The sequence below is a fragment of the Centruroides sculpturatus genome, unplaced genomic scaffold (assembly GCF_000671375.1).
Source record: "Centruroides sculpturatus isolate CEXI.00-Female unplaced genomic scaffold, Cexi_2.0 scaffold1973, whole genome shotgun sequence".
In the NCBI taxonomy this organism is placed as follows: domain Eukaryota; kingdom Metazoa; phylum Arthropoda; class Arachnida; order Scorpiones; family Buthidae; genus Centruroides; species Centruroides sculpturatus.
The window spans coordinates 18,760-90,848 of NW_019386148.1; the positions used below are offsets into that span (position 1 = coordinate 18,760).

The window sequence follows — 72,089 nt, forward strand, 5'->3', positions numbered from 1 at the left end:
CGTAATTTCAAATATAATTTAAATGACAAAAGTAGTACTTTGGCGAATCAAAAATATTAAAATTAGTAACCTTTAGAAATTCTATATTTGCTTTCAGAGGATTTTACTGCTGATATATATTTAATTAAAAATACAGTAGAGTTATTCAAAAACAGTCAAACTTTATTTAGAAATTTATGTAACGTTTAATAAGAAAAAAAGTCTTATATTTTTCTAAGTAAATAATCTAATAAAATACGACATTAAAAAATCCCTCTGCAGGATTAACCTTTTCGATATCGAAACTTATATAAGTGATCTGTGCAAATATTTTGATATAAACACTCAATAAACAAAATACTTTTAAAGCATTAAATTTACTTACATTACTATTTCATAGGACAAATAGAATATTTCATTTAAAATATTTATCTTTTATATACTTGGCAAATATCTTGTTTATTAATCTTTTATATGATTTTTACATAGGTTAAGTTTGTTATTTATTATGCTTGAGAATTCAATTACATAGATATTAATTACAATTCTATAATAATTTTTAAAAAAATTCAAATAGATAAAAATCAAACATATATTTCTTAAAACATAAAAGGTTAGCGAAGAAAATCAAAAAACTTGTTTATTAAAAGTTTGTACATATCAATATTTTTCTTTATTATTAATTTTGCTTCTACAAAAACAACTAAATAAGTGAAATACGAGGCTCTTTTAAATGTTATATAAAAATGTTTCTTATTCGCTGTTAATGCTATTTGTTATCGAATTAATATTCGTATTTATAAATACTTTTAAAGTAAGAAAAAAATTTGAAAGAGCGGAGTAAATAAATCTCAAATTATATGCTGTTGTTTCTGTTTATATCAAATATGGCGCTCCATCCTTCGAAAGTACAGTAGAGCCTCGATTATCCGACCCAATTGGGGACTGGGGTTGATCGGATAATTGAAAAGTCGGATAACCGAAAAGTATGAAAAAATCCATTATTAGTGTAGTATATTATTATATCCCATGTAAATCCCATTATATCCCCATGTAAATCCCATTATATCCCATGAATTCTACATTATTTATTTCTACACAATTTAAAATACACAGACTACTTGTCTCGAAGTTTCTACTATTTTGCAACATGATTAGTGAATAGTCTTCAGAAACTTCTCTACTGGATAAAGCATAAATGAAATTTTACGTATAGATTTTATTTTTTACTCATTTGTATTGTAACTCAATCACATTAGCACGTAATCATTCGAATCGAAGAAATCGAAAAGGAAAACAATTCTAATATAATCTTCAATATTTCTTCGTTCAAACTTAATACAATAAATCAAATTTACAATAAAATTAAATAAAAAATATAAAACACAATGAAACCTCTCTCGACGAACACCTCTATAAATGGGACACGCCTCCATTATGAATAGTATTTTTTTTGTTCGGCTTAAAAAAGTATATAACTTAAGAGGACACTGCGTTAAACACGCGGACACATGAAATGCAGCTAGGTTTAATGTCTCACCTTCTCCTAACGGACACAGTCGATTCACGTGGAGTCGATTTCTTTGTTTTCAATTTCTGTATTTGTAGTCAGATCGATTCCAATAATTCAATACAGTATTCCCTGTTGAATTCTTAAAATCGATTTGACTTCACAATTTTATTATGACAGTAAAATGTCTTTTTGCTGTAGGAGTTCACTTAGTGTCTCTGTTTACAACAATCTGTAGGACGCACGTGCATTTTACGACCATAATTAGTAAAAAACTGCGTTTTTCAATACACTAACATAATTTTATAACACGTCAATGAGGTTGATCGAAAAAAGTTCTGTGGACATTCGTTTAGTCTCACAATTGTCATACCTGTCGTCTTGCTCCCTTTTCACCTTTCTCATTTCACATTCTCGGAACGCTTGTGACAAATTGAAATTTTTCTAAATAGCCAGAGATAGACAGTTGCATTTATCGATTCATTTACACGAGGATCCGTCTATTTGCTTAACTTATGACGTGGCCGAATACGTCCTAAGTTAAGCAAAAAACAGATCTCCGCCTAAGTACTGGTCTGTTCTGAATTTTATTGTTTTTATTATCTTTTAATTTGTGTTTTACGGGGTTTATTGTTTGGGGGCTGAAATCAATTGTCTTACTTTTCCACTTATTTGAAAATAAGTAAATAAACATTCTTAAATACACTGGTGTGTAAAACTTAAGCAACAATTGTATTTTTGCTGTAACTCCGCAAGAATTCATTCGGGAGACATGAAATTCAGAATACAGAGAGAGTATTTTGTACTAAAAGGATGAAGAAAGCATACTAGCGCAAAAATAAATAGAACGCATACAGTATGGAATCAAAGCTTCCTTCTTATTGTAGTCTTGCACTGCGCGCACCTATGATTTCTTCCTGGATTTCTACTGAGTTTGGTGTTCATTGTACTGATCGCAACAAGCCCTTCTCTACAATTTCATGGCTATCTGCTTAAAAATTACATTGTTGCTTAAGTTTTGCACACCAGTGTAGCACTAGCATAGGCGACAGTATACATTTGAAGGCTGTATCATTTAAAAGTAATTTTCACAAACCTCTTAGGTCGGATGGTTGAGGTTTTTTTATTCCTTCTCCCATAGGCACTAGGAGGACCCTTTTGTCAAGTCTATCGTGGGTTCTGCCAGGCCCACAGTGGAGCGATTAAGTGATGAAGAGACGATCCTCGAGATATTCTGGAAGTGTTTTTCAACTAGTCTGCGTTCGTTCAGGGTTTCCCAGAGAAGTAAACCGGCACCTCAATCCAGTGGTTCTGGAAAGATGCTCCACAAGAGACGACTAAATGTGTCACAAATATTTTTAAAACTCTTTCTCCTTTGTGGGCATTCTGCCATGCCCAAAAATGCTTGGCCAAATGGTGAGATTCCCGAACATTAGGCAGTCATCTTAACTGCTTGGCTTTCCGGATATCTGCCACGAATATTATGAATGTACATTTTAAAAACGAGAAGTAACCGATTTGTACAAAGATTTATTATATTCGTAAAAACTAATAGTTAGGTTAGGCAAATAGAGTAGCAGTTATCATAGCGCACAGCTACTTATAATTCAAAATATACTGTATATCTTTAAATTTGTAAGTCTCGAGATTCGGTTGCCTCCATTGTGGGCCTAGCCGAACCAATGACAGGCATGCGAAACAAACTTCCGAGAAATCAAAGAGGAAAAACTCTATTATGCGGGCAGTTCTCTCTATAACGTTATACAGAGGTTTCATTGTATAGGGTAAAACCGGGTGAGATGCCTATAGTTTTTTTTTCAACGCATATAACTCGCTTCCAGAACAAATAAATATATAATGCATATATAGCCAAGGGTTATCTTTTAAGAAAACAGAAACAAAGTTTAAAAAACTCGATGAATTGAACGAATTGAAACATGTCCAGTTTGGAGATCTATCCCATACTTCTGGGAGGCATCTCACCCTTAAGCGTAATGCTTAAGACTGACATGCCTGAGGCCCCATAACTTTATTTTTCCTCTGTTATAACAGCCGGGAAACACAATGAGACATATAAACGTTAAGCATAGTCACCATTAAATTGATTAATGACTTGTTATACTGAATAAACAACTTCTAGGGGTCTCTCCCGATTAGGCATCTCAACTGGTTTTACCCTATAAATATATATTATTTTCAAATATATGTACAATATAAATACCGAAATTTAACTATTGAGTTTCTGTCTTACTCTGTTGTACAATTAAATTAATTTTTAAAAATATTTTATGTGACATCATAATGAATTTCCTTACTTTATAATTATTTAAGTTCGATAAAAATTACTTTGTTTATTCGCTTTAAAATTCTTTAAAGTATATCTTTATTATTATTATTCAATAATAACCAAATTAGTGGAGAATAAACGACGAGATATGTAATTGAATTTTAAAATACTTCCACATGTTTATTCAAGAGCTAATTAATCGTACAAGTTAGTTATTTTAATGATGCAATAACTGAGAAAAGAGAATTTTAGCGTAAAAAGATGCTTCCGGCTATTTGCCTCATTACTTAAGACATTTTCATAGAAATTTTTATGATAATCTGTTATATGAAATTAAAAGTTTTATAAATTTAATAATTTATTAGGAAATAACATCTTAAAGTTTATTAATTTAAACGGTTTTAAAATAAGATATGTTAAAAGCCAATAAATATTTTCCGACTCTAATATTTACTTAAGGATAATGTGATAAATTCATGGAAAATTCGTTACAGTAGTTAATGTAAAGAATTATTTTCTTTGCTAATTAAACAAACGTGTTCTTCGAGAAAGTAATGCTTAAATTAAAGGTTATTTATATTTTTAAAAACCTATAAATAAATTGTATTGATTTGTTAATTTACATTATATAAACACAAGGACAAAACTTTTCATTTTTTAAAATTAATTAGAATAAATTTTTCTTTCCTTAACGAAGAAATCGTTAAGACCATTTTCTTAAAAATATAAAACTTACTTTATATTTTTAATGTGGATTATACTTTATTGTATAATCCACATTAAATTCATATAAGACATTTAAATTTCGATTTTTACAGTGATTTAGCTTTAATTAAAACAGTTTGAATTCCTTGACCGACATATCTATTAGAAATAAATTAAATTATTTTTTAATGTCATTATAATTATTTAAATAGAATATTTAAGAATTATCAATTTATATGCTTAAATAGTAAAACTAAAACTTATTATTTATTAACGAGTATTTCATTGGCAGGCTGTTAAATCACTACTGTATTTATCTTATCTATATAATGTATATATTCAATATTTACATTTACTTAGGGTAAACTTGCCTAATTCGTACCACTTCAGGAAAAACCGTCATATTATCGAAATTAATAAACATAAATTATTTTTTATTTTAAGTAACTTTTATTTGGGAAATATTTTATCACTACCATAAGCAAATTTAGCATAAATCTTATAAACTTCTGAGAAATAAACAATTTAAAAAAACACTAAAAAAGTACGATTTAGGAACATTCGTCTTAAATCGTACCGATATATTCTTAAATCGTACTTTGAGATCCTATCATTGGTTTGCAGTCTTAAGAATAAAAATCTTTATCAATAATGTACGTGTGTATCAATACGTGTGTATATTAACTCTTAGCAAATTCGGCAGCTGGTCTTTGCCAATTTTTGGCAGTCATCGCAGTTGTAATCCATTGTCTTTTTATTGGTTCCTGCGCGAAGTTCATGTACCCATATCTCACATTGTGTGCATTTGATCATACTTTCTTTTACGTCTTCTTGGCATAATTTACAGTACCAACTGTTATTTTCATCTTCCTGTTTTTTTTAATTCTCTTTTTGTGATATTTTAGTAGTTTTGCTTTTCTTCGCACCAAGATTCTTTCATACGTTTTTCTTCTTGCAATTCCAAGAATACCACGTAGTGGAGATATTATTTCAAATGTCGCTCGAACTGTCTCTGTATTAGAAATGTTTACTTTCATACCTAAAGAACATTCCTTCGCTTTCTCTTCCAGACACTGATCTTGCTGTTTTTCCGAAGGGTGAGTTGTCGGTACCTCAGGAAGTTGTGGGTACTCAACTTCTTCAGTCTGTTCTCAGTAGTCTGATTGGATTGTGCCACACACGTTAAAGTATCTGTTTGTTCTTGCTGCCTTTCAGTTGCCAGATTCTGGGAGACTTCCGCCGTTTCACTTAGATTAGCATCTTCGTCAAGAACGACATATTCCTCATCCCCGATCTTAAAGCGATTGCGAGGCCACAATCCGCAAGATTCGAAGTCATGCATGCCTGTGTCCATACAAACGGCTCGAAGATATGCTTTATTAAGGAACCAGGATGGTTTGCATCCACGATGCGCAAGCAGCACTAAAATTCAGTTTTAGTGATTTAAAAAATGACCTATCTAGTCTATTCATTGATGTATATTCAGTCCTTGTAACTATCGTCTAAATGTCAATTACGGTACATTATATACACTACAAACTTCGTTAAATTATAAGGTCTCGTCATTATATTTTTTAATCGCTTCTTTCATATTTTCTTTACTTCAAGAATTATATTTTCTTTTTGACACGTTGTTCTAAAATTAAAGACGATTAAGTTTTAATTTGTTTTGAACTTTTGCGGTTATTTTTTAAATCAGAAACTTAGAAAAAAAATAAGTTTACGAATCGGTAATAGCTTATTGTGACATTCATCTAAAATGGTTTTCCTAAATCGTACCAGTACGTTTTAAGAACATGCTTCGAGTACGAAATAGGCGCAAGAGTCGAACAAACTTTACATTAGTCGCCAAAAAATTTGACAACAGATACGCATGTTTCATCACTTCAGATGAAATCACAAAAATACGCACTAATACATCACAGATAGTTAAAAAACTTACACACGATCCAATTTGAAGAAATTTCGTACGAAATGTGCAAAAATATTACAGAAAAAGTTGAAAAAAACTTTCCTTTTCAATATTTTTGTCGGGAGCAGAGTAACAGCGTGTTGTCTGTCAGATGGTAATATGACCGATTGTTATTTACTTCTTTTGCTACTAGAGACACTAATAGCTATTACGGGAGTGAAGATATAAGCGAAGTACGAATTAGGCGCAAGTACGAATTAGGCAAGTTTCCCCTACTTCAAACAATAATTAAACATCTAATCTTAAGAAAAGGAGTTATCTAGACTTAATTCTAATACTAATCGATATATTTCAACAGTAAATAATTAATTAATAAAATTGTTTATTGTTGTAATTAATATAAGAAACACTGGCATTGTCCTCAGTGATATTTGACAACCAATACTATCAAAATAAGAAGAGTCCATTTTAAGATGTTTTTTTATCTCCACCCCTTTTAATCCACTTTATCGTTATTATTATATTTTGGCTGTTAAAGGTCGAGGGGGTGGAAAGATAGAAGGGTCATATAAGACCGACTTAACGAATATTTTAATTGTTATTGATATTTACAATATTTTTAAAAGCTCATCTCTTTCCTGAAAGTTAAACCTTTTGCATTTTTATTATAATTAATAATATAAAAGTGATTTTTTAAAATTAAATCTCATAACAGCCGGAAAAATTACGCAACTCGTTTCCGGATTTTTTAAAAAAAATTACAAAATCAGGAAAAAAAACTGATAAAATATGCCATATGTTTTTCTCAAATTGATTTAAAATGTATACCATTAATTTAAAAATCAATTGTTTTAGTTGAAATTTCTGGATTTCTTAATTAATCGACTATAATATAAGTAGAACGACCGTAACACTCTTTTAATTACTTTTCCTGCTGTTAAATTTAATCGAGTTGCTCCTTTCTGTACTTTTTATAACTAATTAAGATATTAAGTTTGATACTTTAATTAGTTACATTATTTCAGACAAAAAGATAGCAATAAATTTAATGAATTACATGTTTTTTGTAAATTTATTATTTAAAAAGATTTGAATTTCTTAATTATATTTTTAAAAAGATTTTTTTTAAATTTAAAAATCTCTTTTACAGAAATCTTTTCTGTTAGTAAATGTTTTCTGCATTAAATATAGATAGATAAATTATTGAAATTCATTTCACATAATATAAAATATCAGCGAAAAACAAAGTCTTCGTATTTGTGAAATTAACACATTAATCTGTGTATACAATGACATAAATGACAGTACTGGGTAACATTATCTAAAGGGAGTGAAAAGTGATATCAAATGACTCTAACAGGTAAAACTTTTGTGGTAGTGTTTTGGCAGAAATTTATCATTAAAAATTCAATTTAACAGATTTTAGAATGATTATCTCGTTAAATAGAAAGATCGAATAATAAATTGCACACAACCGTTCTATTTTTAATTATCTTCTATATGAATGAGGCTGTTTGTTTGTTTGTTTGTTCACTATATACTTCTAGGCCGTTCACACAATTGCTACGAAACTCAATAATTTTGTTTACATACTTCTATCTTAGATAATGCCTGCAATCCCACTCCAAAATATCTATTAAATTTTTGTAAATCAATTAATTTTTATCTATTGATACATTAGATTTGCTGATTTATATAATACGAGATTACTGGCCAACATAAAATATGTTTTAAGTGGTTTCCGAGGGTACCGAATTTAAATATTTGGTCCATTTTTCGCGAAATTTGATTGGTTGGCAAATTACCGTTTGATATTCGGCTGTAAATGACAGTTTCTTACAGTTAACATTAGGAAAAATTATGCATATTTTCAATTGGTGTCTATTTGACCAATGAAATTGTGCCATTTCGTACCATCCGAGTATCACGATAAACGTGACAATGGTAAGCTGAAATAACCAAACTCTTTACATGGTTTTCGTCATAATATTTTTTATATACTATTTGATTTATATAACTACGAAGGTTATCTTACGTAGGGGTTTATCATATCGAGTGACCAATCTAACACATTTGAAAAGTTCTTTATTCCCTTTCGTAAGATAACCTTTGCAGTTATATAAATCAAATAATATAATATAATATAAGGGTTAAAAGTACGAAATAATCTAATATTTTCAATCTTTGCTGTTGTTTTTTTTTCGCCCGATCTCAGTCAGAATTTGTTCGTAATCGATAGAAAATATGATGTTAGATATGTATGTTGGAAATGATCGAGAATAATTCTTTTTTTTTTTTTCAAATTTCCGTAATAATTTACATACAAANTAATTGAAAAGTCGGATAACCGAAAAGTATGAAAAAATCCATTATTAGTGTAGTATATTATTATATCCCATGTAAATCCCATTATATCCCCATGTAAATCCCATTATATCCCATGAATTCTACATTATTTATTTCTACACAATTTAAAATACACAGACTACTTGTCTCGAAGTTTCTACTATTTTGCAACATGATTAGTGAATAGTCTTCAGAAACTTCTCTACTGGATAAAGCATAAATGAAATTTTACGTATAGATTTTATTTTTTACTCATTTGTATTGTAACTCAATCACATTAGCACGTAATCATTCGAATCGAAGAAATCGAAAAGGAAAACAATTCTAATATAATCTTCAATATTTCTTCGTTCAAACTTAATACAATAAATCAAATTTACAATAAAATTAAATAAAAAATATAAAACACAATGAAACCTCTCTCGACGAACACCTCTATAAATGGGACACGCCTCCATTATGAATAGTATTTTTTTTGTTCGGCTTAAAAAAGTATATAACTTAAGAGGACACTGCGTTAAACACGCGGACACATGAAATGCAGCTAGGTTTAATGTCTCACCTTCTCCTAACGGACACAGTCGATTCACGTGGAGTCGATTTCTTTGTTTTCAATTTCTGTATTTGTAGTCAGATCGATTCCAATAATTCAATACAGTATTCCCTGTTGAATTCTTAAAATCGATTTGACTTCACAATTTTATTATGACAGTAAAATGTCTTTTTGCTGTAGGAGTTCACTTAGTGTCTCTGTTTACAACAATCTGTAGGACGCACGTGCATTTTACGACCATAATTAGTAAAAAACTGCGTTTTTCAATACACTAACATAATTTTATAACACGTCAATGAGGTTGATCGAAAAAAGTTCTGTGGACATTCGTTTAGTCTCACAATTGTCATACCTGTCGTCTTGCTCCCTTTTCACCTTTCTCATTTCACATTCTCGGAACGCTTGTGACAAATTGAAATTTTTCTAAATAGCCAGAGATAGACAGTTGCATTTATCGATTCATTTACACGAGGATCCGTCTATTTGCTTAACTTATGACGTGGCCGAATACGTCCTAAGTTAAGCAAAAAACAGATCTCCGCCTAAGTACTGGTCTGTTCTGAATTTTATTGTTTTTATTATCTTTTAATTTGTGTTTTACGGGGTTTATTGTTTGGGGGCTGAAATCAATTGTCTTACTTTTCCACTTATTTGAAAATAAGTAAATAAACATTCTTAAATACACTGGTGTGTAAAACTTAAGCAACAATTGTATTTTTGCTGTAACTCCGCAAGAATTCATTCGGGAGACATGAAATTCAGAATACAGAGAGAGTATTTTGTACTAAAAGGATGAAGAAAGCATACTAGCGCAAAAATAAATAGAACGCATACAGTATGGAATCAAAGCTTCCTTCTTATTGTAGTCTTGCACTGCGCGCACCTATGATTTCTTCCTGGATTTCTACTGAGTTTGGTGTTCATTGTACTGATCGCAACAAGCCCTTCTCTACAATTTCATGGCTATCTGCTTAAAAATTACATTGTTGCTTAAGTTTTGCACACCAGTGTAGCACTAGCATAGGCGACAGTATACATTTGAAGGCTGTATCATTTAAAAGTAATTTTCACAAACCTCTTAGGTCGGATGGTTGAGGTTTTTTTATTCCTTCTCCCATAGGCACTAGGAGGACCCTTTTGTCAAGTCTATCGTGGGTTCTGCCAGGCCCACAGTGGAGCGATTAAGTGATGAAGAGACGATCCTCGAGATATTCTGGAAGTGTTTTTCAACTAGTCTGCGTTCGTTCAGGGTTTCCCAGAGAAGTAAACCGGCACCTCAATCCAGTGGTTCTGGAAAGATGCTCCACAAGAGACGACTAAATGTGTCACAAATATTTTTAAAACTCTTTCTCCTTTGTGGGCATTCTGCCATGCCCAAAAATGCTTGGCCAAATGGTGAGATTCCCGAACATTAGGCAGTCATCTTAACTGCTTGGCTTTCCGGATATCTGCCACGAATATTATGAATGTACATTTTAAAAACGAGAAGTAACCGATTTGTACAAAGATTTATTATATTCGTAAAAACTAATAGTTAGGTTAGGCAAATAGAGTAGCAGTTATCATAGCGCACAGCTACTTATAATTCAAAATATACTGTATATCTTTAAATTTGTAAGTCTCGAGATTCGGTTGCCTCCATTGTGGGCCTAGCCGAACCAATGACAGGCATGCGAAACAAACTTCCGAGAAATCAAAGAGGAAAAACTCTATTATGCGGGCAGTTCTCTCTATAACGTTATACAGAGGTTTCATTGTATAGGGTAAAACCGGGTGAGATGCCTATAGTTTTTTTTTCAACGCATATAACTCGCTTCCAGAACAAATAAATATATAATGCATATATAGCCAAGGGTTATCTTTTAAGAAAACAGAAACAAAGTTTAAAAAACTCGATGAATTGAACGAATTGAAACATGTCCAGTTTGGAGATCTATCCCATACTTCTGGGAGGCATCTCACCCTTAAGCGTAATGCTTAAGACTGACATGCCTGAGGCCCCATAACTTTATTTTTCCTCTGTTATAACAGCCGGGAAACACAATGAGACATATAAACGTTAAGCATAGTCACCATTAAATTGATTAATGACTTGTTATACTGAATAAACAACTTCGTCTCTCCCGATTAGGCATCTCAACTGGTTTTACCCTATAAATATATATTATTTTCAAATATATGTACAATATAAATACCGAAATTTAACTATTGAGTTTCTGTCTTACTCTGTTGTACAATTAAATTAATTTTTAAAAATATTTTATGTGACATCATAATGAATTTCCTTACTTTATAATTATTTAAGTTCGATAAAAATTACTTTGTTTATTCGCTTTAAAATTCTTTAAAGTATATCTTTATTATTATTATTCAATAATAACCAAATTAGTGGAGAATAAACGACGAGATATGTAATTGAATTTTAAAATACTTCCACATGTTTATTCAAGAGCTAATTAATCGTACAAGTTAGTTATTTTAATGATGCAATAACTGAGAAAAGAGAATTTTAGCGTAAAAAGATGCTTCCGGCTATTTGCCTCATTACTTAAGACATTTTCATAGAAATTTTTATGATAATCTGTTATATGAAATTAAAAGTTTTATAAATTTAATAATTTATTAGGAAATAACATCTTAAAGTTTATTAATTTAAACGGTTTTAAAATAAGATATGTTAAAAGCCAATAAATATTTTCCGACTCTAATATTTACTTAAGGATAATGTGATAAATTCATGGAAAATTCGTTACAGTAGTTAATGTAAAGAATTATTTTCTTTGCTAATTAAACAAACGTGTTCTTCGAGAAAGTAATGCTTAAATTAAAGGTTATTTATATTTTTAAAAACCTATAAATAAATTGTATTGATTTGTTAATTTACATTATATAAACACAAGGACAAAACTTTTCATTTTTTAAAATTAATTAGAATAAATTTTTCTTTCCTTAACGAAGAAATCGTTAAGACCATTTTCTTAAAAATATAAAACTTACTTTATATTTTTAATGTGGATTATACTTTATTGTATAATCCACATTAAATTCATATAAGACATTTAAATTTCGATTTTTACAGTGATTTAGCTTTAATTAAAACAGTTTGAATTCCTTGACCGACATATCTATTAGAAATAAATTAAATTATTTTTTAATGTCATTATAATTATTTAAATAGAATATTTAAGAATTATCAATTTATATGCTTAAATAGTAAAACTAAAACTTATTATTTATTAACGAGTATTTCATTGGCAGGCTGTTAAATCACTACTGTATTTATCTTATCTATATAATGTATATATTCAATATTTACATTTACTTAGGGTAAACTTGCCTAATTCGTACCACTTCAGGAAAAACCGTCATATTATCGAAATTAATAAACATAAATTATTTTTTATTTTAAGTAACTTTTATTTGGGAAATATTTTATCACTACCATAAGCAAATTTAGCATAAATCTTATAAACTTCTGAGAAATAAACAATTTAAAAAAACACTAAAAAAGTACGATTTAGGAACATTCGTCTTAAATCGTACCGATATATTCTTAAATCGTACTTTGAGATCCTATCATTGGTTTGCAGTCTTAAGAATAAAAATCTTTATCAATAATGTACGTGTGTATCAATACGTGTGTATATTAACTCTTAGCAAATTCGGCAGCTGGTCTTTGCCAATTTTTGGCAGTCATCGCAGTTGTAATCCATTGTCTTTTTATTGGTTCCTGCGCGAAGTTCATGTACCCATATCTCACATTGTGTGCATTTGATCATACTTTCTTTTACGTCTTCTTGGCATAATTTACAGTACCAACTGTTATTTTCATCTTCCTGTTTTTTTTAATTCTCTTTTTGTGATATTTTAGTAGTTTTGCTTTTCTTCGCACCAAGATTCTTTCATACGTTTTTCTTCTTGCAATTCCAAGAATACCACGTAGTGGAGATATTATTTCAAATGTCGCTCGAACTGTCTCTGTATTAGAAATGTTTACTTTCATACCTAAAGAACATTCCTTCGCTTTCTCTTCCAGACACTGATCTTGCTGTTTTTCCGAAGGGTGAGTTGTCGGTACCTCAGGAAGTTGTGGGTACTCAACTTCTTCAGTCTGTTCTCAGTAGTCTGATTGGATTGTGCCACACACGTTAAAGTATCTGTTTGTTCTTGCTGCCTTTCAGTTGCCAGATTCTGGGAGACTTCCGCCGTTTCACTTAGATTAGCATCTTCGTCAAGAACGACATATTCCTCATCCCCGATCTTAAAGCGATTGCGAGGCCACAATCCGCAAGATTCGAAGTCATGCATGCCTGTGTCCATACAAACGGCTCGAAGATATGCTTTATTAAGGAACCAGGATGGTTTGCATCCACGATGCGCAAGCAGCACTAAAATTCAGTTTTAGTGATTTAAAAAATGACCTATCTAGTCTATTCATTGATGTATATTCAGTCCTTGTAACTATCGTCTAAATGTCAATTACGGTACATTATATACACTACAAACTTCGTTAAATTATAAGGTCTCGTCATTATATTTTTTAATCGCTTCTTTCATATTTTCTTTACTTCAAGAATTATATTTTCTTTTTGACACGTTGTTCTAAAATTAAAGACGATTAAGTTTTAATTTGTTTTGAACTTTTGCGGTTATTTTTTAAATCAGAAACTTAGAAAAAAAATAAGTTTACGAATCGGTAATAGCTTATTGTGACATTCATCTAAAATGGTTTTCCTAAATCGTACCAGTACGTTTTAAGAACATGCCTCGAGTACGAAATAGGCGCAAGAGTCGAACAAACTTTACATTAGTCGCCAAAAAATTTGACAACAGATACGCATGTTTCATCACTTCAGATGAAATCACAAAAATACGCACTAATACATCACAGATAGTTAAAAAACTTACACACGATCCAATTTGAAGAAATTTCGTATGAAATGTGCAAAAATATTACAGAAAAAGTTGAAAAAAACTTTCCTTTTCAATATTTTTGTCGGGAGCAGAGTAACAGCGTGTTGTCTGTCAGATGGTAATATGACCGATTGTTATTTACTTCTTTTGCTACTAGAGACACTAATAGCTATTACGGGAGTGAAGATATAAGCGAAGTACGAATTAGGCGCAAGTACGAATTAGGCAAGTTTCCCCTACTTCAAACAATAATTAAACATCTAATCTTAAGAAAAGGAGTTATCTAGACTTAATTCTAATACTAATCGATATATTTCAACAGTAAATAATTAATTAATAAAATTGTTTATTGTTGTAATTAATATAAGAAACACTGGCATTGTCCTCAGTGATATTTGACAACCAATACTATCAAAATAAGAAGAGTCCATTTTAAGATGTTTTTTTATCTCCACCCCTTTTAATCCACTTTATCGTTATTATTATATTTTGGCTGTTAAAGGTCGAGGGGGTGGAAAGATAGAAGGGTCATATAAGACCGACTTAACGAATATTTTAATTGTTATTGATATTTACAATATTTTTAAAAGCTCATCTCTTTCCTGAAAGTTAAACCTTTTGCATTTTTATTATAATTAATAATATAAAAGTGATTTTTTAAAATTAAATCTCATAACAGCCGGAAAAATTACGCAACTCGTTTCCGGATTTTTTAAAAAAAATTACAAAATCAGGAAAAAAAACTGATAAAATATGCCATATGTTTTTCTCAAATTGATTTAAAATGTATACCATTAATTTAAAAATCAATTGTTTTAGTTGAAATTTCTGGATTTCTTAATTAATCGACTATAATATAAGTAGAACGACCGTAACACTCTTTTAATTACTTTTCCTGCTGTTAAATTTAATCGAGTTGCTCCTTTCTGTACTTTTTATAACTAATTAAGATATTAAGTTTGATACTTTAATTAGTTACATTATTTCAGACAAAAAGATAGCAATAAATTTAATGAATTACATGTTTTTTGTAAATTTATTATTTAAAAAAATTATAATTATTAATTAATATTTTAAAAAGATTTTTTTAAAATTTAAAAATCTCTTTTACAGAAATCTTTTCTGTTAGTAAATGTTTTCTGCATTAAATATAGATAGATAAATTATTGAAATTCATTTCACATAATATAAAATATCAGCGAAAAACAAAGTCTTCGTATTTGTGAAATTAACACATTAATCTGTGTATACAATGACATAAATGACAGTACTGGGTAACATTATCTAAAGGGAGTGAAAAGTGATATCAAATGACTCTAACAGGTAAAACTTTTGTGGTAGTGTTTTGGCAGAAATTTATCATTAAAAATTCAATTTAACAGATTTTAGAATGATTATCTCGTTAAATAGAAAGATCGAATAATAAATTGCACACAACCGTTCTATTTTTAATTATCTTCTATATGAATGAGGCTGTTTGTTTGTTTGTTTGTTCACTATATACTTCTAGGCCGTTCACACAATTGCTACGAAACTCAATAATTTTGTTTACATACTTCTATCTTAGATAATGCCTGCAATCCCACTCCAAAATATCTATTAAATTTTTGTAAATCAATTAATTTTTATCTATTGATACATTAGATTTGCTGATTTATATAATACGAGATTACTGGCCAACATAAAATATGTTTTAAGTGGTTTCCGAGGGTACCGAATTTAAATATTTGGTCCATTTTTCGCGAAATTTGATTGGTTGGCAAATTACCGTTTGATATTCGGCTGTAAATGACAGTTTCTTACAGTTAACATTAGGAAAAATTATGCATATTTTCAATTGGTGTCTATTTGACCAATGAAATTGTGCCATTTCGTACCATCCGAGTATCACGATAAACGTGACAATGGTAAGCTGAAATAACCAAACTCTTTACATGGTTTTCGTCATAATATTTTTTATATACTATTTGATTTATATAACTACGAAGGTTATCTTACGTAGGGGTTTATCATATCGAGTGACCAATCTAACACATTTGAAAAGTTCTTTATTCCCTTTCGTAAGATAACCTTTGCAGTTATATAAATCAAATAATATAATATAATATAAGGGTTAAAAGTACGAAATAATCTAATATTTTCAATCTTTGCTGTTGTTTTTTTTTCGCCCGATCTCAGTCAGAATTTGTTCGTAATCGATAGAAAATATGATGTTAGATATGTATGTTGGAAATGATCGAGAATAATTTTTTTTTTTTTTTTCAAATTTCCGTAATAATTTACATACAAAATGTTACAAAATAAATAATAAAATTTATATTTAATATAGATTGCATCATAAATTTATATAATAACATCAATATTCCATTTTATTGTCATTGTTTATTAAAGCTAACAATATCTTTCGTAATTTTCTTAGAAACTTTGAATATATAGCCTGTCACATAACATTTTCTTTTTCTAAACTTATTACGATTAATAACATAGGTTCTTTTCTTCCTCCCGAAGGAAATTAGAACAATTCAGTTTTAAATTGGATCGATAGAAACTAAAAATTCCGAATAAATTAAAGGGATTGGGAATTGTTACACTAGATTAAAAAGTATAACAGATAATATGACCAAGTTAAATTTTGATAAAACTAATAAATAGGCTTATAAACTAACATATTAATGATAACAGTAAAAAAGTTAGCTGAAACTTTCTACAAACAATCTCGAAGATTCGAGTTTTTATAATAGTAAGAAAATCCCCCATGCCCAATCATCTCGCCTATAGATAAAATGCTAGAATCGATTTAAATTTTAAAACATTTATAATAAATATTTATTTAAAATTTAGAAATTAAAATGTACTGTACTGTACTTCAAAAATAAATAGGTCTGCTGTTATCAGTCTTTTAAATACTTTTTAGCCAGGCTGCGGCCGACGTTTTCATCTGTAAAACGTCGGGCGCAACCTGGCTTTTATTTCAACCTCAGAGTTTGAAAGTTATTTGTGTGAGTTTTATTTACTTAAAATATAAATTATCCTGGTTTGTATGAAATTCCTATGTTCGATGACGCCCCTTATATCTGTTTTCATAACGCTGCAATTTGCAGAAAGTTAAAATGTTATGATTTAATGAAAATGCTAACCTTTACAATTTGACATTCGAAGGGTGTAAATATTGCAAGACAAATATAAAGCGTTAATAGAAACGTTGTAAAAAATGGCTAAGTTTAGAACATGGCATCTCAATAGAAAACCATAGCCGTTACACGCGAAACGAATTATTTCGTGTTCTGGAAAAAGTAGACGATTCAATTTTTAACTAAACGAAAGAGAAATGTATGAAAAATGCTTCCACGTGTTGATAGTATCCAGAACTTTTCGTATTAATGATTTCTAAAGATGCTTGCAACAGTGTTCCACGTTACCTCGCACTTTATGTTGCCTACCCTACCCTATTCGAATTCTAACTGTTTATTTTTGTAAGTTAATAGATCCCATTGCGACGTTAGTACACAAAGTATTTCATTTTAAAAATTCAGTTTTAAAGATAAATTTGAATAAATTATATTTCGTTCAGAATATATTTTATTCAGCTTTAATGATACATTTTTTAATAGATCATCGAATAAGTACATAATACTTAGATAGAATACATTTACCTTAGGTCTTAAAGACCGTTTGAGGTTCTACACTTCAGTATATTAAAAAAATTAATTGGACTGCAATTTGAAAAAAATTGTAGACCTATAAATTCCCAACTTCGTTAGTGCTAAACGATTAGTATTTGGAGATTTTACTATCTTCAAACAATTATTATCCTATGATTTTCGCGCACAATAATTCTGGGTTTAATCGAATGTACTGGTATAAAGTACTGTATATGTCTCTATTGACTTTCAAGTAGGATTCATGCAATTACCGTAATATATTAAAGTGGAATTATAATTAAGGATATAAAACTGGTTTTCTTTTTAATTGTGTCGTTTTGAATTTCTTTAAGATATTTACAGTAATTAATTGCAATAAACTTTTCTTAACAGTAATGGAATTGTTACTAAATAAAAGAAAATTCAAGGAATCCCTTCGACTTTGTAAATAATGCCTGTTAATATTTAATGAAATAGATGGTAGATTGTTCATAATTACAATCGTTATTAATGCCTACAAGCTAGATTAATAATACAATGTAATATTGTATTCTTGTTTTATACATACTGTGTTTGCTTCTACAACGATAAAATTAATATAAATCAGGGAGGTAATATTAATAGTGCGCTGAATACGACTCACGTACAGTACGTATTCAGCACACTGCTATTTCACATTGTTAAGCTCAGCCATTATGTGACCTTTTTCTTCTATATTTATTATTCATAAAAAGTAAATTTAAAGAAAAAATACGATTTTTATTTCAATTTTATTTGCATTTATAGTTTTCTTATATAAAATATGCTATTTTATATTAAGGAGTTTTAGGAACGGTAATTAAATTGTAGTACAACAATGACATAACACTATTAGCTCCGTAGGAGGCTATTTATTTCCGAAAATTATGCATTATAACTGGAGTAAATTTGATTACATATTCTGAAAGCCCGTGTCTTAAAATATATTTTATCCGCAATAACTCTTACAATTTGAAAGATTCTAAATGCTTTATTATAAAAATAAAATACATTAAATTTTATAACAAAATATAAATAATTTATTAAATTTTTTGACTATTAATTACACAGAAGAATTTCTATTATTCCCATTTTATAATAGTCTACTATTAATGAATTTGACTTAAATCCTAAGCGATTTTAATTAGATATGTATTAACGTATAATATTTCCGTATAATATTCGTTAATTTAATTCTCAGTATTTAATGTATAACTAGAAATATAATGAAAGGTTTTAATGCTGTTTTATAAACAGTCATTCGATTCTGTTAGCGAGAATTCTTCAATTTAAATACAATTTAGTAAATCGAAAACAATTTTATATAAAATTATAATCGATTTTCTAAAAAGATTACATAGATATAAATGAAATAGTAAGTAAAAACTATATTTTAAAAAATAAATAAATAAAATAAGCATCAATAGAGAATTGATAAAGCTTCATTTTATTATATTAAATGTTTCATAGTGTCAGCTGGAAATATAAGAAAGAAATTTAATAAATGAAAGGATGCAACAAATGATAAGCAAGAGCAAAATGATAATTGATTATTGGAAAGAATCAATAGATTTCAATCTTGAAAATAAATTAATATTAATAGAACAAATTAAATTGGTCGAACAACAAGAATAGAGGCTACACACTTGATTGTTCACTTATTACTTCTGTTAATCTCTCTCAAGCATAGATTCTATCTAAATAAGAACAGCTGTGTAGTTAATTATGAAAAAACACTTAATTTGTTTAAATATTTAATCTACTTAGTTGTTTGTATTTGAAAAATCAAATATATATTGCATATTAAACGTTGAGTGTAAAACTTATTTTATTAAGATATTGAAAATATTTGTAAACTAAAATAAGCCTTTTTCGATTCCCGAGAGAACATTACATAATCCGCAAACCGAGACGAATCGTGTTTTGATATTGAAATACGCCTATATTGTACCAATTTCCTATCAAGTACCACGCAAATCTCATTCATTCTAATTTACTCTGCCACACAAAGACAGAACAGGCAACTCCTATTGACAAGTAACAGAGGGGGGATTTTTATATCAGTTTAAATCCAATAAAAATATAGGTTAATTTGTAGAAGTAAGTCAATAGTGTTAATGATAAGTTTCAACATTATTTAAAGAGATCCATAACAGAATATTTCCGAATATATACGTCATTGTCAGGAAGTTTACCACTGTTTTAATCTGTTTAATGGTGCCAGATCCTACAATACAAGGTCGGCTTCTATGTATAGATTTATTATGTGGGTGTATTGTTTTTAATGGTGTATTATCGATTCTTTTTAGTGAATATTTGAATCTTAAATTGTGATTATAGAAATACATTGAAACAGTAAAAATGTTACAATTAGGCCTATATAAACCTATATCATTTGATAAAACTTTTTACTTTGATACACACGTTTTTCAGCCAATTTAAAAGAATTATCAAGTTTTTTTTAAAAATAATTACATTCATTAAAGTTTAGAAAATAATTTTTTTAATTATAGAGACTACAATTAATAAGCATAAAAAAAGACAAAAAGTGATTAAAAAGTCTTTAATGATATCTTGTTTTCGTAAAACTTTTTAATTCTCCTTAAGGGGCTTCCAAAAAATAGCAATTCTTTGAGGCAAACAAAATAGATTAAGTTGAATCGTGTTTTCTTCCTACACTGACAATGATATTTAATAGAAAACAAAAACAATATTTAAATATGGAATTTTGATAGACGTTTTCACTCGATTCCGCTTTCTAAAATCTATTTATTGTTAATATAAAGATGATTTATTCATGTAGAAAAGAGATAACAGAAAAGTAGGATTTATTATCCTTAACGTCACTCTAAATATGGGCTGGCTCATATATAGAAACTTCTAAGTCCACGAAAGAGAAGAAGAAAGCGAAATCGATGCTCTGCTAGGTTCGAATAAATGCAAAGGATAAAATAAATTTCTTCGAGTGATAACGTTTCTCTGACTGATTGAGAATCTTTAAATCAGGATATGAAACTGGAGAAAGAAGAAGACTTTTACCTGATGCAGGAAGTTCTCTACGTATTCGAATTCTCAGATACATAGAACATTCACTGAAGTCTAGAGGGAAAAAATGAGGTATTTCCCTACACTAGAATATTCGATTACGAACAAGAATAAGAAATCGAAAAGATGAAAAAAAACTAAATTTAAATTCTATCGAATCATAAAAAAGGGTAATAATTCCCGCAGTTTGTAGAGATTACCCGAAAGAAAGTTCTATTATTTTTAAATTGAGACTATCTTTTACACATATTTTTATATTTACACACGTAAATATTGTATACAGTAATCATTTATTTGATTTTTTTTTTAAAGTTGAGCTACTCATAAAGAAAAAAGTCAGACGTTCTTTAAATAAAATAAAATATTATTATTATTATTTAAATTAGTCAAATTAGTATGTAATTTCTTTTATAAATTAAATAGTAATTCTCAAAGAAAGCATTCGAAAAGAGAAAAATTAAACTAACAATGAATCCAATTTAATCTAACCGAGTCAGTTAACTTATTATTATAGAGAATTATCGTAATTTCAACTTTAAATTGATGCATCCACTCGAATAACATTTTCTTTTCCGACGTTTAATTAGAGTGCAAAAAGCACCAATAAAATCTCAGACAAATAATATATTTTTAGTAAAACAACGTGTTTACTTTTCAGAAAAATTTAATAATAATTGCCCACAGGGAAGAAAGAGTTAAAAAAAAAATATAAAATCAGATTTGGAAGTTTAATATTATATTACTTGAAAATTCTTAATTTGTTTCTATTTTATGCTTATAATCTAGCGTGTTTAGACTATTTCATACGAATTTTTATATTTAATTGGGCGACAATTTTTAATCATATTTTTTTTATTTAATTTTAAATATATGCTCTCGATTTTAGTAGTGTCGTGTCCCTGTTCATTATACTTTTTCTGATAATAACAGTCATGCCGGTCATCTATTCAATTCCGTTCTCGAAATTAAGGATGGGCAGACAATTTAAGGTCTAAAATTTAAAAATTGCAGCCCAAAAAATTCGAATTTTAATTAGTTTTAGTAAAATTTTCATTGTACAATAATTTAGGGAACAGATACGTAAAAATGTTTACTAATAGATGTAAAGCTGTCTTAAACGTAATTTATTTGTTGAAATACAGTATATACTTTTTTGCTATTATTTTACAATATCATCGTGAGGAATTTAGAGTAAACCAGTGGAAAAAGAATATTAACCTTTTGTTTTTTATTTGAAACATTAAATTAGATTTTTTTGAAGCTTGGATCCAGCTTGAGCTTGATACGTAATTATTGAAACGTTTCCAGACTCACAGCAAATGCTCATTTAAGAGGCAATACACGTACTAATTGACAAACCGTGTAAGCAATTAATCTTGACCCTTCAGGAAACATAGGGCTTATCAAATGTTTGGAAAAATCCTTTTGAACTTTATTTTAAACTTTACTCGCAATTATACAACACTTTACAAAAAATGTGGATAAAATCATTGTTGATTCGAATTAAATTTTGCTAAATTTACTAATAGAGAAGATTGAAAACACTTGGATATATATAATTTTCTAGAAAATATAATCTGAAAAAACTTGAAGTAGTAATTATATATATATAATTTAATTTAATTTTAAAATGTTTACATATGATTTTGCTTTATTGTTAATTAGTAATTAGATATCTACAAAAAGAAATCCAGCGTGCCAATTAAATTAAGGATAATTTTTTTAAGCTTGTTTAATTAAATTTTTCTTCAATTTAATGAGATTAATCTAAGTAAAATACCGCTCTTTAATTTTAAGACATTTATTTTTCATAATTAAGTAGGATTATTCATTGCTTTCTCATCAAATAATTGCATCAAAATACCTGAATTTTGCTCAGCAAAAAAATTAGGTGTTTTGATGTAATTAAGTAGGATTAATTGCCGAAATTATTATTTTTTTGTGTAATATCGGAAATGTAATTAAAAACGTCTTAATAGTAACTAAAGAGATTTTGTCAGTGTTTTTATATATCAATATATAATTTTAATACTATTTTATTTTCCATTTTTATATCTAATAATATTGTTGTGAATACAACAATATTATTAGATATAACAATAATATAGTTGGTGTGTAAACAACAATATTATTTGTGTGAAAAATACAATTTCAATTCAGATTCGGATTTTGGGGATTTGTTTATGAACCGTTCTAATGCTAATGGAATCATCTACAGTGTATTGATCGATTTAACGTTAGATTAATTCAATATGTTTCAAATTGAAGCGACAATTTCTCAAAGAACATAATTATCCTTGAATAAAAATTAAATTAAATGTAAACAAAAGCGTTTCTAATAGGAAACGTAGAATTATTTAAGTTTTTTAAGATAGAAAATTTTTTTAGACGGAAACGCATATTATTATTTTACGAATTATTGCATACTAGCAGATAAGCCCGGCGTTGCTCGGGCAAAAAGTAACGATAGCGAAGATTAAGATTATTACGTTATAGTCAGTCTTACCCGTTTTCAAAGAATGCAAGAATTAGATCCCCCCTGTTTCCAGACTAATTAGAGAATTTTTAGATGGATTAAAAAATGTTCGATTTCTCGAAAAAATAAAAATAAATTGCATCTGCGTCTGTAAATCTTGAACGTCGCTTTCTCTTAACACTTCCATTGTTACTTAACACTTTCATTGTCGAAGCCCTGTCCCTTATCCCCGGGGGGAATTTCGAAAAGTCCCTTCTTAGTGTGCGTTCTCGTGAAGTACCGTAACTGTGTACCAAATTTCAACTTTCAACTCCTAACCGTTTGGGCTCTGCGCTGATTATTATTATTATTATTATTATCAACCAGTCTCGATTATATTGTTTTCGCCGTTTTGCTTGAGAACTGGCAAGAGCTCCTCCTCTTTTAAGTTTGGGTATTGTATAAAATATAAATCAAATCAACTTCTTATTAACAAATACACTAAGTACACTTTACACAGTTTTCACACTTTATTTTCTATTTATATTCAGTCACTGCATCACTTTGACTACTCACACTTCACTGTTTGTTTTTATTCACTCACTGCACTACTTTGGAATTTTCACTTCTTTTTCTGTTCTTCCCTTCCGTTCGAACCCACGACGGATCTTGCTTTATATACCCCCACCAATGGGTAGTTCCACCCATACAAAAAAGGCTTCGAATGGTCCACAATGTTCGAGAACATTCCACAACATTCGAGAGTGTTCTAGAATGTTCTACAATGATCTGGGATGTTCCAGGATGTTGCCGAACGTTCCAGAACATCTCGGAACATTCTGGAATGTTGTGGAATGCTCTCGAATATTCTCGAATGTTCTGGACTGTTCTAGAAATTTCTAAAAAGCGAAACTTCCAGCCCTTATATTTTCAACAGCACGCCCTTCAGGTAAAAACGGGAACCTTCTTCGTGGATGGGGGATAGAGGGCTACCACATCATATAACTCCCTTGATCGTACCGGGACTCGTTTTTGAGTTTTAGCGGCACGCACATTGTACACTTACTTTTATAATATATATTGATTGATTGATGATTATTATTTTCACTAGTGATGCAACGAATAGTATATTCGGCCTCAGGCCGAATACCGAATATTCGGCCAGGAGCATGGCCGAATAGCCGAATATTCGGCCAAACTATTCGGCTTGATTAACACACGTACGAAAATTGGCAAGGATCGCGCACCCAGCTCTCTATTCGTCCGCTGTCACTACGCTTCGCCAATCGCGTTAATTCTTGACAGTTGTAGCGGACAGACACGAGCGTCATGGCAGTATGTGATAAATAATGATATCAAATGTGGATAACAATGAAATGACCTACACGTGTAAATAGCGGAAAAAGAACAGAAAAGACCGCGAAGTAAAAATGTGAAAATAAATATGAAATTGAGTTGATAACATAATCGAATAAGTCGAGGCAGCTTATTGGCGCGAAATTCGCGGCCGTCAATGCCAAATAATTCTTCTCAGATTTCGGAAACTAAATTCTTGTAATGAAAGTCACTTAGCGTACATGGGCGAAAGCCTGGGGCCGTTGAGATACCAAGCTGTCTGGAATTTCAATTATGATAAATAATTTTCTACAATGAAACAAAAAAGTTAATTTAATTTTCAAGGTTTTAATAAGGGATGGTATCATAAAAACGATCATTAATTTTTTTTTCATGTTTTATGACCTAAGTTTCTATCTAATGTGCCCAAGCAGTAAAAATTTTCATACAAATTTTTTACCCTTTTCATTCGTTTAGGGTTGAATTTCGTAAAATCTTTTCTTAGCACACGCAAACTTTACAAAAGGAACACACCCTGAAATTTTTAAGATTCTAGCACCAGTAGTTTTGGCTCTGCGTTAATTATCCTATCAGGACTTGTTCTTTTATATACGAATATATAGATGACTAAACTACATAATAAGTAGGTAGTTTTCATTTAATTTGTTACCTTTTTTGATATCTTAAAAAAAGAACTTAGTTATATTACTTTTCCTTTGATCTTTTACACAAATAAGCAAAAAATTGTGCTTTCTCGAACTTGAAATGTATGTTCAGCGTTAATAAAAGTTACCAAAACGATTAATTTACTGTGTTTTTGTTATTTCTTACTCCTTTTTTAAGTATTCGGTATTCGGCCGAATAGCGAAAAATAGGCCGAATAGGCCGAATACCGAATAGTAACCGAATATTCGTTGCATCACTAATTTTCACAATTTATTTTTGTATTAAAATGTTTATGTTTAGAAAAGAATTCAGCATAATCTCGCGTAACTTTGCCGGCTGTTATGAGGTTTTATTTAAAAAATAACTTTTATATTATTAATCGTAATAAATAAAATTGTGTGTGGTGCCATTTAATATGAGAAATCTTCTCTATTAGTAAATTTAGCAAAATTTGATTCGAATCATCAATGATTTTATCCACAGTTTANTTTGCCGGCTGTTATGAGGTTTTATTTAAAAAATAACTTTTATATTATTAATCGTAATAAATAAAATTGTGTGTGGTGCCATTTAATATGAGAAATCTTCTCTATTAGTAAATTTAGCAAAATTTGATTCGAATCATCAATGATTTTATCCACAGTTTAGATATAGGTGTGTTTGCAATGGGAAACCGACAAGACAGCGGGCATAAAACAATAAACATATGCCGAAAAAACACCACGTTTATATTATTAATTATTATAAAATTGTAAAAAGCTTAATTTTTAGGGTAGAGATAAGTTTTACTTTAAAACATTGTAGGCTAAATGCAAATAACGACTAAAATCTTCATTAAGAACGACCCTCTCGAGATATTACACGTGACCACCCACATTCTACCCCATACTCTCAACCTTTAACCACCAACATTCAATAGCATCAATGCCTCTTATACACACCTTTTTACTTTTAGCAGATAAGGGATGAAACCAAGGCTACTCAAAGGTATTGCCTGGTGTGAAAATTGAGAAGAAAAATGATTTAGAGAAAGAGGTTGAAGGTGAAATTATAAAGCAGGGGTGGCCAACCTGCGGCTCGCGAGCCACATGCGGCTCGTTGAAGGATTATTTGTGGCTCTCGAAAAATGTACCCGAGTTCTTTTTTCATTTTGGGTTATTATATTTTTAAAAATTATTATCGTTCCGTATGTGTTTCAAAATGTCTGTTAAATTACTAACAAATATGAAAGACTAATTGCAACGTTGTAACAAATTTCATTTCCGTCCAAGTTAAGAATGATATGAATCATCGAAAACTGCGCGAACGAACATAAACAGTGGCGTAATCGTCCGTTATCAACCGACTCCAGACCGATTTTGAATTTGTAAACTGTCATTGCAATGGACAGTTGACATTGTGCTCTGGAGGAAACAATTTGTATCACACTTGCTACGAATATAATTTATAATCTGGAATTTTTTGCATACCGTTTTAATACGTATTTAATTGCGGCTCGCGAAAAATTTCAAATTTTGAAAAATGGCTCGGACTATTAAAGAGCTTGGCCACCCTAGTTATAAAGGATAGTAAAGGGGATGAAACGGAAGTCCCAAGGACACCTGCATCGCTTTTATTTAAAATAAAATTAAAAATTTACATTCAGTTGTGGGACAGTAGTTAAGAATTACGGAAGCGCCCTAAGTGATGGGCACTCAAACATAACATATTTACAATACCATTGAGCACCATTGAGGACGTAGGTTTAGTCTGTAAATATAAAGTTCGCGTTGAGTGCTTTATGGAATTGCCTCTTATACACAAGCTTCCATGCCAATTTCGTTTCTTAATTTTTACTCTATCCTGAGATATTAAACGAAATAGGCCGCAACACACACACGCGCGCGCGCACTCATACATACTGTACTTGCAATAGGGGAACCGACAATGTTTCTTATGACAAGACAATAAACAATATAGCACATGTTACAGAAGTGTTATAAGCGAAGTCAATAGACAAAACATTGCGACTTGCAATGGGAAACCGACAAAACCATTAAAATAGGGCATGAAACAATGAACATATGCCGAAAAAACACCACGTGTTACAAAAAAAAACTGACAACACAAAAGTGTGCCAAACTAGGGATACGCGAACAAACGTATGAAACATTGCAACTTGTAATGGCGGCCGAAAATCCTCACTAAGGAAGGATTTATACATGGTAATAAAAAACAACGCTACTAAACAAGTGTTTTAGATGGGGGGCTTGAGACCACTACGAATACAATACACATTGCAATTTGCAATGGGAGATCGACAATTTCCTGCGAAGCAGGTTGTCCGAACAGTTAGTTGACACTTGCAAGAGTCCCGTCTGGTCTTCTTAGTAGCTGAAGATATTAAAGCACGAGTTGAATGCGGAAAGAAGCACCTTTGAGGACCTAGGTTTAGTCTGTAAATATAAAGTTCGCATTGAGTGCTTTATGGAATTGCCTCTTACATACAAGCTTCCATGCCAATTTCGTTTCTTAACTTTTACTCCATCCTGAGATATTAAACGAAATAGGCCCCAACACACACACAGACGCACTTATACATACATACATAGCCACGGAATTTTTTTCCTATATATATGAGGGGTTAGATGAGTAATATTCCTAAACTGTTAAGAAAATAAACGAGGAATTGCGGGGGAGACGAGGGAGCCAAGTAAGGGGAGACGACAATTGGTGACGACGTGAAGGGGACAAAAGACATTACGGACGCCAGAACATTATCGTTGTAGCCATAATTTGAAGACGGTAACAAACGCTGAATTATTATTGTTATTTCTATTTCTAGTTCCACAAATTTTGGGAGCCGTCAGGGATATTGAAAAAAATTCATACGAAAACTTTCAGAAAGGCAATAATGAAATCCAGACAAGATGGCAGAATTAGCGACGCTACGGTAAACGACGAACTACGACTGATTGTTGTATCTAAGGACAATACGATGACGGATGTGAAACATCTTAAGTGTGCTGATCTGAAAATCGAGCTAGGACAACGAAAATTGAAAACGACGGGTAACAAGAGAGAGCTGGCGGAAAGATTGAAAGCGGCACTTTTGATCGAGAATGCCTGAGACGACAATGCTGACGAAAGTGAGGACGAAGGTAGTAATATTATGCGATATAAAAGTGAGTACTCTAAGTCAATGTTTACCTTTAGAGATGTTAATGAATTCTTTGAAACGTTCAGTGGTGACGACGGGAAGAATGTCACTAAGTGGATCTCCAATTTCGATGACATAGCGGAAATGTGTAACTGGAAAGGCATGCAGAAGATAGATGATTACGTAAAGATGGGTGGACCAAAATTAACTGGATATTCATCAGAATTTCATGAGTAAGTGAGCGAAAGAATTCTACGCTGGAAAGTTTTTGGACTATAGTAAGTGTTGACAGAGACCAATGTTCAATTCTCTTACATGTGGTTCCTAATTCATTCCTTGTTTATCAGTTATTGTTGGAAGCAGACTTTCTGAAACAAGTTCATATTAGTTTAAAAGAAGGTTGTGTTGAGAAAATGATCAAAGCAAAAGATACAGAAGTAAACATTTCAGACGTATACAATATTGATGTTGCCTGTGTTGATACTGGTAGTGTTGATTTCAGCCATATCAGTGAAGCAAGATATAGACGAGAGCTTCTAGATCTAATAAAAAATTACAAAGCAGTCAGAGAACAAGAAACAGAGATCAAAATGAACATTATCTTAAAAAATTATGTTCCAGTTTGTCAATGTCCAAGAGTAGTGAGAAGGATGAAGTTAATAAGCACATAGTAAAAACATGGTTACACGAAGGTATAATTCAGCCAAATACTTCTGAATATGCAAATCCTATTGTTCTTGTTAAAAAAAATAGGTCGACTGGCATTTGTATTGATTACCACCTCCTAAACAAGCAGATTGTTAAAAATCGCTACCCGTTGCTTCTGATTGAAGATCAACTTGATTGCCTAGAAGAGGATAAGGTGCTTAGCACTCGACCTGAAAAATGGATACTTTTACGTCCCAATTGAGGAAAATTCACGCAAGTATGCTTTTTTTTTACTCCCGATGCACAGTAGAGTTCCTGCGTGCACCTTTTGGGATTTACAATTCTCCTACCGTTTTTAAAAGAATTATTAATAGTCTTTTTAAGGAACTGACACGTCAAGGAATTGTTGTAATTAGGGTTTCTCATTTCCCGGTCTTTTGCTTGTCCCGGGATTCCGGGATAAAAGTGAACTGTTTCCCGGGACAGAATTAATTATTTTTAAGGTATACAAAATATCTTGAAATTAAATGATATAATTATTTTTCATTTTTTAAAGTAATTTTAAAGTTCTGTATCATCCAAAATCATATTATAATGCTGTGTAAGATATATAATAAAAATTGCCTTTGAATTACGTAGAAATTTTCACAAATAGAAAAAAACTTATTAAATTTTGCTAGAAACTGCATACAACAACAACAAATGCTTTGAATTGATTTAAAAATTAAAAATTGAACTTAGATCAAACTTATAACTTAGAAGGTAATTTTCGTTTTTTAAATAAAATATAATACAAAATATTGTAAACTTTTATAAGATTTTAAAAAGCAAAGATGATCAATACTCCGATCACTCACTCTAATTCTTATTTTAATAATGAAAAGTCTTGCCACCGAGAATGCCCTTTCCGATTTAATTGATGCGATTGGAATCGTGTTTAATGCATTTAAGAGAAGACAGATATTATGTGTTTTTTCACCTGTAGCCTGGAAGATTTCGAGTTCGTTTTCGAGATTGTAGTACTTCTTTTGCTCTCTAGTATTTTTGATTTGTCTACCTCGGCTGCTTTAATAGCGGCATCAAGCTTAGAGCTCCATAATTCGGCAATTCATTTAGCTTTAATAATCAGGTTTATGAAGAAAAACTTCACACTTGCAGACTTTATATTCGTTTGTATCTTTGCCCAATTTGCACAATCTGGCGTTAAGCATTTATTGAAGCTACTGGGCATGGTTAAAAATTAAGACAGCGTAAGCACAATTATTCCATATATTACAGGTTCTGAAAAGTAAAGAATTTTCAGAGTCCTGCCACAAATAAGCTACGTATTGATTATCGACCATTTGTGACATGCCATAACGAGCAGAAATTAAAAAAACTAATAGGTAGGTTTAAAATTAATAAATACAAATGTATTCTGACAGTGAATGAGATAATTATGCTTTCTATTTGCAAAACTTCTTAACCTTAACACAAAATAAGAAAAAAAGTGAATTTTTAAGAAGTTTGCGGGATTTCCCGGGTTAAAAAAACAACCGGGATCCCGGGATCCCGTTTGAGAAACACTAGTTGTAATTTATATCGATGACTTAGTAATACCCTCTGCAGACGCAAAGACTAAAGTTAGTATTGTGAGAATGCGAAAATAGAGAGCAATTTATTTGAAAATTTATTCGTTTTATTTATCACATGCTGGTACTGTCTTAAATTTACCCGCTTGATTAATAATTTCAATGTAATATTTTAATCATAAAATAGACAAAAGTTATCGTTTTTCGTGGGCAAAGGAAATAGAATTTCCCTTAGAAAGTTGTTATCGCTCATATTTGACGAACATCTGTCCCTTATGTCAGATGACCCTTATGTCCCGACAGATGATGTAACCCTAAACTCTGATTGGAGGAAAGTTAAGATAAAAAGAGGTCCACGAGTTCGGGGCAGTCACCGATAATACGAACCTGCCATAATAACAAGCAGTCTACAGAAGAGATTTGCTATATTAACAGACAGTGGACCGGAATTCGAACCTGTCATACTAATAGAGGAAAAAATTATCTCACTCTGACTCTCCAGCATTCATCTCGCATTTACTAAATCATGCTCCCTATAAGAAGAGAAGCTCTACACATAGACTGAGGTATTATTATTTTAACTGATTGTAAACTCTCTCTCTGCGTTTAGAAGTGTATGTAGTTATGCTTTGATATAATGATAGGTTATTCTTTGTATCTCTTCATTTGTTTTTTTAAACCAATTAAACCTTTTTGTTATTTGATACTGTTGAGCACCGATTTGGAACTAAAATGAGGCATGTAGACGCTCTAAGTCGCTATCCTACCTACTGCTGATGTAATGTTGATCGAAGAAAACGAAGATAGTGTCATACAGTAGTTAGGTTCAAAAATGCACAAAAAGAAGATAGTAAATTAATGGAGATAATTAATAAGATAGATATGGAAAAGACAAATGGTTATGAAGTAATAAGCGGGATTCTGTACAGTACAAGGAAATGAATGGGGAGTCGTTAATAGTGGTTCCCTTACAAATGCAAGTCGATATTATCAAATAAGCTCACAAGCAAAGTCACTTTGCTGTTAAGAAAACCGAAGCACTACTGAAAAGAGACTATTGGTTAAAAATATGAAGAGTAAAATCGAAAAGATCGCAAGAAATTGCGTAAATTGTATCATAGCAGAAAGGAAAAGAGGAAAATCAGAAGGATTTTTGAATCAACTTGACAAAGGTGATCGACCTTTTGATACCTATCGCATTGATCATCTGAATCATTTAACACCGACTAAGAAGCGTTATCAGTACATATTTGCAGTTACGGATGCCTTCACCAAGTTTCTGTGGCTCTATCCCACTAAATCAACAGGAGCAGAGGAAGTTATAAGTCGATTGAAAAAACAGGCGGTTGTATTTGGTAATCCTAAGCGAATTGTGTCTGACAGTGGATCGGCATCGACAGTGTCTTTAAAGATTATTGCGAACAAGAAAACATCGAGCATTTTCGAATTAATACAGTTGTTCCAAGAGCCAATGGACAGGTGGAAAGAATGAATCAAGTCATCATTTCGTTGCTTACTAAACTGTCTGCGCCAAAGCCCGAAGAATAGTATAAACACGTTGATCTGGCAATGAAATACATCAATTCTTCGTATAACCGAAGTATTGATCGGTCTACTTTCCAGTTGTCGTTTGGTACCAAAATGCATTTGAAGGAGAACCTTGAACTACGAGAAGAGTTCGAGAAAGAAAAAATTCTGTGCTTTGAGGAAGAATGGGATGAAATGGGATGAAATTAGAGCAATGGCAAAAGAGAACATTAAGAAACTGCAAGCGGAGAACAGGAAAACGTTTAACAAGAAAAGGAAACGCCCCACGAATTAGTCAATGATAAGGAGAACACAATACGGCCCAGCTTAAAAGTTCATCCAAAGTTCTTAGGGCAATACAAAGGCAGAAAAGTTTTAAGAAATGTCAGATATTTAGTCGAGAAGGTAGGTGATTACGAAGGTCCAATAAAGACGTCTACAATGAAAGCGTGGGCCTGTTCATCTAACGAAGTTTTCAACCGGTCAAATGAAGACATCGGGGACGATGTCAGCTGTCGGGATGGCCGAATGTGTGGGGTTAGATGAGTAACATTCCTAAGCTGTTAAGAAAATAAACGAGGTGTTACGGGAGAAGAGGGAGAACGGTCTTAATAGTCCCCAGTATTACCGATATATAAAATTATAAATAGCTATCCTGTTTTTTACATTTAAATATATATATTACATAGATAAGCTTGTCTATTGTTTGATCTTCGATTATACGAGAAAGTTTATACTTATTATTTTCTTTTTGATTTTTCATATTAATATTTTTTCGTAGCATTTTATTAATAATTTGTAAGGATAGCCATTCAAAAGCATTTCGAACATTATTCTTTTTATTTAGTAATAGGATCTGTGTTCTTTTTATGGTTTTTATTAAAAACCATCCATAGAAAAGTTATTGTAATTAATTAATTTAAAGAAGTTTAAATAGATGTCTATTCTTTTATTGACATGGTTTTTAATACCGCTTATAACTGAAGTTATTATTATTATTTTTAATCAGAAATGATGGCAGTAAATTCGTAGACAAAGACAAACCGCAAAAAAGGGGGGAAACGAACCAAAAATCATAAAAACAACGATAAAATGCAACGGAAGAAAACAAAAAGAAAACGAATGATAGTGAATTATTTACTGTAAATTGATCGCGTAGATGATATTTCAATTGTTTAAATTTCTATTTTCTTCCTTTACCAACATTATTGTTATCAGCACTTATAGTATACTTTTACTTTCCCGGCTGTTATATATAACAGATGGAAAGTATGGCGTCGGTCAAACCCATCCCCCAGATTTTTACATTTATGAACTCAGAGGACCTTTAAACTTTGAAAAATAAAAAAAATTTCGCGGTTTTTTTCCTGTAAATATGGATGGTAGTGTGTGTTTGTATGTGTATGCGTGTGTGGGAAGCACGATTTTGTTTACCCTTTTTGAAGCTTAATAAATTTGTGATTTTTGTCGAAAATTTCTGAAATTTTGAAATTTTGGTGATTAAAAGTCGAGGGGTGGGGAGTTAAGCAACTCGTTACTTGATTTTTTCCCCCCACTCATCCACATAAGCTTGCCATTAGATGCGCTTCTATGTTAGTACTGTTTCGAAATTTATTTTTTAGTTGAATGAAATTATCTTATATTCGAGTTAATTATTCTAATCAGAGTATAATATAATTTAATTTACGTTTTCAGCGATTACCGATGACTTTTTATTACTTTTTCCTATGAAATTTAATTAACTACCTTTTGAAGACAAAAAATTGTTACAATTATTACCTTTTCCCTGTTTCAAACACATCACTTATTTTAATTAAAAAATAATACATTTTCAGTCTCTTTGCCGTCATCCTTTTACACTGTTAATTTAATGATTATAGTTATATCTAAATAACTTAAATAGTTATTGGGCTGTAATTTTCAAACTGCAGACGTATAGATTCCTATTGTCATCCGTCTGTCCATCTGTCCTTCCTTAATTTATAGAAATGAGTTAGATAGACGAAAATCGAAATATGAAAAGCTTAAGAACCCGAGGCCCGTCTATTTGCTGTATTATTATATTAGTACAAATTTTATCCACTCATAACGTTACATGTTTTTCCTTTAACGTATTTATTAGTCTACATCTATATGAAAGACTCATACAGATGTAGACTAATAATTAGGAAAATATTTAATAAATACAGTAGACCCCCTATAATAGGGTAGATACGTTCCGTTTTATATGAATTCCAAGTTTTACGATCACTTAAATACATGAGCCAATCACAGTCCGGCACGTGTGCATAGGGACTACGGCTGTTTGAAAGGTTTTTTTTCCATAAAATTAATCGATTCTAGACTAATTCGACTCAACATTTCCAAAACACGTATAATTTTTTGGGAATAATCCATATAAACTATGCTATAAATGAAAAATTGTAGGATTACTTACCGAGTGTTCACCGTTCGACGACGCCATTGCTTAAACTTGTTTTCGTCGCAGAGCGGCGCATCGAACGGCGGGTGCGTGTTTTCTGATAAGTTATTTTTCTGCGAAAAATTCGCTGAACTTTGGAGACATCATTAATATAAATATAATTTTTATGGCAGTTAAATAAAAACTGGTTTTTGGTAGGTTCGCTGCTCGTTTAAACTCAACGGTTTGTGCAATATCCGCTATTGGTCTAAATTCGACCAATCCTGTCGCGACACGAGTCGGAGATGACGTTTTACCGTATTATACGAGTCTCTTTTAGCGTGTTTATACGAATACGATCGCAATTTTTTCGCGGTATTATACGAATCCGTATTATATGAACCCGTTTTATAGGGGTCTACTGTATATAACTACTATCTAAATATATGCAAATTACAACAAACTGTTAATAAATGTATTGTAGGTACTCGAAATCATCGATTAAATCTTCAAAGCGGGCGACAAATAATGGCGGTTTTCCGGTTTGCTGTCGTGCGAAGTTAGACTTGTATGATTGGCAGGATATAGATCACGTGCATTGATTCTGATTGGGTATGTGTTACGCTTACTTTCGTAATTCAAAGTTCTCTAGTGTTGTCTTAGTTTAAAAAAAATGAATGGCTTGAAACCGATTGAAACAAATGTTTTTTTTTTTTATCAGGCAAATACAGTATCCATACGAGAAAGAATAAAAAAATTACCATCGTAATCGACTATTCCTTCTATTATCGTAAAAATTAATGACTAATACCTCCTGGGAAATCATTGTTAATTTCATTTTGTAGTAAGCTAAAAATATTAATTACTACAATGTTAAAAATTAAAGTTACTAGAGTTAAACAGAATTTTAAATTAAATACTAAATCGGCGAAAAATATATCTAAACATTAACATTATATTTTGCGATTACCTCCGTACCACTGACCACTAAATATAAATAAAAATTATTTATCACTAGTAATAATATTGCATTTAATCTCTCCAATGCACGTTTAAACACCGATCGATATTAAGTTAGTTGTAACCACAAGAACGAGCGATACGAGAGTAATTTGAATTAGAAAATAAATTACAAGAATTGTAGAAAGTAAGAGTTGATGTAATCCAGCCTGTGGGTTCAACTCACACCCACTTACTCCATCCACGCGATATAAGATTTATTTTTAGTACCGTAAGTAAATGTTGAAGTAAATAAAAACTAATACATAATATTGAAAAGTTGCTTTACTTCATTTTTATAAAACAATCTGTTAAAAATTTCTCTATCAATAAAACTGATTAAACGCATTTTTTCTTTCATCAAGAATAAGCTTTTGAAGTTATAATAATAATAATAATAATAATAAGCTGTGAATATACATTATATTTTGCTTTCAATTATTATTTTTTTAAAGTAAAGAGAAATGTTTATGATAAAAAAAGCAACGATTTAGTCGACGAAACCGTATGATAAATTGGAAGAATAAATAATTGACGAAAAAGTTTGTTTTAAATATAGTCTTGTATTTATTTATCTGTAAACGTGACTTCAATCGTCAATTTTGTAGAATTTGGTGAAACGTAAATAACTGGTTTGTTTATTCACATTTCTACTAAGTTAAGAATAACTTTTATAAATTATTTTTAGTGTTATAATCCGAATTCTCCTCCTACACCGTACATATTATATTTATTGTACGTTTATTCTCAATGTAAAACTTTCTAGTATGTTATATTTAAATTATAATTATACGCAATTCTCATAAAAATATATATATATGGAGAGAAAAGCAATTTAAAAAACACCGAATTTTATATAAAAATAAAGGAAAAAATTTAAATTTTGTGGAGCAAATTCTGTTCGAAATTTGTATGTTTTTTTTTGAATAAATAAGTCGAGTTTTTCGAAGGTAATAAAATATGTGTTAATACTATTTTAATTTCTATACAATACAAATAAACTGCATTTTTATTTAAGTGAATTTGGTTTATTTGAAATTAAAATTAGATTATTATGTTTTAGAAGAATAAATATTTTCTATATTTAAATAAAAATATTTATATTAAAAAAACCTTAATATGTTTTAAATTATTGTTTACAGAAATACGTAATTTCCTTTCATATTTCAACATATTAATGTAATCTCTCTTCACGTTTTCTTATACTTACATAACAAAGCAGTAAACTTAAATTAAGCTTAGCGTAATAATTAATTCTATTTGCATAATTGAGAAAATAGTGACTAAGAATAAACGAAATTTGTCTAATTACTAATTAAATTTCTATGCTTGTTATGTAATTTTAACATACAAGTTACAGGTATTCTCAGCGTTGTCTGGGAGAAAAGTAATAAGGACAAGCATTTAAATATGACATTTCATACAATCACATTGGTTTACTCTTTTACCAAAGCGGAGATTCTACTATAATTTATTGTAAATTAAATATATATATATATATAATTATTTACCATATGTATATATACATATAATTATTTACCATTTATATTTTAATACTCAGCTGTATATACTGTATATACTAGCAGGTGAATGCTTAGTCATGTCATCATCATATAAATGATATATAAATAACAGAAATCATTAAATTTGTTTTATATTTCAGGTCTTTAGAGGGTTCCCATAAGTGAAATAAAATCACATTTAGAAACAATAATGTAGTTTAATATGTATTATGAATAATGTTTAATTAGTTTAAATTGTACACAGTATTTTCAATAAAATACTTACAAAGAAACATTAAAGTTTTGTAAAAGTTTTTACAGGTAACATCATTTGACAGTTTATAAAATAGTCAATAGTTTGGAATAACCTTTCGTAATTACTTCGAAGTATCGAAGTATAATATATTTAATAGTATAATTATTTACTATGACTTTATGTTAAAATAAACAGCAAGGAAATTATTTACTTTTCCGAGTAAAGACAAGTCGAAAGAAATCCTGTTTTTGCAAATGAGAAAACCAAACCGATGCATACGTAAGCCTAGTTAATTATCGTAGAAAAACAATCTAAATAATGAAAACAAAGTTAATTACCCGCTTCCTACTAAAAGAAACATCGAAGTTTCGTGGAATTATAGGAGAAAATTTAAATTTTATAGCCAATCGATACGAATGAATATCGTTCGACGAATTCTTAATGTTGATTCCAGTGAATTTTAATCATTTTAAACAATAATCTTTTTTTAAAATTTAAAATAGATTATTTTTATTTTAATTTGATATTTTAAAGTTTTTATTATGAATCAAAATTAAAATGTTTGTGTTAAGTGTTTGTCAACTTGTATATAATTCTGCTTTGTCAATTTGTCACTTCATATAAAGTTTTAATCTTTGATTATACAACCGACTTTTTAAAACATTTTAGAGAATTGTAGATTATTTTTCAAAATCTTTATTCTGTTACAATTTTATATTTTTACTTGCTAAATTATCCGAAATTTTTAATACAAGAAAGTATAGATAAAAACGTCATGTGTATATGTAACAGAACAGAATAAAAATTTACTTTAAAGAGGAAAAACAAATCGGTGTAATTTAAATTCATCTAGCAAAAATAAAAACAAATGAATACTGTAATCATATTTCGAGGCAAACAGACCAAAAATTCACGCTAGGCACCCCTTAGTTGACGCGCTTTGTTCTTGATAAGAATGCGATACTCGAATGGTACGGGATGGATCAATTTCCTTACTCGGGTAGATAGGAATTGATGTTTTTACAACAGAATATAATCATGAGAAGATAATTGAAGACATCCTAATTTTTTCTAGTGTTAACTACTCATAGCATGTTCAATGTACTCTCCATCATTTCCTGCAACCTGGTTAAACAGTAATATCGCGCTCTCCACAATAGCTCGAAGCATATCAGCCGGAATGTTATGAATATGACGGCGAATTGCATCTTTCAGCCCCGAGAAATATCTGATATTGTTGCGATAAACGGTGCTTTTGAGATAACCCCATAGCCAAAAGTCACATGAGTTGAGATCTGGTAACCGAGTAGGCCACAAAACGGGAAAATATCGACCAATCACCTTATCGTCCGTAAAATGTTGCCTAAGTATCTGTTTCACACGGGTACCGATATGAAGTGGAGCTCCGTTTGGCATGAAAATCGTGCTTTCCAAAATGTCATGTTGTTGAAGATCAGATACCATGCAAACGTCTTAACATTGATTCATAGCGAGCGGCAGTTATGAAACATGTGATAGGTTCTGCCATAGATTGCTCTTCAAAGAAAAATGGTCCAATTATGACACTGGCAGTAAATACACCAGACTGACTTTAGGAAAATGCAGTGGGATTTAATGAATAATGGTAGGCTTTCCTTGTGCCCAAATCCTGCAGTTATGTTTGTTAATGGTCCAGTGGCGTGCCATCATTGGAAGCGGTGAAAGCGCCGCTTCCCTTGTATTTTCTAAAAAATAAGTACATATTGTGCGATTATTTTCATATAATTAAAATTAATATTTTATTATAACCGCATTATGTATCTTATTACAAATTTCTATACTACACGTGAAAAAAACGATAAGATTGCTATTGTATATTCAAATATTAGTGACTGAATGGAAGCGCTATATTGCCAGCTTACAACAGCCAGATTATACTCATTCGCGCATGCGCTTTACAAAGCACCAACCTTACCCGGTTTAGCTGGTGGAAGCTACACACACCAAGGTCCAAGATTATAAACCATCCAATTCTATCCAAGACCGGTTCTGGGCTGTTAGCCGCCTGCCCGCTAGATATTTGGCCGCCCTCGCCCGATTATGTGAATCATTAGTAGATTTATAACTTAACCCAACCGATAAGAATCTACTGATACGTTTTTATAATAGTTCTGTATAGTTGACAGGAGTTTAAAAAATTCCATTAAAATATTTGATATTTTTATTCCGCTCTCCCATCTTATATTACTTATGGATTTCAATGCTAAACCAGTGATATTACGATTTATGTATCCGTTGTCATAAAAATTTGTCTTTCCACTTTTTTCCCAAGATTACAAATATTCAAGTACAAAGTAACTGGTTTCAACTTATTTCTACTTAAGAATTTTATTTAAACAAAACCTTAACCGAACCAATCTCTAGCCGAGTACAGTGGGAACTGATTTTTTCATAATATTAGACGTAATAAAGACAGAAATTTTCCCAGTTCGACGAGAGTGACCGAAAAGTTGTAAATTTTGGAAATTTCCGTGGACACCTGGTCTTAAAACGAATTAGTTAGAAAACAAATGACTTTTAAGTTTAACAAATTTGCATTTTTACAGCTATGGTGAGAAACGTTTCAAATCTACAACAACCCTGTCGCATCCTTTGAGATATACTAGTCAGCGGCGGCCTTATCCATTGCGAGGCTCTGGGCGGCAGACCTTTGCGAGGCCCTGGGCGGCAGATCTTTGCGAGGCCCTTGTCCTTTGTGCAAAGTATGTAAATTGAAATAGTAGGCACTTATTAATATTAATATATACTGTACTATAAATTAAATTTATTTTATTGTTATAACTAATAGCCAAGGATAAAATAAAAAGTTTTAAATATCAACTTTTTTCTACTTGGTTGTTGCGCGAGGCCCCTCCAAGAGCGAGGCCCCGGGCGATTGCCCTGCTCGCCACCCCCTAAGGCCGCCACTGNAACAAATTAAAATGGTTAAACTGTCGTTTTCTTCAATATTGGCACATGAACAATGTGCCCATTTATCACAGCGGCTACATTTATTATTATTTTCCGAATAAATAAATATAAAAGTTTGAACTTACTCGTACTGTATTTGCTTTACCAGACGATGCTGTCACTTCGCGCATGCTCAGTTTCGTTATTTTGTAAGCAGACGATATTTTTTCGTGGGAAAAAATTTTTATTTCGATTGTTATCTCACATTTTATTTCTTGTTAAGATAGTATTTAAATTTTAAAATATTTTCACAAATAAAATAAAACGTAAAAACAAATAATAACGTAATACAGTATATACTGTATAAATTTATTACAGTTAGATATGATTTAAAAGTGGAATATTTCATTTTCTATAAAAAGATCATTTTTAAACTTATTATTTTATATATTCGAAAAAATGATATAGAATTATCAATGACAACGAATTTAAAACTAGTTCGCTGCACTATATTACAGTGCCTCTAACCAGCGGCAGAATTCGTGGCCAACCTTGAGCCAGATGGGGTACCCATCTTGTCCCAACGTGCACTTTTCATACTGACTGCAAGCACGGGTCAACTTTATTTCAAAACTAAACAATTTCAGTCTTAGAGGTTACTTCGAATACCGTAATATCTTCGTCTAAAAGGTAATGTAAAAGTTCTCAATGATGTTTACTTTGTAGAAACTTTGTAGAGCGGGCGTAAAATTACATGAAGTATTGCCGAAACGTGGAAAACTGTCTTACTTCCAAACAAAGAGCGCGATTCGGACGTTCTGTCGTCCCGCGATCTTTTTTAAGGTTGACATTTAGTTCCTCAAATAACGGCTAGACGAAAGCGCGTTAACCACGAATAAACAGACGTCCCCGTCTTACCCCATGGCCCCATCTTGCACCACCTTCCCCTATAATTGTATATCCATCACACATTTTATTTTAACGAGTAGGCCTAAGTTTTTATAATTTTATTTTTAATTTTAGCCGTTATATCGTGGCTAGCGATTTAGAATGTATTTGCGATATTGAAAATTTATTTCAAAAAAGTGTTGGCTCGAGACTATATAATGAAAAAGAAAACACTATTAAAAGAGAAAGACCGATGCCTAAATTAAATATAAATACGTCGACAAAAAATTTGTTCGACATTTTCACGATATAATTTATGAAGACGTAAAATGGCTTCGTGAATGTATAGAAATGCAAAGATTGTTTTGTTGGCCTTGCCTATTACTTTCAAATGAAATTAGTGTGTGGAATAAGAATGGCTTCGATGATTAAATAATTTGAGTAAAGCTGGCAAAAGACACGAAAATCGTAAATCTCCATCGATTCTTTCGTAAAATTGAAGCAATTTGGAAATCAGAATAGAATTTAACATTAGTAAACAATATAAAATAAATATTGAAAATTATAACAAAGTTGCGGCTAATAGATATATTATAGGCCTATTTAAATTAGTAGATGTTATCGAAGCAAGAATTGGAATTTAAAGAGCGTAGGGAATCTATTGAATCTAATATAACAAAGGTAATTATATTGAACTTGCTTATTTATTAAGTGCGTTAGATAATCTCTTAATTAAAAATACATTTAGAGAAGTCTACAGTTTTTACTGGGTTATCGAACAAACTAATACGAATGGACCCTAGACCATCACCGACAAATTGCCCCTGGAAGTCGGCTTCTTACAGAAACAGTTTCCCTATCATCAAATGTCACGACACGCCACTGTGATGGTCTCATTTAGATAAAAATAAACCACATCCGTCCACAAGGTATTCCATTGGCAAGCATTCGTGCAAGGAACTATAATGAAATACATCTCTTTCGTAGGTTGAAATTGCTGAACACATCTGATTTTGTAAAGATACCAATGCAGCATTTTTCGAAAGATTTTATGCATAGTGCTAAATGGTAATTCCATATGCCGTGAAACATACGTATGCAGCAGGTCCCGTGTGCGCTTTTCATGGTTGCTTTCTCCACTGTCAATGTAAGTTTCTACAAGAACAGACTTCCTTCCCGTCCAGGTACGATGAATAACACACCCGTGCGTTTAAATTTCTTCATCCTGGAATCCTCTTAACGTTCGATATTGTTTCAATGCACGCTGTTGATTGATAATAATGCATTTCACGAGTACAGCATTATGTACAACATTAATGCATTTCACGAGTACAGCATATTCTTTCAAAGATAAAGGCATCGTTGACTCGCAACAACTGAATGCGCTGCCGAAACGGATAACTTGATAACGGTAAAACCATATGATGCGCAATACGAATAAATCCTACTGTGTTCATAAAACGCCAATTTCCTCCTGGTGGTGACTTTTTTGGAACTAATTATATTTTTCCAGGTTATGAAATCCCATGACTTCCTTTGTATTATTTCCAGGTTTGGAAACATTCGGTCCAGTAGTTTTCATTTTATAGAGGGTTCAAAGTGAAACTTAAATTATGATGACACTGTATTTTTAAATTAATTTTTGAAATATTAATTTCAGTAGAATTTTTTTTCAGTTGAAACTTTTCTCAATTTAACATTTGTCCTGATTTTACATTTATTTATAATTGTCTGACTTCTATTGATCCATAAAATCGATAAAATTTAGATTTCAATTTATCATTTGTTGATTGTACTTTAAATTTCGATTTTAACGAACGACTTTAAAGTAAAGAAAAATTAGACTGAAAATGATGTTTTCTTCAGTTTTTTATAAAACAATAAAGGGACTCAAAAATTTCTACATTAAGTACAATACTTTCCGTAGAGATATATTAAAAATTATAAATAAAAAACAGATTCAACAAAAAAGAAATAGAAGACAATGTTTTTGAATGGCTATTCTTACAAATTATTGAAAAAATACCTCGAAAGAATATTTAATATTAATATAGAAAATTAAAAACAAAACAATAAGTATATAACTTTCTGGTATTTTGAAAAACTTTTCAGAAAAATCCACATTAAACTTAAAGAATAAAATGTGTTACTGACCACGAAGATAAAAGTTAATTTTTTTTTGTTTGGATTAAAATATAACATCTAAACAATACACAAGCAGGTGTTATATATAAATTTAAATTTGATTTTGCCAGTATTTAGCATATATGAATTTTTATTAACCATGTTGACCAGTCCTCACCAATATACAGGTCTACATGTTTTCACGTTGCTAATCTGTTACGTTCCCCGGAAATAATGTGAGAACAGGAGACATATTTCAAGTTATCGTGACATATTTCAAGTTATCGTGACATATTTCAAGTTATCGACGTTACAGAATTATGCAGAATTGTCAAAATGTCAAACCAGATTGTTTATTGATTGTCTTGATCTTTTCGCGAACTCGGAAAATTATTTCTTCTTTTCTTGCTAATTGGACTATCTGGATGAAAATTATCCACTTCATCCGTATAATTCTATACGCTACATAGTCTAATTACCATACGCTCTTTAATGTCTGTATTTACAACTAAAGAGTTAAGGTTAGAAGTTAAGAAATTACCATTCACTTTAAATACATGATACTCTTATTGATTACTTTCTAACCTGTACTCTTAATTTCTGGTTATGAATAAGGTGTTAAGCGGAATAAATGTTTAGGTAAATCTCTTACCAATTCTGACGTAAAATTTTATGTTTATTTGTTGCTCGTGATGTATTATTGCAGAATTCTCATACCTATTGCTCATATCTACATATTCCAGTACTATGACGTTTAGTGTTTTAAACTAGAGGTAGATAGTTCCAGTCGGAACCGTTCAGGACTCGGAACTATTATCTTACAATTGTTATGTTTATCGCGAAGTGTCGAGGAGACCAAAACAGGGAAAGAGTAGGCTGTGCGGATTTCATAATATTCTATATTTTTTCCAAAGTCCCAAAGATTAAGCATGATAAATTTGGTGCAGATCGGACATAGGGTTTAAGAGTTAATAAAGAGGAATGAAATTAGGGGAAGTTACCTGTTCAGGTTTCTTGATAGTCTATAATTTCCTCAGATTCCGAGTTAAACAAGAATTATTTGGAGCAGATCGACCAGAAAACAAAGAATGAGACAAACATTTTTTATATCCTATATAAAACCGACAAAGGACTGTCTAGTTCAACAGATTAAGTAATTTCGACGTAACGTAATGATTCCGAGGAACTGTATTGCCTAATTGTTCATAGAAACAGCCTAGTCCAACTGTTCCGATGAAACTACTTCGTAACAGTTCAACACTCGAATCAGTTCCAATAGTTCCAGTTCCAGAAGCGGAGCTGGATTGTCCACCTCTACTTTAATTCATTCGTATAGACCTAAAGATATTTATCGATCGTCGAACAAAGTACTGACATGTCTAAGAGAATATATAATTTTCGGTGACGAAAAATACAGAAATGTCATAATTGTCGATGTTTGAAGAGTCATATTTCTTTGCTTCGCCATCCTGTACCATTTCATGTCAACTAAGTAAGAATATTAATAAATGATTTTAAAATATCGTTAAATTTGTTTCATATTTGATTTCATTCTTCTAATATTTAAACGAACAATATAATTACAATACGTATAAAGTATACTTAATGTTGCGACGAATTTTGTAACATTTTACTTTATTCTTGTGAATTATCTTGGTTAACAACATGAAAAGTGGAGTCTGGCGCCAGTTTTATATTTGATTGCAAGACGATCCTGTTGCCTGTCTATGTGAGTCAATAAGGTCAATTTTAAGCTATATTTATTCAAGTCTATAAAAGAAATGTAGTCTAAGGGAAAATTCTAGCTCTGAATGACACGCCCATAGATTCCCCACAGAGGACAAATCAAATCCAAAGGACATCTGTACGCGATCCTTGCGGGATATTCGGGCGAAAAGTTTGGACTATGATGTCACATCAAGTTATAGTACACTTACCTTGGCTTGTAGAGTTCTGCTAGTTACGTGACTGATCATGACATCGCTAGTGATATCCTCAACCCGAAAGTTTGGACACTGACAGCTACTGTATTCTCACCAAGTTTAGTCTTTGTGCACTGTTACGTGATTTCTGATGACTACTCGTCAGCGTACACCTGACCACAAAAAGATTTACGGTAGCCAAATCCGGTGACCTTGCTGTCCAGTGAATGTCTCCAAATCAGATTTCAGGACATTCATTGTGGAGGTTCAGTACCCGAAGAGTCAAACGTTCGCTACACGCTTTCAATTACTGGTGGACCTGAGGAACCGCCTATACAATACTTCAGGGCCATGGCGCGACCTGAAGTACTACGGTTCTTTAGTTTCTTTGTTGGTTGTCGGGTGGACTAGTCACCGAATGATCTCAGAACTCTTCGTCAGTGGACTCCGAATCTACGAAAGTCAGAATTTACGTCTAGTATTCACGTCACCACTCTTAGAAATTTGTCTGGATTACAGATTAGAGGCAAAGAGCTCCGAATTCTCTTCGGACTCCGCTCCACCCGTTAGTTAGTTGATCCAATTAAGTCCATTTCCATCAGTGACGGGAATCCATCTGTGAGCATTCACGTGACAAGTAGTTCTATTCCTCGTTGTCTAGGTTAATATGGAGGCTTTTAGTTTCAAGCGCTGTTCCCTTTGATGCTGCGATCGTACGATCTGTTTTTGCCGGCCGAAGATTACTGCTTGACCATACGCGGGGAATGCCTTCCGGAAAATTTTTTAAGGGTAATTGTCCTTTATTCAGTCATTATAGACGTAGAGAAAACCAGGAAAACTCTACGTGGTCAGCCGGTCCTGGCGAAAGAGAAATATAATTACACACTTTCAAATTGGTGTTAAATTTTGTTTTGTTGTTATGTTTTAAAGTTTGGATTCGGTTCTGTTAAATTTATTTACTGTTTTTGTACTAAAATTTGCATAATTAAATTTTACAATTTCTATAAATAATTTCAATTGTATTCAAAATTAAATTATTTTCAAATATTATTTTTAATTTTAAAAACAAAACTAATTACAGTTTATTTTATCGGTTAAAATTCTACTAAACTTGTTATCGTTATCGTTAAAGTAAATTTTAATAAATGATTTAAAGTTCACTGACATCATAAATGTTTTTATATGTCTTCGTTAACTTTTATATACCATTTAAGTGTTCGGAGTTATACAATTAAATAAATGTTTTTTAATACGAATTGAATTCACTTTTATTTACAAGATTGTTTTCTAATTAGAAAACATTATCCATGAGAAGACAGAGATAAAACTATTTCATATAAAAGATATTAAGAAATGTTTCTTTTTCATTTCTATTTTCTTTCATTATTACATTCTTTTCTTCAAATATATTTCTTTACATTTCTTCTTTGTCTTTTAAATTGTTATTATTAATGTTCTTTCTATCCGAATAATAAAATATTTATTTTCGAGAAAGATAAAACATAGTAAGGTCGCTGACCCAATTATGATCCATCGAAGTTTATTTAAACTATTATTATGATCAAATCGAATATTAAGCTATCACTCGTTTTATATGTAATTTTAATATATTGAATGTATTTTTTATTGTAATTTATTCGCTACCGGAAGACAAGCTACTTAAAATGCATTACCCTATACAATGATACTGACAGAATATAAAAATATTTGTATTCGAAGAACACCGGAAGAAATGTTGTTTTTCTTCGGTTTTGTAGATGTATTGTGGTAGGAGACGTGAGCATCTCTACTTAACATCGGCCATTCTCTCAAACGATATTTAATAGCTCCGTTCATTTTGGATTTCCGTCATCCTCCACAGAGCATCAAATACGTATTTCAGAAATGCTGATCCGAAGAATCGATGGATGCTGACTTGGAATATGAATTTTTCATCCAAATCCGAAGGCGTTTCTAGAAATTTGATTACACGAATAATCAAAAACAAGAGAAGAGCTCGATCGACGAAAATTAAAGCTTTCAGAGAAGCAAAAGATAAATTTTCTATCAATTAGGAACGTCGACTGATTTATTACTTACAAATTATCGATTGTTCGCATCATCCTCTCGGGAGGTCTTCGGTTACGTCCATTTAATTCTCTTCAATCGGCAGGTGGTGTCATTATTAGTTTCCGTCTGTCTGTTAATTCGTTCCGTTAAATAAGAACTACGTCAATTTATATCCGTTCAAATTGAAAATTCTTGCTCGAAAAATTAATTTTTCGAGCAAGAATTTTCAATTTGAACGGATATAAATTGACGTAGTTCTTATTTAACGGAACGAATTAACAGACAGACGGAAACTAATAATGACACCACCTGCCGATTGAAGAGAATTAAATGGACGTAACCGAAGACCTCCCGAGAGGATGATGCGAACAATCGATAATTTGTAAGTAATAAATCAGTCGACGTTCCTAATTGATAGAAAATTTATCTTTTGCTTCTCTGAAAGCTTTAATTTTCGTCGATCGAGCTCTTCTCTTGTTTTTGATTATTCGTGTAATCAAATTTCTAGAAACGCCTTCGGATTTGGATGAAAAATTCATATTCCAAGTCAGCATCCATCGATTCTTCGGATCAGCATTTCTGAAATACGTATTTGATGCTCTGTGGAGGATGACGGAAATCCAAAATGAACGGAGCTATTAAATATCGTTTGAGAGAATGGCCGATGTTAAGTAGAGATGCTCACGTCTCCTACCACAATACATCTACAAAACCGAAGAAAAACAACATTTCTTCCGGTGTTCTTCGAATACAAATATTTTTATATTCTGTCAGTATCATTGTATAGGGTAATGCATTTTAAGTAGCTTGTCTTCCGGTAGCGAATAAATTACAATAAAAAATACATTCAATATATTAAAATTACATATAAAACGAGTGATAGCTTAATATTCGATTTGATCATAATAATAGTTTAAATAAACTTCGATGGATCATAATTGGGTCAGCGACCTTACTATGTTTTATCTTTCTCGAAAATAAATATTTTATTATTCGGATAGAAAGAACATTAATAATAACAATTTAAAAGACAAAGAAGAAATGTAAAGAAATATATTTGAAGAAAAGAATGTAATAATGAAAGAAAATAGAAATGAAAAAGAAACATTTCTTAATATCTTTTATATGAAATAGTTTTATCTCTGTCTTCTCATGGATAATGTTTTCTAATTAGAAAACAATCTTGTAAATAAAAGTGAATTCAATTCGTATTAAAAAACATTTATTTAATTGTATAACTCCGAACACTTAAATGGTATATAAAAGTTAACGAAGACATATAAAAACATTTATGATGTCAGTGAACTTTAAATCATTTATTAAAATTTACTTTAACGATAACGATAACAAGTTTAGTAGAATTTTAACCGATAAAATAAACTGTAATTAGTTTTGTTTTTAAAATTAAAAATAATATTTGAAAATAATTTAATTTTGAATACAATTGAAATTATTTATAGAAATTGTAAAATTTAATTATGCAAATTTTAGTACAAAAACAGTAAATAAATTTAACAGAACCGAATCCAAACTTTAAAACATAACAACAAAACAAAATTTAACACCAATTTGAAAGTGTGTAATTATATTTCTCTTTCGCCAGGACCGGCTGACCACGTAGAGTTTTCCTGGTTTTCTCTACGTCTATAATGACTGAATAAAGGACAATTACCTTTAAAAAATTTTCCGGAAGGCATTCCCCGCGTATGGTCAAGCAGTAATCTTCGGCCGGCAAAAACAGATCGTACGATCGCAGCATCAAAGGGAACAGCGCTTGAAACTAAAAGCCTCCATATTAACCTAGACAACGAGGAATAGAACTACTTGTCACGTGAATGCTCACAGATGGATTCCCGTCACTGATGGAAATGGACTTAATTGGATCAACTAACTAACGGGTGGAGCGGAGTCCGAAGAGAATTCGGAGCTCTTTGCCTCTAATCTGTAATCCAGACAAATTTCTAAGAGTGGTGACGTGAATACTAGACGTAAATTCTGACTTTCGTAGATTCGGAGTCCACTGACGAAGAGTTCTGAGATCATTCGGTGACTAGTCCACCCGACAACCAACAAAGAAACTAAAGAACCGTAGTACTTCAGGTCGCGCCATGGCCCTGAAGTATTGTATAGGCGGTTCCTCAGGTCCACCAGTAATTGAAAGCGTGTAGCGAACGTTTGACTCTTCGGGTACTGAACCTCCACAATGAATGTCCTGAAATCTGATTTGGAGACATTCACTGGACAGCAAGGTCACCGGATTTGGCTACCGTAAATCTTTTTGTGGTCAGGTGTACGCTGACGAGTAGTCATCAGAAATCACGTAACAGTGCACAAAGACTAAACTTGGTGAGAATACAGTAGCTGTCAGTGTCCAAACTTTCGGGTTGAGGATATCACTAGCGATGTCATGATCAGTCACGTAACTAGCAGAACTCTACAAGCCAAGGTAAGTGTACTATAACTTGATGTGACATCATAGTCCAAACTTTTCGCCCGAATATCCCGCAAGGATCGCGTACAGATGTCCTTTGGATTTGATTTGTCCTCTGTGGGGAATCTATGGGCGTGTCATTCAGAGCTAGAATTTTCCCTTAGACTACATTTCTTTTATAGACTTGAATAAATATAGCTTAAAATTGACCTTATTGACTCACATAGACAGGCAACAGGATCGTCTTGCAATCAAATATAAAACTGGCGCCAGACTCCACTTTTCATGTTGTTAACCAAGATAATTCACAAGAATAAAGTAAAATGTTACAAAATTCGTCGCAACATTAAGTATACTTTATACGTATTGTAATTATATTGTTCGTTTAAATATTAGAAGAATGAAATCAAATATGAAACAAATTTAACGATATTTTAAAATCATTTATTAATATTCTTACTTAGTTGACATGAAATGGTACAGGATGGCGAAGCAAAGAAATGTGACTCTTCAAACATCGACAATTATGACATTTCTGTATTTTTCGTCACCGGAAATTATATATTCTCTTAGACATGTCAGTACTTTGTTCGACGATCGATAAATATCTTTAGGTCTATACGAATGAATTAAAGTAGAGGTGGACAATCCAGCTCCGCTTCTGGAACTGGAACTATTGGAACTGATTCGAGTGTTGAACTGTTACGAAGTAGTTTCATCGGAACAGTTGGACTAGGCTGTTTCTATGAACAATTAGGCAAGACAGTTCCTCGGAATCATTACGTTACGTCGAAATTACTTAATCTGTTGAACTAGACAGTCCTTTGTCGGTTTTATATAGGATATAAAAAATGTTTGTCTCATTCTTTGTTTTCTGGTCGATCTGCTCCAAATAATTCTTGTTTAACTCGGAATCTGAGGAAATTATAGACTATCAAGAAACCTGAACAGGTAACTTCCCCTAATTTCATTCCTCTTTATTAACTCTTAAACCCTATGTCCGATCTGCACCAAATTTATCATGCTTAATCTTTGGGACTTTGGAAAAAATATAGAATATTATGAAATCCGCACAGCCTACTCTTTCCCTGTTTTGGTCTCCTCGACACTTCGCGATAAACATAACAATTGTAAGATAATAGTTCCGAGTCCTGAACGGTTCCGACTGGAACTATCTACCTCTAGTTTAAAACACTAAACGTCATAGTACTGGAATATGTAGATATGAGCAATAGGTATGAGAATTCTGCAATAATACATCACGAGCAACAAATAAACATAAAATTTTACGTCAGAATTGGTAAGAGATTTACCTAAACATTTATTCCGCTTAACACCTTATTCATAACCAGAAATTAAGAGTACAGGTTAGAAAGTAATCAATAAGAGTATCATGTATTTAAAGTGAATGGTAATTTCTTAACTTCTAACCTTAACTCTTTAGTTGTAAATACAGACATTAAAGAGCGTATGGTAATTAGACTATGTAGCGTATAGAATTATACGGATGAAGTGGATAATTTTCATCCAGATAGTCCAATTAGCAAGAAAAGAAGAAATAATTTTCCGAGTTCGCGAAAAGATCAAGACAATCAATAAACAATCTGGTTTGACATTTTGACAATTCTGCATAATTCTGTAACGTCGATAACTTGAAATATGTCACGATAACTTGAAATATGTCACGATAACTTGAAATATGTCTCCTGTTCTCACATTATTTCCGGGGAACGTAACAGATTAGCAACGTGAAAACATGTAGACCTGTATATTGGTGAGGACTGGTCAACATGGTTAATAAAAATTCATATATGCTAAATACTGGCAAAATCAAATTTAAATTTATATATAACACCTGCTTGTGTATTGTTTAGATGTTATATTTTAATCCAAACAAAAAAAAATTAACTTTNATATAATATAATGTTGATGAAATCATCATCCCAGATCGCTACAAAGTTGCACATGATGCCCAAGATTTCCCTCTGTTCTATTCCGGTTCAAACAATAACAACAGAGAATATTAATCTTTGGAATACTTGACAATCTTGGAAATAACATTTTACTGGTTTAACGATAAGACTTTCAAAACAACTCCTGCGCTTTTTTGTTTAACTTTACATTATTCATGCCCTAGTAAATGGACGAACCATTCCATGTGTTTATGCATTACTGCAGAACAAACCTCACATTACATATATTGAACTGTTTGAAAAATTAACAACACTTAATGTCAATTTGAGGCCAACAAGTATCGTAATTGATTTTGAATTGTCATTTATAAACAGTTTAGAAAAAGTTTTCCAGACTTAAATTAGAGGCTGTTTTTTTCATCTAAATCAGAACACTTACTGGAAAATTTAAGAAAATTGTCTGCAAGAACTTTACCAACTTTGCACTGAAATTAGGAATGATCTCAGCTCTTGCATTTGTGCAGACAGATGAAGTTGTTAGTGCTTTTGAAGAATTATCAGAATTTCTATCTCAAGAAATCACACCAATCGTAGATTATTTAGAAGATTCCTATATTGGAAGACCACAACGTGATGTACTACGGCGGCCAACTCATGTCATTGAGATGTGGAATATATATCAACAATCCGAAGATGGATTACCAGAAAAAAACAATTCAGTAAAAGGATAGCACAGAAGTTTTTAATCCAATATTGGAAGTTTCCATCCCATCATTTAGAAATTAATTGGAATTCTTTAAAGAAAATGAGCATTACAACAAGTTTATTCCAATCCGTCAAAAGTTTCAAGAAAGAAATATGCTGATTCAAATGCACGGATTCTTGCCATTGTTCGCAGCATCATGGACTATCTACGTGGGATAGCACACAATCTTTCTAACTAATAATATGTATATAATAATATAAAACTGTAACTTTTATCAGGAATTTCTACATTCAAACTATAAATGACTATAATTGATTATTTGTTTTCTCTGAAATGCGCATATTAACATTTAGTATTGTTTAAAGTTTTGTATCAGCATTTTGTTGGGGTAAATAAATTTTAAAGAAACTTTTAGTTTCAGGAGATTGCGAAGTTAGGAGGAGCTTTTATTTTTACCCAGAGTAGCTATTGTCCTGAGGGGTTTCAACATGGGGTTTTCATCCTGAGGGTTATTGTCCTGTTACTCAACACAGATTATGCTGGTAATTGCTTTCTAGTGGTTTTGTATTAGAAAACTAGTAGGTACAGCAAATATTACTCTATATTAAGTACGAATTATTATAAATGAGAACAGCTGATCTTTATAAAAGCATAAAATCTAACGCACTTATTTAGTAATAAAGGTGACTATTTATAAGGATCGTGAGATCATTATGTCGCATGATAACATCTCAAAATGGTAACGATCATATCACGATATTCAATTCTATCAAATCGTATAACTTCTAGTTACGCTTAAAGTTACTTTGTAAAGCATTTCGTATGAATGATTCTTGTGACATTCGATTCTGTAAACACATTTATGGCGATAAACGAAAAAGAAATTCATTTGGCTTAAATCTAGAGCTGCCCGCACCTCTTTTGTGAACTTATGTGATGATGAAGACTTTTAATTATATTAAATAAATTTAATTTAAAAAAATAAATATTTTTTATCATTTTTAATATTGATATATTTAAGTTATTAATTTTTTTATCTAAAAATAATAATTAATGAATTATTTTTAAAAAAACTCAAAAGAATTAGAAACTTAAGCAAACAAGAGAACACAATAAAACTTGAAACAAGTGATGAAAAAATACACTGCCAGCAAGCATTAGAAATGTTAAAATTAATAATTAAAATATATTTCAACATGGATATAATACAAAGAAATGAAAAATGAGCCATGTAGTATTGAAGTTTTTGTATAATTTAGAGTGAAGTTTTAACAAAGAATAGCTTGAAATCTGCAAATTTTGAAAACTCTACTAGTTGCAAGCTCTTCAGGATACTTCGAAACTATTTCCATAGAAAATCATTTAAAAATTGTATGAAATATTGCAAAACCACTCAAAAGAACTGATTAAATTAGATTTAAAATGTAACGAAAAACCGATCAGAGATAAGAAAGAGAGAGAAAGAGAAAAACTGTCATATATCTGAATTTTTTTACGCTTAATTAACATATAAAGATAATAAATTACTTTTTCAGAACAATTATTTACAAATCAATTTATAATTTTCACTGTACGACACGGAAAACAATATTATAATTTATTGGAAAATGGAGTTTAGTTGAATCAATATAATAAAATAATAAGTTTGCTTGATTTAAAATTTATGTTTGCATCTTACTGAAAATCTGCAGCTTTCAAACCATAAATAATATTTCCATCGTTCCATATGTAACACATTGAAATCTGTATTCACGTCTCCTACCATTATACTTTAGTGTTTTTTTCCTCTTCCGTTTTTTTGGTTTAAATTATCACGAATAAAGTCATGTATATGTTGTTTTTTTTTGGCTGAAATACATCGATAAGTAAAGAATGATTCCTAAATTACTCTTTTGTTGTAAAAGAAATGCATTAATTGAAATACAGTAACAGCTCTTTCACCATTTTTAGAAACTAAAAAGTAAAGTGTAATCATAAACTCATTGATAAAACAAAGTTACTCACCAAGAATTAGGCAATGGAATCGAATGAAACTCTATTAGTGTGAATGTAATAAAAAGGCTTTCTGCAATCCTGCTATGAAAGTCATCACATCAGAGCGCAAAATTTCCTGATAGTACAGTACCGCTGTGCCGTCAATGGCCCTTGGACCACTACTACAGGTGCCATACGAGATGGCTTCTCAGACTAGTACGCCAGCGGTGGGACAGTATGCCTCTCAACAATAAAAGCAGAATTGAAGCGCTAACCGGTGGTCTTCCACAGTCTAACGTGATGATCGAACAGAATCGGGATTCGTCGCTAAAAACTACACAGTGCCAGTCCGTAGAAGTCAAAACTTTTGTCATGGCACCACTGCAAATGAAGTGTTGAAAAGTGTTGAAAAATGATGTTGGAGTGCTAATGTGAGGACGGGTAGCGGCCATAGTAAATGTAAATTTGCCTCTGCCAATGGTACATAGTAAAGAGACAGAGTTCTGTAGGGAGGATCCTACCTGTTTACAAATGATGGGCAAAGAAGACGTTACAGCTGTTCGTGCTTTTCTCTTTCAAACGATTTCTCCTGGTTGTCTATATAGGATTGTTTAGAGCAGTGTTTCTCAACCTCTAACGAATCGTCGCCCCCTTCAACTTAGTATCGCCCTCTTCAATAAAACCGTTACGTAGTATCGCCCTTTCACTTCAAAATTCCGATGCCGAGGGCCAAGGCTAAAGCCAAATTCGTACTGCATTGAATAGACTAGTGACTAGTATAATGTTATTTGTTTAATTATTGTACGATATAACGAATAAAATATCTAATTATTCTTACTATAATGTTTTACTATATCGCCCAGAAAATTGTTTTTCGTCCCCCCAAAATATAAATTGTTACTAATCGCCCCCTCAACATGGAAAAACGCCCACATGGGGGCGATATCGCCCTCGTCGAGAAACACTGGTTTAGAGTATGCTTCTCATGTATGTTATATGCATCCTGACTTATTCACTGTCTCAGCACCTCGCTGGGGCAGTGGATAAGTCAGGTGATAAGTCACAGCAGCGAATGGCGTGTAGTTCGGTGAAATGCTCATCCTGCTTCCTTCAGCCCGATCAAACGTCCATTCTCAAACTCTGTCAGCTGTGAGTAATGTTTTTGAGTGCATTGTATAGTCATGCCTGGCGTTTGAAGACCTACAAACAACAGATACACTGAAAATTCTGAACATAAAAAAACCTTCTATAAGAATTTTTATAAGATACTGGGGTAGTGATTTTGAGGCACTCTGATAGAGTGCAATTGGCTACAACTGTAATCAATTACACACCAGATTCAAGTGAACGGTAATTATATCGAATTATCCATTTATTTTATTTTATCCAAACTATTATTAATTAAGTTGATAACCTATCTGTGGTAAGAATTTGCCAAAAATCTAAACGTATCAGGGAAATGTATTTATATTGTTTTGTTATATGTCAGACGTCTAACGACAGAAACTCTCATTTAAAATCAATTTTGAATTATTCCTGTGCAATCTTCTTATTGTGAAGTAACAGTATAAGACGATACAGTATTAATTTCGTAAATAAATCATATAAGTAAAATAAAACTAAAGTATTTAAAGAATTTAAATAATAGCTTTATTCATTTAGTTAAATAGCTTACGGTAAATAAAATTAAAATTTATTATATAATAAAAATCTATAGTAAACAGCATCCTCTTAAATATAAATTAAATAACAACTAATAAAAATAACGTTTATAATAATAATAATTACACAGGACTTCTCGTTTAACGTGGCTAACTAGTAGGCTACCAAAAAGTAACTTTAACTGAATCTACCTAAAGCGAAGAGCATAAATTCATAGAGAATCATGAAAAATATTTAATTGGGATTTCAATAAAGCAAAACCAAATGAAAAACTCGAAATACGTCTTTTTTATCCGTATTTATACATATGTAAAATAGTTATTATTATGTTGGGTTTAGTGGGTTTTACTCGGTTCACACCGGTGGCTGTGTACTATGCCGGACCAGAGTCAAGGCATAGCAACCAAAACAAAACTAAAATTAAATAAGTGTGTCAGTGTCTGTATTCAGGAATTTCCTAACAATNTGGATTGTCCACCTCTACTTTAATTCATTCGTATAGACCTAAAGATATTTATCGATCGTCGAACAAAGTACTGACATGTCTAAGAGAATATATAATTTTCGGTGACGAAAAATACAGAAATGTCATAATTGTCGATGTTTGAAGAGTCATATTTCTTTGCTTCGCCATCCTGTACCATTTCATGTCAACTAAGTAAGAATATTAATAAATGATTTTAAAATATCGTTAAATTTGTTTCATATTTGATTTCATTCTTCTAATATTTAAACGAACAATATAATTACAATACGTATAAAGTATACTTAATGTTGCGACGAATTTTGTAACATTTTACTTTATTCTTGTGAATTATCTTGGTTAACAACATGAAAAGTGGAGTCTGGCGCCAGTTTTATATTTGATTGCAAGACGATCCTGTTGCCTGTCTATGTGAGTCAATAAGGTCAATTTTAAGCTATATTTATTCAAGTCTATAAAAGAAATGTAGTCTAAGGGAAAATTCTAGCTCTGAATGACACGCCCATAGATTCCCCACAGAGGACAAATCAAATCCAAAGGACATCTGTACGCGATCCTTGCGGGATATTCGGGCGAAAAGTTTGGACTATGATGTCACATCAAGTTATAGTACACTTACCTTGGCTTGTAGAGTTCTGCTAGTTACGTGACTGATCATGACATCGCTAGTGATATCCTCAACCCGAAAGTTTGGACACTGACAGCTACTGTATTCTCACCAAGTTTAGTCTTTGTGCACTGTTACGTGATTTCTGATGACTACTCGTCAGCGTACACCTGACCACAAAAAGATTTACGGTAGCCAAATCCGGTGACCTTGCTGTCCAGTGAATGTCTCCAAATCAGATTTCAGGACATTCATTGTGGAGGTTCAGTACCCGAAGAGTCAAACGTTCGCTACACGCTTTCAATTACTGGTGGACCTGAGGAACCGCCTATACAATACTTCAGGGCCATGGCGCGACCTGAAGTACTACGGTTCTTTAGTTTCTTTGTTGGTTGTCGGGTGGACTAGTCACCGAATGATCTCAGAACTCTTCGTCAGTGGACTCCGAATCTACGAAAGTCAGAATTTACGTCCAGTATTCACGTCACCACTCTTAGAAATTTGTCTGGATTACAGATTAGAGGCAAAGAGCTCCGAATTCTCTTCGGACTCCGCTCCACCCGTTAGTTAGTTGATCCAATTAAGTCCATTTCCATCAGTGACGGGAATCCATCTGTGAGCATTCACGTGACAAGTAGTTCTATTCCTCGTTGTCTAGGTTAATATGGAGGCTTTTAGTTTCAAGCGCTGTTCCCTTTGATGCTGCGATCGTACGATCTGTTTTTGCCGGCCGAAGATTACTGCTTGACCATACGCGGGGAATGCCTTCCGGAAAATTTTTTAAGGGTAATTGTCCTTTATTCAGTCATTATAGACGTAGAGAAAACCAGGAAAACTCTACGTGGTCAGCCGGTCCTGGCGAAAGAGAAATATAATTACACACTTTCAAATTGGTGTTAAATTTTGTTTTGTTGTTATGTTTTAAAGTTTGGATTCGGTTCTGTTAAATTTATTTACTGTTTTTGTACTAAAATTTGCATAATTAAATTTTACAATTTCTATAAATAATTTCAATTGTATTCAAAATTAAATTATTTTCAAATATTATTTTTAATTTTAAAAACAAAACTAATTACAGTTTATTTTATCGGTTAAAATTCTACTAAACTTGTTATCGTTATCGTTAAAGTAAATTTTAATAAATGATTTAAAGTTCACTGACATCATAAATGTTTTTATATGTCTTCGTTAACTTTTATATACCATTTAAGTGTTCGGAGTTATACAATTAAATAAATGTTTTTTAATACGAATTGAATTCACTTTTATTTACAAGATTGTTTTCTAATTAGAAAACATTATCCATGAGAAGACAGAGATAAAACTATTTCATATAAAAGATATTAAGAAATGTTTCTTTTTCATTTCTATTTTCTTTCATTATTACATTCTTTTCTTCAAATATATTTCTTTACATTTCTTCTTTGTCTTTTAAATTGTTATTATTAATGTTCTTTCTATCCGAATAATAAAATATTTATTTTCGAGAAAGATAAAACATAGTAAGGTCGCTGACCCAATTATGATCCATCGAAGTTTATTTAAACTATTATTATGATCAAATCGAATATTAAGCTATCACTCGTTTTATATGTAATTTTAATATATTGAATGTATTTTTTATTGTAATTTATTCGCTACCGGAAGACAAGCTACTTAAAATGCATTACCCTATACAATGATACTGACAGAATATAAAAATATTTGTATTCGAAGAACACCGGAAGAAATGTTGTTTTTCTTCGGTTTTGTAGATGTATTGTGGTAGGAGACGTGAGCATCTCTACTTAACATCGGCCATTCTCTCAAACGATATTTAATAGCTCCGTTCATTTTGGATTTCCGTCATCCTCCACAGAGCATCAAATACGTATTTCAGAAATGCTGATCCGAAGAATCGATGGATGCTGACTTGGAATATGAATTTTTCATCCAAATCCGAAGGCGTTTCTAGAAATTTGATTACACGAATAATCAAAAACAAGAGAAGAGCTCGATCGACGAAAATTAAAGCTTTCAGAGAAGCAAAAGATAAATTTTCTATCAATTAGGAACGTCGACTGATTTATTACTTACAAATTATCGATTGTTCGCATCATCCTCTCGGGAGGTCTTCGGTTACGTCCATTTAATTCTCTTCAATCGGCAGGTGGTGTCATTATTAGTTTCCGTCTGTCTGTTAATTCGTTCCGTTAAATAAGAACTACGTCAATTTATATCCGTTCAAATTGAAAATTCTTGCTCGAAAAATTAATTTTTCGAGCAAGAATTTTCAATTTGAACGAAATTTGATCGATTTTTTTTTGTAATTTTCATATTAAATATATATATATATATTTAGAAAATAAAATAAAATGTATAGATACTTCGAGGACTGTAGTGTTCTTAATTGAACCATAAATAATTATTTATATTAGAATCTAATATATTTTGATTGATAAGAATTTTGTAAATGTAATTAAAATACTTTCCCTTAATGTAATAACGTTACGCAAAGTTTTCTAGAGTGGAAAGTTACTGTGACGCGATCGTCGTCCATAACAGTCAGCGAATCGACGTAACAGCTTATCTTCTATATGTACGACCTCTTTGCACTAGACAAAGGGTGATTGAGAAGTCAATTTACCGTGAGTTCCTTTATCTGCAACTCTAAAATCTTCAAAAGTTTAGATAAAATAACAAAATACTCGATTATGAAATATATTCCGACACTCATTCTTTACAAAAAAAAATAAGAATTTAATAAAGAAAAATACTTTATGAAACGGGTGGCATTTGTCAAAAAGTTTATTTATCGAAGAATATATAATACGCTCCTTTGATAGACGTAATAATAAAGAAATAAACCCAGTCGATTCAAAAATCTCAGAAGAAAACAAAACAAAAAAGAAAAGGTAATAAAATTTCTGTGTAACTGATATAAAAAGATTACACTAAAAGTTTCCAAATCGATAGCGGATCTTGTTTTAAAACTCACTTAAAATAAATAAACATCCTTATTATTTGTATTTTGATATCGAATTTTATTATATTTTTTTTTATAAAAATAAAATTTAAAAGAGGTTATTTAAAAACTATTATTGGAATAATAAAAAAAAATAATACCGCTATTTTTAAAATGCTGAAATGTAAGATTTTCTATCTTCTTTCCCCATTATTATTATTATTATAACATAACATATCAACCGTTCTTTTTGCATGTAATTTATTTATTTTTAGAAAATAAAATCTATAGAATATCGATTTTTACCTACGTATAAAACTATTGGGCATCTTCGAAAAAGGAAAATAAGATCGCATCCTCTCTTATAAAGGACTGAAGAGTAATGGAAAAGCGGAGATTGAACGGAGCGAGTTATCATTTGTATCTGGTGTTGTTTCTTCTCTTCTATCGTTTCTATCGTTGAATTTTACATTGTTGTTACAGTGTTTTCTGTGTTATGCTTCGGAAATCTATTCGAATAGTCGAGAGACTGTGTTATAAATTGTATACTCCGTATAAATAGATGAGAAGGTCATTAAAAAAATAATAATTGAGAGTGTATCAGATCATCAACTCCGTATTAATTAACCATAATTTGGACGAGTATCATGCGTAACGTTTTTCTATAATTCTCAATAGTAGAATTTTTATGTGTTTCTAATACAATTACACTTTACGAATCGACAAGTTGCCGTTCTTTTTCTTCCTCACAATCGATTTGCTGCTTTAGAATAGTTTATTAAAAAAGAAAAAAAATCGAATGAAAATATCAAATTAATAGAAAGTCCATAATTTAATTATTTTATGTGTAAATTTTATCCTTAATTTTTCATCGTCTAGTAAACAAGACGATTAACATTCTCGAACATTATTTGAGTAGTAATGTTATCTTTGCCAATAATTTTGCCTTTGTTATCATATCTTGCTCCTGACTTATCGATTTCATATTATTAACTTCATACTCGTTATACTTAAGTTTTCTCTTGTACAGTACTTGATATTCGAGTAGTCTACTTGACATTTCGAGTAGTAGTTGACACCTGTACTCGTCTCCAGTCGAAAGCAAAATTGTAAATGTGAGGCAAAGATTGAGGAGAAAAATCGAAGTATCGTGTTTATATGTCTGTCGTGAATGTTATGAATGGATGAATTTCTTAACTTAAATATTTGGGATGTTGTAATATCGGTTCTGTATAATTTCTCTTCTTCTCTAGAAAAAAAAGCCTGCAAAGTTAACAAAAAGAATTTAAACTTTAATTGTTTACTTTTTATCTTTTTACAGGTCGTGGGATTTGGAATCTTCTTTACTGGCATTTATTTGTAATCTAACCTAATGATGTGTCAATTGTCGTGCAAATATCTAATTAGAGATTGCTCTAGTGAAATGTTTAATTGGGAAAAAAAATAATTGTTTTAAAGGATCACATGTTTCACACTTTAATCAAAAGGGTAAGTTTAGGATTGTTTCTTTGGTGTTCTTAAAATTTAAATGTCTGTTGTATATGAATAATTCGTTATTTAATAAACTGTGCTGGAATGAATTTTTACATAAAGAAAGAGAAAATTTAGATTTTTTAAAATTTATCATTAGATTGTTGTCTATTTTTATCTAATATCAAAACTATTTTCGTATCTATTTCGTCTGGCTCGTGTCTTTAAATTTGCCATTTACTTATATGATTAATCTCTTTATTCTGTTTAAGATGTAGAAAGCATATTATATTAAGATTGTATTGGTTGATTTGTAATATGATATAATGTTGATATAATCTATATAATCTAACATGATATAGAATGTCTATTTGTTTGTCTGTTCTCTATACACTCCTATATCCTTTGACTGATCTGGATCAAATTTTTCAGAGTTATTCACTAGAACTTTGCTGAAAATATACTGTGTCTGTTTTTAACAGAGATAATAGCAAGTGTCATGTCCAGACTTCTTGTTAACTCGGACACCCTACTTTAAAAATATTTTAAATATTTTGAAATAAATTCTAAGCAATAACCTTTATACGAATTGGCAATGTCAGCACTGAGTAAAATAACACAGGGTTCTAGGACAATAACCACCTGTATAAAAGCCCCTCTGGTCAATAACATCCCTGTGTAAAAATCCCCAGATACTAATCTCCCCTGTAAAAATCCCTAGAGAGTAAACCCAATTTTAAAATTTAGTAGACTAAATCAAATATATGATAACTATCACCCGAACTTACAAATTCAATAAAAACTCATTTTACCGCAGAAATACGTCAATAGATAAATATAATATAATGTTGATGAAATCATCATCCCAGATCGCTACAAAGTTGCACATGATGCCCAAGATTTCCCTCTGTTCTATTCCGGTTCAAACAATAACAACAGAGAATATTAATCTTTGGAATACTTGACAATCTTGGAAATAACATTTTACTGGTTTAACGATAAGACTTTCAAAACAACTCCTGCGCTTTTTTGTTTAACTTTACATTATTCATGCCCTAGTAAATGGACGAACCATTCCATGTGTTTATGCATTACTGCAGAACAAACCTCACATTACATATATTGAACTGTTTGAAAAATTAACAACACTTAATGTCAATTTGAGGCCAACAAGTATCGTAATTGATTTTGAATTGTCATTTATAAACAGTTTAGAAAAAGTTTTCCAGACTTAAATTAGAGGCTGTTTTTTTCATCTAAATCAGAACACTTACTGGAAAATTTAAGAAAATTGTCTGCAAGAACTTTACCAACTTTGCACTGAAATTAGGAATGATCTCAGCTCTTGCATTTGTGCAGACAGATGAAGTTGTTAGTGCTTTTGAAGAATTATCAGAATTTCTATCTCAAGAAATCACACCAATCGTAGATTATTTAGAAGATTCCTATATTGGAAGACCACAACGTGATGTACTACGGCGGCCAACTCATGTCATTGAGATGTGGAATATATATCAACAATCCGAAGATGGATTACCAGAAAAAAACAATTCAGTAAAAGGATAGCACAGAAGTTTTTAATCCAATATTGGAAGTTTCCATCCCATCATTTAGAAATTAATTGGAATTCTTTAAAGAAAATGAGCATTACAACAAGTTTATTCCAATCCGTCAAAAGTTTCAAGAAAGAAATATGCTGATTCAAATGCACGGATTCTTGCCATTGTTCGCAGCATCATGGACTATCTACGTGGGATAGCACACAATCTTTCTAACTAATAATATGTATATAATAATATAAAACTGTAACTTTTATCAGGAATTTCTACATTCAAACTATAAATGACTATAATTGATTATTTGTTTTCTCTGAAATGCGCATATTAACATTTAGTATTGTTTAAAATTTTGTATCAGCATTTTGTTGGGGTAAATAAATTTTAAAGAAACTTTTAGTTTCAGGAGATTGCGAAGTTAGGAGGAGCTTTTATTTTTACCCAGAGTAGCTATTGTCCTGAGGGGTTTCAACATGGGGTTTTCATCCTGAGGGTTATTGTCCTGTTACTCAACACAGATTATGCTGGTAATTGCTTTCTAGTGGTTTTGTATTAGAAAACTAGTAGGTACAGCAAGTATTACTCTATATTAAGTACGAATTATTATAAATGAGAACAGCTGATCTTTATAAAAGCATAAAATCGAACGCACTTATTAATAAAGGTGACTATTTATAAGGATCGTGAGATCATTATGTCGCATGATAACATCTCAAAATGGTAACGATCATATCACGATATTCAATTCTATCAAATCGTATAACTTCTAGTTACGCTTAAAGTTACTTTGTAAAGCATTTCGTATGAATGATTCTTGTGACATTCGATTCTGTAAACACATTTATGGCGATAAACGAAAAAGAAATTCATTTGGCTTAAATCTAGAGCTGCCCGCACCTCTTTTGTGAACTTATGTGATGATGAAGACTTTTAATTATATTAAATAAATTTAATTTAAAAAAATAAATATTTTTTATCATTTTTAATATTGATATATTTAAGTTATTAATTTTTTTATCTAAAAATAATAATTAATGAATTATTTTTAAAAAAACTCAAAAGAATTAGAAACTTAAGCAAACAAGAGAACACAATAAAACTTGAAACAAGTGATGAAAAAATACACTGCCAGCAAGCATTAGAAATGTTAAAATTAATAATTAAAATATATTTCAACATGGATATAATACAAAGAAATGAAAAATGAGCCATGTAGTATTGAAGTTTTTGTATAATTTAGAGTGAAGTTTTAACAAAGAATAGCTTGAAATCTGCAAATTTTGAAAACTCTACTAGTTGCAAGCTCTTCAGGATACTTCGAAACTATTTCCATAGAAAATCATTTAAAAATTGTATGAAATATTGCAAAACCACTCAAAAGAACTGATTAAATTAGATTTAAAATGTAACGAAAAACCGATCAGAGATAAGAAAGAGAGAGAAAGAGAAAAACTGTCATATATCTGAATTTTTTTACGCTTAATTAACATATAAAGATAATAAATTACTTTTTCAGAACAATTATTTACAAATCAATTTATAATTTTCACTGTACGACACGGAAAACAATATTATAATTTATTGGAAAATGGAGTTTAGTTGAATCAATATAATAAAATAATAAGTTTGCTTGATTTAAAATTTATGTTTGCATCTTACTGAAAATCTGCAGCTTTCAAACCATAAATAATATTTCCATCGTTCCATATGTAACACATTGAAATCTGTATTCACGTCTCCTACCATTATACTTTAGTGTTTTTTTCCTCTTCCGTTTTTTTGGTTTAAATTATCACGAATAAAGTCATGTATATGTTGTTTTTTTTTGGCTGAAATACATCGATAAGTAAAGAATGATTCCTAAATTACTCTTTTGTTGTAAAAGAAATGCATTAATTGAAATACAGTAACAGCTCTTTCACCATTTTTAGAAACTAAAAAGTAAAGTGTAATCATAAACTCATTGATAAAACAAAGTTACTCACCAAGAATTAGGCAATGGAATCGAATGAAACTCTATTAGTGTGAATGTAATAAAAAGGCTTTCTGCAATCCTGCTATGAAAGTCATCACATCAGAGCGCAAAATTTCCTGATCGTACAGTACCGCTGTGCCGTCAATGGCCCTTGGACCACTACTACAGGTGCCATACGAGATGGCTTCTCAGACTAGTACGCCAGCGGTGGGACAGTATGCCTCTCAACAATAAAAGCAGAATTGAAGCGCTAACCGGTGGTCTTCCACAGTCTAACGTGATGATCGAACAGAATCGGGATTCGTCGCTAAAAACTACACAGTGCCAGTCCGTAGAAGTCAAAACTTTTGTCATGGCACCACTGCAAATGAAGTGTTGAAAAGTGTTGAAAAATGATGTTGGAGTGCTAATGTGAGGACGGGTAGCGGCCATAGTAAATGTAAATTTGTCTCTGCCAATGGTACATAGTAAAGAGACAGAGTTCTGTAGGGAGGATCCTACCTGTTTATAAATGATGGGCAAAGAAGACGTTACAGCTGTTCGTGCTTTTCTCTTTCAAACGATTTCTCCTGGTTGTCTATATAGGATTGTTTAGAGCAGTGTTTCTCAACCTCTAACGAATCGTCGCCCCCTTCAACTTAGTATCGCCCTCTTCAATAAAACCGTTACGTAGTATCGCCCTTTTACTTCAAAATTCCGATGCCGAGGGCCAAGGCTAAAGCCAAATTCGTACTGCATTGAATAGACTAGTGACTAGTATAATGTTATTTGTTTAATTATTGTACGATATAACGAATAAAATATCTAATTATTCTTACTATAATGTTTTACTATATCGCCCAGAAAATTGTTTTTCGTCCCCCCAAAACATAAATTGTTACTAATCGCCCCCTCAACATGGAAAAACGCCCACATGGGGGCGATATCGCCCTCGTCGAGAAACACTGGTTTAGAGTATGCTTCTCATGTATGTTATATGCATCCTGACTTATTCACTGTCTCAGCACCTCGCTGGGGCAGTGGATAAGTCAGGTGATAAGTCACAGCAGCGAATGGCGTGTAGTTCGGTGAAATGCTCATCCTGCTTCCTTCAGCCCGATCAAACGTCCATTCTCAAACTCTGTCAGCTGTGAGTAATGTTTTTGAGTGCATTGTATAGTCATGCCTGGCGTTTGAAGACCTACAAACAACAGATACACTGAAAATTCTGAACATAAAAAAACCTTCTATAAGAATTTTTATAAGATACTGGGGTAGTGATTTTGAGGCACTCTGATAGAGTGCAATTGGCTACAACTGTAATCAATTACACACCAGATTCAAGTGAACGGTAATTATATCGAATTATCCATTTATTTTATTTTATCCAAACTATTATTAATTAAGTTGATAACCTATCTGTGGTAAGAATTTGCCAAAAATCTAAACGTATCAGGGAAATGTATTTATATTGTTTTGTTATATGTCAGACGTCTAACGACAGAAACTCTCATTTAAAATCAATTTTGAATTATTCCTGTGCAATCTTCTTATTGTGAAGTAACAGTATAAGACGATACAGTATTAATTTCGTAAATAAATCATATAAGTAAAATAAAACTAAAGTATTTAAAGAATTTAAATAATAGCTTTATTCATTTAGTTAAATAGCTTACGGTAAATAAAATTAAAATTTATTATATAATAAAAATCTATAGTAAACAGCATCCTCTTAAATATAAATTAAATAACAACTAATAAAAATAACGTTTATAATAATAATAATTACACAGGACTTCTCGTTTAACGTGGCTAACTAGTAGGCTACCAAAAAGTAACTTTAACTGAATCTACCTAAAGCGAAGAGCATAAATTCATAGAGAATCATGAAAAATATTTAATTGGGATTTCAATAAAGCAAAACCAAATGAAAAACTCGAAATACGTCTTTTTTATCCGTATTTATACATATGTAAAATAGTTATTATTATGTTGGGTTTAGTGGGTTTTACTCGGTTCACACCGGTGGCTGTGTACTATGCCGGACCAGAGTCAAGGCATAGCAACCAAAACAAAACTAAAATTAAATAAGTGTGTCAGTGTCTGTATTCAGGAATTTCCTAACAATGTGGCATGTATTCAATATAGTGGCCTTCTGTAGTGTTATGTATGTATTTCTACTCAATTCTAATGTTCCCAGGCTTTTGTGTAGTGTGTGTGGTATCACACCTGTACAGGAAAGAACAACAGGTACAATAACTACCCTATCCATCCTCCATAGATGCCTTATTTCCTGGGCAAGTTCTGTGTACTTGCTAATTTTTTCAGTGCATGTGTTTTGTACATTGTGAGTGTTTGGAATGGCTATGTCTATAATGTATGTGATTTTATTGTGTTTGTCAATGAGTGTGATGTCTGGTCTGTTGTGGTAAATTGTTTTATCTGTGATTATGGCTCTGTCGTAGTACATTTTGTGCGTGTTGTTTTCCAATACTGTCTGTGGAATATACTTGTAGTATGGTTCGTGGATGTCTGCCAATTTGTGTTTCTTTGCAAGCTCTTGGTGTATTATATTTGCTACTTGATTGTGTCTATGTAAGTAATCTGTCTGTGCCAAGAGCTTGCAACCAGAAGTGATGTGTTGTATAGTTTCTGGCATGATGTGACATTTTCTGCATGTGTCATTTGTGAGTGTTGTATCTTTGAGTATGTGTTTTCTGTAGTTTTTAGTATTTATGACCTGATCCTGTATGGCAATCATGAATCCTTCCGTCTCCCCAAAGAGGCATCCCCGATCTAACCAGCTGTTTGACGCAGTTTTGTCAACAAAATCCTGGGCCAGGTCATAAGGATGCCTGCCATGGAGTGCCTTTCGAGGCCACGATTGCTTGATGGTGTCTATGCTTTTTATGTGTTGTGTCATGTCTGTGTGATATGAGTGTAAGTTTAATGGTGTGCTATTTGAGTCTGCTAGAGTCTGCTAGAGTCTGCTTTATGTAATTGTGATGTTTCTTGTTTCCTGTAAAAAAATTCTCGCAGTGACTGTACTTGTTTGTAGTGAAGGTTAACTATGTCAATCAGGCCACGTCCGCCATCTTTACGTGGAAGGGTTAATCTTTCTGTGGCGGATTATTATTATTATTATTATTATTGAATAATAGAAATTATTTATAAATATTATTCATAACTGAATTTAGAAGGGCCTAGTTGTGTTTCATCATTTTCACTGACTGCTGAGTTTTGATATACGAAAAATAAATCTAAGTACGCTGTTTCCTGCAGTTTATTTCTCATTTAATATTGTTTTATAACATATGTCTTGCATTTCCACTAAGAAGTAGATTGATTCGATCTTTTAATGCCTTGAAGCAGGGAGCAGATATATATATATATATATATAATCTAGTTTCATTAACATTAAATATTTGCATCGGATTGTATACTCCCTCATCAATTATCGTCTTCAATTCAGCTGGAAAATCTCCAGTTACTTCTGTATCAGCACTGTCAATTTTGTCCTGAATTTTAATGTTCTTAAATCCATAACGTTTTTGAAATCAGCCTTTTGATGTTAAAAACTTTTTAGCTTTCTCTGCCTCTTCCTCTCTCAACTCCTCTCGAATATCTTTACAAAAAGATAATGCTTTTTCTTGGATTAGGGCTAAGCTTATAGGCATATGTTGTTGGTAGAGATCTTAAACGAGGACCGCCTGTAATAATAATAATTGAACAAAATATAATACAGTATATATGTTTTTTAATTCAAGGTAGTAATCCTTTTTTAAATTTAAAAAATGTTTTATAATTGTTAATAAAATAGAGTATCCTTTCTTTATATCGCTCATTCGAATAAATTACATTACTTTTTGTCTTTCAAGTATAAAAGCTTTTTAGCTAACAATTGATAGATATATCAGATATATCGTTTATTTGGTGTATTTCTCTACATGCGAGATATAACGAGGAGCTAATGTATATAATTTTAAAGAACTTGAATTAATATTTATATCTCTAAATCTTTTAGCCATGAAGCAATTTAATGACACAAAAAGAAGTCATTCGTTTATTTAAAAATCATCTAGAAAATGAAAATGCAAACAGAACTATTCTGTAGAACAAGTCAATAAACTCAGATTCTCTGAATTATAATTAAGCACGGAAGCATTATATGTTACAAAATATTTCATATGTTATCTATATTATGAAATACAAAAGTAGATTTGATTACAGCACAAGATATAATAATATTCAAGATATAGTTTTATTAACTCGGAATGAGTTTCTGCTATTATTAGAAAAGAAAACCTAGTAATCATTCTTAATACTTTATATGTATAGAAAATACATATACACACGTACAAAACTATATATACGTGTATTCTTTTATAAGTTGCACATGTTTTTTATTATACATTACCATTACAAATAATGTCCCTGTATTTTTAACTTCTTTTAAATATTAAGATAAATCTCTAAGAAATATAAATTGCAATTCTAGTTATTATGTACATTATCTAGACAATTATAATTGATTTGTATTGAAATTTAATCATTATAAACTTATTGGATTTATGCGAACATGTTTATGTAGCACGATTTTGTTCACCCATTTTGAATCTTAACTCCTGTGCTTTTGTCGAAAATTTCTGAAATTTTGCAGGGATATTTCGGTCATAGAAGCATTGATGCTATCAATTTTGGTTGTTAATTAAAAGTCGAAGGCGTTGGGAGATGCAGGGTCGTGTGTTATATCTCGAATAGGGTCGGACGTAATGAAGTTCTTTATGCCATTTTATAATAATTAATTCACTTCATTCCTTCATAAAGTAATGATTCCATTCTTCTTTTTTCTTAGTCAGAGACGAATTTGCGTAAGTTATAAACGAAATAAGCTGCAGTGTAGGACCTCGTGCTATGAATCTGTAGCTTGTAGTTTTATACTTTTACGCTTCTTTATTTGGTGGAGGGAAGGACTTGTTATAGGTTATGGCTTAGGATTACAATAAGTCTAAGTTCAGCTCAGTTCCGAGCAATCTACAGAATGGTTCGTTTGGGAAATCATAAATTAAATATGTGTAGAAAATGTGGTGGCAATCTCCTTAACGCTCTGCAAAACACGAGTAATATCCTCCCATTTCGCGTATCATACAAATATAGAAAACGTAATAGTAAATAATATAAAAAGTTAATTTTATGTACAGACAATTTTCCTAAACATAAAAATTAAGAAATTTTAAAAATGTTGTAAAGAAAAGACTGAATTTAACGATGCTTACTTTAAAGTTCTATAAGAATTTGTGTAATTCTCTTAATACGATAGCCTTACAAAATGATGTTACAACAGGGCAATAATTGTTTTAATTGTTAAGCGATTATGTCTTAATTTAATTAAATTGTTATATATTAATGAAAAGCAAACAGTTACCTATTGTCAATTCTCTATATTTTCGATTTGCGAATGACTTTCTCCTGTCACGATACGTCGTAGCATTCTCTTACTCGCTGTCATAATTTATTCATTGCTCAGCTCTTCTGATAATACTTAAAAATAAATTCATAAACTAAAAGTTATCGTGGTTATCGAATATTAAATCCTGCAGCAGTATTTATGACTAAAGGTTTTCTTGAAGAAATAGTGTAATTATGATTATTTCTTACTTTAAAAAGATTGAATGAAGAGTGAAATACTGTTGTTAAACTTTTACCACTCTTTCAATGGTTTACAGGATTTAAATTGAGAATTGAATGCCATCAATAAGATTGGTTAGGAACTGAAAATTGCGGATTGAATACCAAATAATGTACTATAGAAGATAAAATTCGAAGAACTTGGTATGTCGTTCTGTGTTGAACTACATACCAAGTTCTTCGAATTTGTTTTTGATATTAAGTACGAAAATCACTTGGCTAACTTCCAACTTGTAATTCGATTATGCGGCAACAAAAAGTTGTTTTAAAAGAAGGTCGCCTACATAATTTATTAAAGAAAAAAAATCTTCTCAGACGGCTTTAATAGCCTTTATAGAAAATTTTATGTAAATAAAACGATCTCGTGGCATTGTATCGCAGCCATTTTTTAAAAAAGTCAGTTTTACTACTTTGTAATTTACGAGGACATCTGAAAAAGTTGAAATTTTCTTTGGTTAGTTAAGAAAGTCGGCATCCTTTATCGATAACTTTTTTCTTCTTTCAAACAAATTAAATTATAATATAAAAGAAGAATTTCTAATAAAATAATTCGGTTGAGATTTTGTAACTTATGATAATTTTAATACTTCGAAATTTTAAAGCTATAATCTTCTCCATTTGGCATTTTCTCTTCATTGTTTCTTTTCCGATCAAAAAAGCGAGTTTTCCATAATTTTATTTAATTAATTTTTTCGATTTCTTATATTCTGTCGTTGTAGAATGATGAACGCATTACAATTTACTTATAAATTCCAGTGGCGTGCCGTCACATTTAATGATAGGGAAACTGTGTTTCTGTAAGAAGCCGACTTCCAGGGGCAATCTGCCAGTGATGGTTTAGGGTCCATTCGTATTCGTTTGTTCGATAAGCCAGTAAAAACCGTAGACTTCTCTAAATATATTTTTAATTAAGAGATTATCTAACGCACTTAATAAATAAGCAAGTTCAATATAATTACCTTTGTTATATTAGATTCAATAGATTCCCTACGCTCTTTAAATTCCAATTCTTGCTTCGATAACATCTACTAATTTAAATAGGCCTATAATATATCTATTAGCCGCAACTTTGTTATAATTTTCAATATTTATTTTATATTGTTTACTAATGTTAAATTCTATTCTGATTTCCAAATTGCTTCAATTTTACGAAAGAATCGATGGAGATTTACGATTTTCGTGTCTTTTGCCAGCTTTACTCAAATTATTTAATCATCGAAGCCATTCTTATTCCACACACTAATTTCATTTGAAAGTAATAGGCAAGGCCAACAAAACAATCTTTGCATTTCTATACATTCACGAAGCCATTTTACGTCTTCATAAATTATATCGTGAAAATGTCGAACAAATTTTTTGTCGACGTATTTATATTTAATT

The 72,089-nt window shown here is 31.2% G+C and overlaps 1 protein-coding gene across 1 annotated transcript; it reads left to right on the forward strand.

The window, feature by feature from the left end:
• Positions 1-31,793: 31,793 nt before the first annotated feature.
• On the forward strand, positions 31,794-32,216 carry LOC111613807. Its single transcript, XM_023355154.1, has one exon. The coding sequence runs from the start codon at positions 31,794-31,796 to the stop codon at positions 32,214-32,216; it is 423 nt and encodes a 140-aa protein (XP_023210922.1).
• The last annotated feature ends 39,873 nt before the right edge of the window (positions 32,217-72,089 follow it).

Bases quoted from the DNA above. Each gene is read 5' to 3' on its own strand.
- LOC111613807 (XM_023355154.1), top strand. From the start codon at position 31,794: ATGAAGAGTAAAATCGAAAAGATCGCAAGAAATTGCGTAAATTGTATC.